This window comes from Pelecanus crispus, chromosome 10, assembly GCF_030463565.1.
Source record: "Pelecanus crispus isolate bPelCri1 chromosome 10, bPelCri1.pri, whole genome shotgun sequence".
Lineage (NCBI taxonomy): Eukaryota > Metazoa > Chordata > Aves > Pelecaniformes > Pelecanidae > Pelecanus > Pelecanus crispus.
Window position 1 is genome coordinate 29,179,927 of NC_134652.1, and position 71,765 is coordinate 29,251,691.

At 40.4% G+C, this 71,765-nt stretch overlaps 2 protein-coding genes across 4 annotated transcripts in view; one reads left to right on the forward strand and one right to left on the reverse strand.

Annotated features, from left to right (window-relative positions):
• CSGALNACT2 (chondroitin sulfate N-acetylgalactosaminyltransferase 2) overlaps positions 1-6,854 on the forward strand; it is a 17,311-nt gene extending 10,457 nt beyond the window's left edge. The window contains exons 4-7 of one of the 2 annotated variants that reach the window (XM_009491528.2): positions 929-1,107; positions 2,719-2,813; positions 4,284-4,365; positions 5,499-6,854. In XM_009491528.2, the coding sequence (XP_009489803.1) occupies positions 929-1,107; positions 2,719-2,813; positions 4,284-4,365; positions 5,499-5,791 (649 nt within the window). In that variant the 3' untranslated portion in view covers positions 5,792-6,854. Of the gene's footprint in view, positions 1-928; positions 1,108-2,718; positions 2,814-4,283; positions 4,366-5,498 lie in introns of those variants that run through there. The other variant, XM_075717549.1, reaches the window with a different exon arrangement.
• A 14,560-nt stretch (positions 6,855-21,414) lies between these two features.
• Positions 21,415-44,975, reverse strand: RASGEF1A (RasGEF domain family member 1A). Of its 2 annotated transcripts, none has more exons than XM_009491526.2 (12): positions 44,796-44,975; positions 38,146-38,274; positions 31,948-32,085; positions 28,291-28,512; positions 27,924-27,998; positions 27,597-27,689; positions 25,753-25,855; positions 25,350-25,429; positions 24,506-24,697; positions 22,832-22,955; positions 22,508-22,580; positions 21,415-21,452 (listed from the first exon to the last, which is right to left on the reverse strand). In XM_009491526.2, the coding sequence occupies exons 1-12, from the start codon at positions 44,967-44,969 to the stop codon at positions 21,428-21,430; spliced, it is 1,428 nt and encodes a 475-aa protein (XP_009489801.2). In that variant the 5' UTR covers positions 44,970-44,975; the 3' UTR covers positions 21,415-21,427. The 2 variants fall into 2 exon arrangements, with proteins under 2 accessions (XP_009489801.2, XP_009489802.1); XM_009491527.2 differs by having other exon boundaries at positions 31,948-32,079; positions 44,796-44,972.
• Between the last annotated feature and the right edge of the window lie 26,790 nt (positions 44,976-71,765).

Below are 71,765 nucleotides of genomic sequence, written 5' to 3' on the forward strand. Positions count from 1 at the left end.
CTATTGTGTTGCTGGCTTAAAACGTGATGGCGAGTTGACCTGGCGTGCACAGACATCTTTTGGAAGGGAGGAGCGCTTCTGCCTTCCTCCCACAGAGCCTCCCTGGCATCTAGCTTGCCGAGCACTGGCTGCCTGTTTCTGAGGCCTCTCTGCTGCCTGCTGTGCTCCCTGTGAGACGTCCTCTTCTTCTCACAGCACTGAGTCAGATTCACAATTGCGAACTCACTGGCATTTGTCTGGTTCTTTATCTTAGTGGTGCTGCTGTTGAGTATCTTCACTCTGTTCTTTGCAAGCATTGGCCTCTGAAGTGTCTCTGAAGCAGACACTTAACTTTGCTTGAAGATATTCCCCATGTGTATTTCCGATATCCCTCTGCTGCTCCTTCCCTTTTCTGCGACAAGTAGAGGAATGTGTGCTACTGGTATGAAATAGTGAGGAGAAGCAAACTGACTGGGTATGGTGGCATCGCCAGACAGATGGCCTTTGGCCTCATGACTTTGGTGGTGCCAGGACTCTGGCTTTCCATTTGCCCTCCTCTCTGACGTAGGGAAGACAGAGATATTGCTCTGTTAGTCAGGACATCTTAGTCTGGGGGGACAAATTTTAGGTGGCATTGTAACTTCAGAGAACACTTCAATTCACATCAGTTGCCAAAAGACCTTTTAAATCTGTCTGAATGATTAAATGCAAAATGAAGTTATGAAGACTGAGGTCCATCTTTTTACAATGTCTAAACTCTGACACTTAAAATAGACAACTAAGTGGAACAGGTCTTTTTTTTCTCATCCTGATGATATAACTTTTTTTAAAAAAAATCTGGAATGAAATTACTGTAAAATGCTGAAAAAGTATAAATGGCCCCTTCCACCCACCCCTCCCCCACCACCCCCCCGGATTTAATTTTGGTTTTGCTCTGTTTTTCTTCTAGAGAAACTAACTTCCACAATTACACACTCGTCTCTCTGAATGAGGAATTTAACCGAGGCCGGGGACTTGACATGGGTGCCAGAGCCTGGGAAAAGGGCGAGGTCCTGATGTTCTTCTGTGATGTTGATGTTTATTTCACAGCCGAGTTCCTCAACAGTTGTCGCTTAAATGCTGAGCCTGGTATGTTCCTTTACAGTTGCTGTAACCAAGTCTTGTCGTCTTGTTTGGCTTAAACTGGCCTGTGTTGAGCATATAGAAAACTAACTTGAATGGTGGAACTTATCCAATACCATGCACCTAGGAAAATTAAAAAGCACAAAAGACAATAGTATTTAGACTGAGAAATAACTTTTGCCTTAGTGTGGCTTGTTTTACAAACACGTTGTCTCTCTTGTACAATAAGTACAGTTTTCACATTTTCTTAAGATTTGGCTGTCTAAAAGAAAGCTGGACAGTTTAATAGCTTTAACAATTAGACTGCATGTAACATTCTATAACAAAACTCAATGCAGCACTTCCAGTGGAAGATGATTTTTGTTATGCTGAAATCTCTAACAAGTTTGGTTTATTTCTTCTCACACTTTTATGGCCAAGACACATCACGTACAAATGGTTTTCAGTAGAGCTACACAATGTGCTCCTTACGGAGACTGAGCTAATGTTCCACACTTACATCCCAAGCTCTGGAATTTTCTGACCATTTTTCTCAAGTTTGTATGACGCTTGCTTGTTCTACAAGCTTCTGCCAAGAAGGATAAAGGTTTCTTGAGTTAACAAGCATGCTAGTTAAGACCTTCTCCTGTAAAACATTTGGTTGGTTGGGGTTTTTTTAATGCTTACGCTTATTCCAGATTTGTTGCAGCCAGAAACCATTTTCTCCAAATGTCAATTTGGAATGAATAGATACTTTTCCTTTACATAATAAACAGGCAAGAAAGTCTGCTATAAGCCAGATATTTGGATTCTATTTCTTGCTTTTTCTTTGATTTCTGTTTCTTTGCACTTCATGAAACGAGTTGTATAAATAATTGGAAAAACTTTGGAGAGGAGCGTCTTGTGAGCTTTCACAAGGAAGGGAGTTTGAGAGAGTGCTTGACAGTTCATACTGACAGTTTGTCGCCTTTGCTTCAAGTGAGACTGAAAATGCTTCTCACACGTTCAGAGCTCATGCTCAAATCAGGGTCCTGAGTATTCTCGTGGGCTGTCACCGATACCTTTGCACCACTGGTAATGCCAGAGATCCCTGAAAAATATTTATCTGGCTTCTGTAATAGGCGTAATAGGCATAGAACTGGTGTCACAGCATAATCAGAATACTCATGATGCTTAATGCCCTTGCAGGACATCCTGGATGTACACGCTTTTAAATGCCCATGGGAAGAGGCACGCTCATAAAACTCAAGCTATGCAAGGTGTTACTTGGACTCCGTTATTTTTTAGCTTTACTGCATACCATTATGGCAGGGATTTTTCACTGGCATGTAATGTGATATTGTGAGAGATATATATAAACAAAGTATTTTATATGTATAACTATATTTGAGTGTATACCTACAGAGTATATATAAATATGTGTGCATAGATTTTTTTTTTTTTAAAATCCTGTGAGCTCTGTCTCACTAGATGTTGTGGGCTACCTAAATGGGAAATCCTAGCAGTTAGATGTTGTATTTATTTGTTTTCACTAGATGGCTAATAGCTAGTATTTCACATAAAGAGAATACTTCTAATTTCCTATTGGCCTTCAGAAAGGATGCCCACAGTGAGTAACAATTACCTTTTGACTTCCAGGGAAAAAGGTTTTTTATCCTGTGGTATTCAGCCTTTATAATCCTGCTATTGTCTATGCCAACCAAGATGTACCACCCCCTGTGGAGCAACAATTGGTAAGCAGTGTGACTTATTCTGGATAGAGTTAGTTGTGCTTTGTATTAAAAGAAAATTAAGTGTAACTTAGTAGTCTGTTTGGGATATCTTATGACCTTTGGCAGTGCGTATGTAAACACTTTTCTCCATTATGGGCAAAGCACTTGGAAGAAAAGCTTATCAAACAGTACAAAACTTGTTCTTAGAGAAACTTGGAGTTTTACCTAGATTTAAAAAAAAAAAAAAAAAAAGTGCTATTAATCAAATGAAGTTGGTACTTCTCACCTGTTGCTTAATTCTTGCTTGGAGAGCCACTGTTTTAGGAGGATAGTGGCATAACATGGCAGCAACTTTTGTCTTATGTTCCAGCAAACAAAGAAGTTGTGAAAGGAAAAAAAAACTATGAACGGTGCTCAATAAGCTTCCCTCAGTATTGACTGTCTTTGCTAACTACCAAATGGTAGTTGCAGGAAGTGTGCCATGTAACTCGAGGTGGGCTAAGATGTTCAGTCACTTGCTGCTTTGGTGCTGTGGACAGCTGTACTCTGCAGATTATTTCTTTACCTTTGCCATCCAACATCTGCCAGAACCATGGGCTGTTATACTGCTAATTTCATCTTGCTTTTGGAATGAGAAACACTGCTTCTAGGGAGGCTTGTAGTCAAAATAATAAACAAACCCCACAAACATTGAAGAGAATAGGTTTAAGGATGATCTGGGGCTCAGCAGAAAGAAGTACATACTGTATTTCTGGGTCTTTGTTGCCTGAAGATGGAATGGCCATGGTCAATGTCCAGCCTGACTCTCTTTCAAGAGACTGTATAAATGAAATTGCGTTTTGCAGCTGGGACTTCTGAGGTAGACCGGTTTGGAGGAGAGAAAGGAGAGTGCAACACAGCCTTACTAAAAGAAAAGAAAAACATAGTAACCCTTACCCCTTACGTTGTTTGCAAGGATCCTACTGAAAGGAGGAGGGAAGCTTTTGCATATGGCCTCAGGTAGTCACAGCTGAGAGAGTGAGCTCCTGCCTGACAACTCTGCTGTTTACTTTTTTGAATCCAACAACTTTATGGTTGCTGACCTCAATCACAAAACTTACTTTTCTTGTCATATCAGAACAAGAAGAGACCAATGTGGCCTTAGAAACCAGGTAGGAATTGCAGTATCGGGAACAGGTGATTTGGCAATAGACTACCAAAAATTTACTGCTTGGTCTGAGCAGATACATAGAAATTAGAGGAGGTGTGGCAGAAAGGTAAATGTGGAAACTGCAATGCGAGTACATATTTGGAATCAGATGGCAAAGGGTGAAGTGAACAGTAGGTAATTAGGAAGCCCACATCTGTGCATGACACAGAAATACTAGAAGTGTTATATGCTATATCCTGCACTGAGAAAATGATTGGAAGAGCTTAGCTTTCTACAAAACCAAGTGCAATGTACCTCCTTTGTATTTTGTGTTTCAAAATGATATTGTTTTAAAATTGCAGGTACACAAGAAGGATTCTGGCTTCTGGCGGGATTTTGGCTTTGGGATGACTTGTCAATATCGGACAGACTTTCTGACTGTTGGTAAGGTGAAAACTGTAAAAAAAAAAAAAGTGTCTAAAAATTGATTCTCTGTTCTTACCTGACAATAGGAAAGTAATGCATTTATTTCTTTTATTATTTTCCCAAGCCCAGCAGTCAGACTTGCTTGACCAGTTTGACCAACGAGATAAATTAGTTTTTCTAGATTTTGATGTCCCATCTGATGAGTGTTTTTTAAAAGTCAAAGTGTTTTTAGTAACAACATTTCACTCTAGAACGTTGAAAACTCTTTTTCTTTTGTACTTTGTGACTGTCTGAAGCAAATTAATCAAGCTTAAGAAACACGTCCCTCAAGTAAACCACTAACATAGACAAGAATCATTCAAATGCTTTTAAATAACCTGGAGTAGTTGAATATAGTTGTCCGAGGCTTTAGCAATACGCTTGGGCACCCCCTTGTGGCATGCTGTTAAAACTGAGAACAGCTTGGGGCACTTGAATTTGGAAGACTGTCTTGCAGATAGTCTGCCAGAAGGTGCAATGATATAACCCCGTGTGCTGTATAATGGCTTGAATGCAGGCTGATCTCTAATAGCAGTCATATTGCCACGTGTACGGTATATGCTAAATGAAGACTTCATATTTCTAGAGTTTTGAAATTGTGCGTGAGTCTGGGTCGATTTTTTGCTAAGGTCCTGAAAAGGCAAGAGAACTTAAAATGCTGGAACAGCTTAATCCAGCTTTTTGAGTTGTGACCTGTGGAGTAATTGCTGGCATTTTTAGAGAGGGCTTTTCATATGGTGCATGACTGCCTCATTTTCCAGCTGCTAAAATCCATTATGATTGCTAAAAATAACCCAAAAGCATAGCCAGTGAGGTTTGCCTACAGTTTTCTGCAGCTGTCACATGGGATGTCATGCATAATGTGATTTGGAGACACTGTTCTAAGAGACTTTCTGAAGCCAGCAGTGCATGATGTGTGTCCTGGGCAGTTTCCACCACAAAGGATGTGGTATGCTTGAAGCTCCTCTCCCTCAATTTGGCATGCTTTGGCATGGAGAACTTAATTAAAGTCATACCAGATTTTGTAATATATTAGACAAGGAGTGTTGCTCTTTTTGCCTTACATCTAGCCTGTGTGCCAAAATTAACATTTTCTGATATTGTTTTTATAGGGGGTTTTGACTTGGAAGTGAAAGGCTGGGGTGGTGAGGATGTTCACCTGTACAGAAAGTACTTGCACGGTGACCTTATTGTGATCAGGACACCGGTCCCTGGTCTGTTTCACCTCTGGCATGAGAAACATTGTGCAGACGAACTCACTCCAGAGCAGTATCGCATGTGTATCCAGTCCAAAGCCATGAACGAGGCCTCTCACTCGCACCTTGGGATGCTGGTCTTCAGGGAGGAGATCGAGACTCACCTCCGCAAACAAGCTTACAGGACTAACAGTGAAGCAGTGGGTTAAATGTCACCCCCATGACATTTGATGACTTCAAATTCACAATGAACCAGCATCATTTTACAGCCTTAATTCAGCTTAAAAATGCAGTGCCTCTCTTTTTCAGTGAAGAAGAGTTTAGGGGGGTTTTGGTTCTTGTATTTGTTTTCCAAGTAATTCTTTGACTGATACGCTATTACCTATCTTACAAGTTCAAGCACCTCAAATAAATTGGAAAGTGTACGTAGTTCAAGGAAAGTGTCTTCAGTATTGATTGGAAAAATCAGTGGAATGTACAACTCAATGCTTTTCCACATGGTACATTCCAATTCTTATATTTGCATTACCTTAAGAATTGAATTAAGTAATCTTTTGTGTTGTCTCGAGTATTTTCAGTCTGTATGGCTCACTGCACTGTGACTTTAGAAGGATACTATGCTTACGCTCCATTGTAGAAACAAGAGAAAGGTGTGGAAAAAGAATCTTGCCATGAAAGGTATACGGGACGCGCTGACTGGTATGCCAGCTGCTCAGGTTGCTGGATTCACAGCAAGGGCTTGGTGCCGCATTTGCTGTATGAACAGACATTCACATGGTTGAGTGTAGAGTAATTCATGTGAAAGAGGGGGAAATGAAAATCTTTAAGTGGAATTTTGGAGCATATAATGTAATTTCACACTGCAAAAGAGACACCACCTTTTTATCTCGGTGATGGACCAGACCAGTTGGGAACTTTCCAGTTGGGTGTTCCCGGGTCTGGTCTTTTCCCACAGTAGACACCACATCACAGAATCCCCTCTATAAACTGAGCTATGCTCTTAAGCATGTTTAAGACTTTTGGCCCCACTCCTTCTTATTCAAAGGCCCCCTGCCTGTACATCTTGTCCTTTAAGTTGAGAAACCATCTTTTCATTGCCATATAAATTCGTTAGAGGCCCATTTGCTGTTATGCCAATACTATCTTTTTGCTTTCTTTTTCTCTTTCTGGAATTTTCCTTACATGTTGTCAGAAGGCAGTCATATACTCTTAGCTGTTTCACTGACTGAAAAAGCAAGTGCTATTACAGTCTGTCTTCATATGATGTTCTCCATTCCACTGATTATCCTAGTAGCCTTATTCTTCACTTTTTCAGTTTGAGGGGGTTTTACGGTTTTGGGGTTTTTTTCCTCTGGTGTGTTTTTTTATTTTGGTTTTTTTTGAGCATGCATAAGCAGAATTATGCTGTGGTCTCATTAGTGCCTTGTACAATGGCACTACTACTTCCCTACTTCCCTTTTGGGTATTTTGGGATGTATAAACAGTTTAAATGCAGGCAAGTCATTTTTCTTCATGTGGTCTTATATGCTACCGTATGGCATGCCTCATTTTTAATACATTTGTTTATAGAGTGAATGCTGAGAACGCTAATTCAGTGGTTAAACCATTTGAATGGTCTCTGCTGAATTTAGTTGAAAACCCTTCTCAAACCAGGTAATTAAGATCTGTTTATTAATTCAGTTTGCTTCAAGAATTCTGAAGGCAATTTAAGATTTAAACGGTTGATTTCTGAATAGCGGATATGCTGTGCAAATAGTTCTGGGCACTGATCCTTTTTATATGTACATAAAATTTGCCTTTATGTAACTTATTGTGGAAAACAGTGTACTGTATTGTACTTAGAGTGAAGAGAGTGCATTGCAAGACTACTTGCAATTGATATCCTCAATATAATAAATGGAATTTCTGCATTTTAGAAGTTGCTTTAAGCTGTTTCTTGAAATAAGTTTTTACACTAATATTTTACAAGGCAGATGATGTGCCAGATTCAAGTAGTAGTATTTGCAGCGAGAAGTTCAACCAGCTCATTTTTGCATCTCAAGTGAGTATCTACCCAGACTAGATACAAACGTGCAGAGTTAGTTCCCCAGACAACTTAAACTTATACCAGATGTTATCTTAGAATCATAGAATCGTTTAGGTGGGAAAAGGCCTTTAGGATCATCAAGTCCAACCGTTAACCTAGCACTGCCAAGTCCACCACTAAATCATGTCCCAGAGCACCACATCTACATGTCTTTTAAATACCTTCAGGGCAGCCTGTTCCAATGCTTGGCAGCCCTTTTGGTGAAGAAATTTTTCCTAGTATCCAATCTAAACCTCCCCTGGTGCAACTTGAGGTTGTTTCCTCTTGTCCTATCTCCCTTGTTACTTGGGAGGAGGGACCAACACCCACCTCACTACAGCCTCCTTTCAGGTAGTTGTAGAGAGCGATAAGGTCTCCCCTCAGCCTCCTCTTCTCCAGGCTAAACAACCCCAGTTCCCTCAGCCACTCCTCAGAACACTTGTGCTCCACACCCTTCACCAGCTTCCTTGCCCTTCTCTGCACACTCCAGCACCTCAATGTCTTTCTTGTAGTTAGGGGCCCAAAACCGAACACAGTATTCAAGGTGCAGCCTCACCAGTGCTCAGTACAGGAGGACGATCACTTCCCTGCTCCTGCTGGCCACACTATTCCTGATACAAGCCAGGGTGCTGTTGGCTGCCTTGGCCACACTGCTGGCTCACTGCTGGCTGTTGACCAGCACCCCCAGGTCCTTTTCTGCTGGGCATCTTTCCAGCCACTCTTCCCCAAGCCTGTAGCGTTGCATGGGGTTGTTGTGACCCAAGTGCAGGACCCAGCACTTGGCCTTGTTGAGTTTTATCTTACTTTAAGATATCTTGGTGGTTCCCAATAAAAATGATAAGGTACCAGTGAGGAAAAGATTAAATACATAGGTATGATGATTTGGAGTAATGATATAAGTGGGACCTTTTACTGAGACTGCAGCCCTTAAAACTTCAGCTGCTGTTGCTGTCCTGACTCTGCTGCACAAGAAAAAGCATCAAAAATGCCTCTCTCTGACACCACCACTGCTTGGCATGCACTGGAATGGGTACTGAGGTAGTGCAGAGGTGTTAAGCATTGCTGCAGCTCAGCTTTTCATCACTCAACCACTACTTCAGAAGGATCCGTTTGTCCTAGTTTCCACGTTTTTGAAACACAGCAGACTGCTGATGCCAATAGCCAGATCTCTTACCATCTGCTACTTTCCACTGGGTGGTTGTGCCTATCAGCGATGGAGAGGAAGGAGAACAGCATCAACTGTGCACCGCATCTGTGTGATCACAGTCTATGGTGTAGATGCTTGAAAGCAGTCAGGAGGAACCACTTCTGAAAACGTTTTTTCCATTCATCTCCCAAAACAGGGAAGTGAATGGATTGGAGTTAAAAGGAAGTCAGAAGTAGTTAATGGCAGGGTTGGGTATTGATACAAGTAGTCCAAATGACTGATTATTTGAGGACTCCTGAAATTCTGGGGGCCTTTGCAGGCCTGGTCTTTCTCTTGTCTTGGTTCAGCTCCCTGCAATAACTGCCTGCGTGAGAATGTGTTGCTACGGCGCGTGTCAGGTTGGCAGCTCATTAAGAGCATAGGCAACTATGACCCATTGTGTTCACGCTATGTTACAAAAGCCAGAGATCCTGGTATGGGCTGCTATGTTAAGTCACTGCAAGGTACTTGCAGTCCAATGGTAGTAACAAAAAAAAAAAAAAGAACAAGTTTAAGCACGAAATCTCCTTGGATGCATTCTGCTGCTGCATGGTACTGGATTTGGTACGCACGCCTCACCGTGTGCATCTGCAGGGAAGATGATTTTATTGCTAACAATCAAGCTGTAGAACATTTACAGCAGGAAAGTACTTGGATCTAATAGTGCTTTACAAGTTGAGGGGTAGCTTATTAGCAACTTTGACATCGGAAATTAAATCAATTACTTAAATTAAAAGCTGTTATGATTTAAAATTTACACTTCCAGGGAATCATTACTAATCATGTGCAGTTCATGTTCCCTAATGACTTATCATTTTACCTACTCGTTTGTCTCTAAATTATTATTTAAATTAGATTAAAAATGATAAATAACGACCTTAACTTTACAGGTTTTAATTAAACCTTGAAACAGTTTTTGTTTTTAAATTACCATTCTCAAGTATTTTAACTTTTGCTCTTGGGCTAGGCTACAGGCCTTGCCTATTTAGTTAAACAAAGATACCTAGAATTCTTACTTTAGGTAATGATTGTCCCTCAATTAATAGGTTTTTTTTTCAAAATAAGATGCAATGCTTTCCTGTAAGCAAGGCCCTCAGTGCTAAGTTAACTGATGACTACTACATGGATGGATGATTTTGTCTATTTTAACAGGGATTCTCCAGAAGAGGACAGGATCCTTTACATATCCCTACTAATCCCAAAGTAGAGAAAAGGTTGAGACCTATGAATTGCAGAGAGGATGATTCTGTTTGGTGTATTGCTCCAAAAGTTACATCTCCAGAATACATCATAAGATCACCACATGGCAGCTGCTTTCCTGGGCCTGTTCTGCTGCTTTTCATCATTCTTTGTATGAGAGTTTTTCTGGCAAAACGTCCTCTGGAAGTGCTTCACTTTTTCTCGCTTTTCCACCATAGTCTCGGGGAAAGGCATGGGTAGAGCCCATTTCAGGATGCCAGTTTTGCAGTTGTTGTCAGTTACTGCTGCATTATCCCAAGTTAACTGAGCAAATGTCTTCTCTTTTATGTGGCTGTGGATGGTGGTGACACCTTAATTACACTTCTGAGCAATTAACACAAAGCTAAGTCACTGCCTAGCATTGGTCAGAAAAATGGATGATTCTGGAGAGCAGTTTGTTCTTCCCAAGTCCTTAGCATACCTAAAAGAAATTACACGTGCTGTATAAATATATTATATACTGAGAACTTGTATGGCTCTTTTCATCACCTCTTTAAATCTCACATTGTGTTGCCCTGGTGTCTTCCTTCACCAGGCGTCTTGTATTATGCTTCGTCTATCTCTGTGTGCTACCTTCCTCATTAACCCAGTCTATCTTTTCTTCGATGTGACTCCTCTCTTCTTTCTTCCAGCTCTGTGCCTTAAAGCCTTCAGCCTTTTCTAAGCTCCAGTCCTGGCTCTTTGGCGACGCAGGCGCCATTGGGGGTCCCAGCTGACCGAGCTGCGGTGGGGGTGAGCGGTGATGCCTGGCAAGGCAAAGCCCAGCAGCCGGACCCTGCGAGCAGGACGGGAGCTGCCAGGCGGTGCAGGAACTGCTCTCTGCCATCTACCAGCTCTGAGAACTGGCTTTAAACCACAAAGGACTCTGTTTATGAACTCTGTACTACGGATTAGGCTTTTTTCTTATATCTGTATGTGTCACAACGTTTCGTGCTGAAATACAGTAAACTGTTACGGCAACATGAAGTTCATGGCAAAGAGCAGTAATTTAAGACCATTACCCATACCCAGTGTTTGATTGCACACCGTTGCTTCTGCTCTGTAATGAAACTAGAAGAGAAACAGTAGGCTATGCCTTTATAATAAAGAGCATTTACAAGTGTTTTCAGTTACCTGCATGTATTGAACTTATGACTGTATTTTGGCATAGCCACGCTGCGATACGAGCACATGTGCTTGTATACAGCTGTGTAGCTCTTTTCCTGTTACTGCTGCGTGCTGTAATACAAGGTAGGTTTGCTCCTTCCCAGTACAATGTGTAACTCTTTCTTGAAGGTGTTTCTTAACCTCATCCAAGAAAGGGAGGAAATTAGTCATGTTTCAAATATGAAAATCTCTCGCTTGAATAATAAGTTCTATTCTGCGTGTTGCTTTAGGCATAAATCTGGCTAAATGGCTGGAAAATGTTAGCTAAGCGTCTAGTCTCAAGCTTGTAACTGCCAGCGGGGGACTGCAGAGATAACCTTACCGTGCGATCTGCAGCCGTGTGCTGCACCTCGGGCTGCAGCCCGTGCCACGAGCGCAGCTGCCGGGTCGGACGGTGGGAACGGGGTGGCTGAAGCCCGCAGAGTCGGCGTCGCTGGCGTCCCTGCTGGAGAGAAGCTCCCGGCAGCCAGCGCCTGCCATAGGAGCTGCCGGCTGCCCGGCCTTCTCCTCGGGAGCCTGGGTCTGGGCTTGCTGTCTTTTTTAGCACCAAACATGGAATTGAGTTAATTGAGGGAGAAGTTAAGCCCCAGGGGCGTCTCCGTCCACAGAACAAGTTCAGTAACTTAATTATTAATGTTTCAGTGTTGATACTGAGTTCACATTATTGCTGGTCACCTCTGGCCTGAGCCAGTGCAAATGCAAAACCCATCAGCTCGGCGGGCCGAGGCCTTTCGGTTGGAGCCACAGGCAATTTCTGGAGAAAGGAGGAACAGCAAGGTTTTGAGTGGTGCGCTTGGGTCGTCGTCAGTTGTCGCAGCTCCGACCTGCGTGGCTCCAGGGTGTCAGAAAAGGGTGTTTGCCGTGCACAGACCATGGCTGGCTCAGCGGAGGAGACCTGCTTTTGGCTTTCCCAAGGCGTGCTCTGCCTGCAGAGGGAGAATAAACCCCACGCTGTTCGGCCTGGGCTGCCCGCCGCTGGGGCATTGCAAAGATAAATGAAAATATTATGCTTTGGAGTCAGAATCAACTGTCTGCCCACAGTCGGCGCTCAGGTTACGTGGCCATGGCCTTGTGTTTTGACAGATGCTGTTTTATGTAACGCACTGTTTCCCTTTTTTAAGCTGTGGTCCAAGTGTAAAAAGCCAGCTGTGTTTTCCTGGAGGAGTTGCTGCATTTTGGTGTTAGAGTAGTAAATATAGTAACATTTGTTGAAATAGGAACATGCTCCGCTGAATTGAGAAGTAATTTTTCTTTTTTTAGCTGTTGTATGTTATCCGCATTAATTGTAACCTTTTCCAAGGAACTTGCAAACTGTGGAGGGAAGGGGAGGTGTTCTTGATTAAGGGAAGCGAAAATGAGAGTAGCTCAGGGTATGCTTTTATGGTAGACCCTTTACAGGAAAGAATTCAGGTTGTGCTTTTGAATTTGGAAACTTGAATTTCTTTGAAAATATGCCATTCAATGGGTCTAGTAGATACGGGTTTGGAGAATCAGATAATACAGGTGAAGAAGTGGGAAAAGTACAGGGAAATACTTAGTTCTGGGTCCTCTGCATCCAGAAGAAAATACTTAGTGGCTTGCTTTTTTAATTTCATAAAAGCCCATGACCCTTTGGACTTTGAGATACGCATAACCTATGAAACTCAAAACTTCTTTGTAAACTGTATTTAAGACTGGAGAATTGCATAAGGAGGCGGGGAGAAGGGGTGGGTAAGCCCCACCTAGTTGTATCTGGATGCAGATACATATTTAAATTGCAGGTTTTGGTGCACGCCAGAATATAAACTTTAGAATAAAATTAAACAGCTTTTTGCTTCGTCAGATTAGTGAATGAAAGGAAAAGAACTTCAAATAGCCTTTAAAATGATGGATCAGCATAAATGTAGTAACTCGTTGACTACGGCATCGGTATAATGATAAAAGCTTTCGGTGCAGCCAAGGTGGGTTTAGCTTTTGTTTGCCTGAGGTGCCTTTGCTCTGTGTGTGACCCCCGACTACATCTTAAAGAGATTAGTCATTCAGATTTTACGCAGCTGTGAAGTAAGACAAGGAACATCGAGATACGGCTAAAATTAAGCAGTGTTTGATTCCTGCCCCCACGATGCCCATCTCCTCCTCGTCAGGCCTGACTGCGTGCAAACTAAAGGACTCCGCCTCTTTTGTCACTGAAAAAGCTTTGCATCAAAGGAGACTAGGATAAAATGCTGCTTTTAACATTTCTGTGGTTGCACTGGCTCTGCAAACCTGTGCTTTTATTGGTATAGTATCAATTTGTCTTAACGCATCAGAGCGAGAAGGGCATTTGGGCCGTGTGGCTGCTGCAGCCTGCAGGGCAGCTATGCGGGACACACCTGGGAGCGGGCTGGTGCAAGCACCCTCCTGCAAACAAAATTCCCCTCTGCTGGCTGACTTTCCAGGATCCAGCCTTCCAGCTGTTTTAAATTTTAGCATCGTGATTGCCTTCAGCCTCTTGTGAATTTGTGTCAGCTGGGAGATCGGCCTCACACCTACTTCAGGAAGGTGCAGAGCAGTGCTCCCCCGTAATGGCGGGCGATGCCAGAAGAGAGCTCTTTGGGCCTCACCCTGGCCCTGCCGTGAGGGGCTGCCTTTGCCACAGCTCCCGCACGTGCAGTAATGACGGCGGCTGTGTGCTTAATTAGGGCCTTGTGGAATAATGGGCTCCTCTCATGTGGTACCTGAAGCTGGCAGAAGAAGGTTCTTCTGCTTCTTTCCCAAGCAATGCGGTCTCTCTCCCGGGTTACAGTAAGGTAAAAGTCTCGTTGATTCTTCTGGTGTATGCTACTCTGAGATTGCACTGAAAAGGGAACGGCTTCCATCTTTTTAACAGGAGACCTTGTGCGCCTCTGCAGAGGGTATGTTGTGCTGGGTTTGAAGAATAGGTGGTGCAGCTGGGTTCTGTATTGCAGCACCATGTGGCAAAAGCACTCCTGAACCGAAGGTAGAATGTTAAATGAATCCCTTATACATTTAAGTCTAAATGTTTGTGTCAGGCTGTGTTAAAATGCAGCCCTGTTTTGGTTAGCTTAGTCCTCTTGTGGGAAAGTGAATGAGTCCCTCTAGACTTGAAGTAATACGCCTAGATAGGAGTCTGTGGTGATTTAACTGGTTTATTTGAATTGCTGTAAGTTTGTATGTAGCGCGGTGGGTTTTCCGAAAGGAGTGGTTTTAACTCCAGCGCTTTTAAGGTTGCTTTGTAGCTATAGGACTCGTATGTCTCACGTGACTTGGGTCTCTTGACCCACGTCCTCTAAGCTCTCACGCCAACTGCTGTAAAACCCCTTCGCTGATGCAAGTTCACTTAGTTAAAGGATTTATCGTATTCTTCCATCGGTGGAATGCTTTGCAGTCTGTACCTGAACTGCATGTAAAAGAGGATGTTAACCCATTCCCGCCATTTGCAATGCAGGTGATTTACCAAATTCTCTTCAAGATGATCCTTGTGTGTTTATAATTGTGGTGGTGTCTAATTCTGAAAATTCCAGCCACGATTTTTTTTTTTTTTTTTTTTTTTTTTTGCAATTGCTTTGGCATTTGCGTGTCTGTGGGGGGCGCACATGCTCTTCTCTAGGACCTACCTGTTCTCAGCCTTCTGCTCAAAATGCCCTTTAAAAAGAAAAAAGAAATCTCTGGAGTAAAATAAAATTGAATGTAGAGGCTATAAAACAACCTTCATGGATCGGGTGTATAACCTGGCTGGCTCCTGCTGAAGGCAGTGGCAGCAGAGTCACGGTTGTGAAACAGCCGTGGAGTTTCTCCGGCGAGAAGCAGGGGTGCACGTCCTGCGCAGTGGTGGGGAGCCAGGAGCAAGCGGGCGCAGTGGTGGGGAGCCAGGAGCAAGCGGGCGCAGTGGTGGGGAGCCAGGAGCAAGCGGGCGCAGTGGTGGGGAGCCAGGAGCAAGCGGGCGCAGTGGTGGGGAGCCAGGAGCAAGCGGGCGCAGTGGTGGGGAGCCAGGAGCAAGCGGGCGCAGTGGTGCCTTGGGCCCCAGGACAGCCTGAGCCCTTGCAAGTATTTCCTCCAGCCTTATGCAAGCTTAAGTGGCTTCTCTCCGACTCCGTTACAAGCCATGGGGAAAACTATCATATTAAAGGGGTAGTTTGAAGAAAAAAGAAAAAGCTTTGAGGCTGCTTGGTGCTGAGGTACGCTCTGGAGAGGAGCTTGGCGGCAGATCAACGCTCAGGCTACTCCCAGCACGCGAGCTGCACGCTTTCCTGGGCCGTGCAGTTATGGGGGAGCAGCTGGGACGGTGATCTGGCCTGCAAATGCAGTCCATGTGGAGTAGTTGGTGTTGTTTTTTGTTGGTTTGTTTGTTTTTGGGTTTTTTTTTTTTTTTTGCGTGTGTGCTTGCTTTCAATATCTTGTCAAAGTGACCTTTTGTCTGCTAGGTTCTTGTGAAATTCTTCTTGGGATACTTGGATACTGTGAAATTTATGAGAAGTAAGGTGAGATAAGAGGTGTATAGGAAAAAACTGGGTTTCCTTAGACTTGTGGATTTACTCATTACTTCTTGGATTTTATGTTTTTGAAGCATTTTAGGAGTGATTTTTTTTTTTTCCAATTTGGGACACGTACTTCAGCACTGAGCTGTAACGTTCACAGATGCTAATAGTTCGATGTTTCATTAAATTCTGCTAGTGCCGTAAGTGTTACAGACTTTAATCAAATCCATCAGTTACAGCTGTGCTTGCTGAGTCCCCCAGTGCTCTGTTGCTGTAATTGATGATGTTGCATTTCTCTATTTTAATAGATATTTGGGGAGGTGGAGTGTTGTTAGTATTATCTTCTTTGAATTGAGTGTAAACAACTGGATGTTGTTTAAATACTTAAAAAGAAACTTTCAATGTCTACACTGATGGGTAGCAAGATTCTTTGAATTTAACACACCTGGGAATTGGAAGAGGCCTTAGTGTGCTCACATGACAGCGATTAAAAAGATGTTAAGTACTTTTATGTCTGTGTAATGAGATTCTGTTGAATCTCATTGGACTTCTGCCTCCAAACATAATTATGTTAATTTTAAGATTAAGATCTTAATCTGAAGAAGCTAGATAAGATTAGATATATTGGAAGCAAATTTCCACTGAATTTAAAATTTTTCTTTCCTGACCCAGATGAGGCAGGGATGTTTGAATCTGGTGCTTTGGCTTGTGTTTGCTTTCAGCTTGCTTTCAACCCTGTAAAATGGTCTCCACACTTTACGTCAGGGTGGGGTTGTTAACAGGAAACCCTGGGGTCTGGTTTTTTTGTTTGTGTGTGTTTGTGGGTTTTTTTTCTGTGTGTGGTTTTTTTTTTTTTTATTTTGTCTTCTGGTAGGTGCTACTAATAGTTTCAAGTAACTGTATACTGGTTTTGCCAAACACTGTTTCTTATGGAACTTCTTATATAGAAGTGCTTTTTATTATTATTACTTATTAGAAGCCTAGGCATTCTTACCACCATAAGGTATGCATGCTAGTAGGTCAGAAACAGTATATTTATTGGCTTGGTGTTTTTAAGTTAATGTTGCATTTCGTGGTGGTTTGAATTTTTTCCTCGTTGCATCTCTTCAGGAGAGCGCAGAATATCTATCTGAGACTGCATCAGCACTCCCTGCGTTACATAGAACTTCATTGCTTTTTAATATTTCATTATGAAAATAAACTAATATCCCAAAGTTATTTTGCAGCAATTAATTGCATCCATTTTTCTGTGCAAAAGTTGAATGTGGTGTCAAGAAAACACAAAAATACTGATGTTAGAAATTGCTTACAACGTTAGAAATACTAGAAAGATTTATATTCTTTAGTGTTAGTAACAGTGTTACAGCAATGATTACACTTTAGATTGTACATCCAAGTTACTGCAGAAATACACCCCCAAATGTTGTTTCCCTCTCTTCCAAAGTCCAAGGCCTGCCTTGGGGAGCAGTGGAGGAAGGCAAGCCTCTGCAGTGTCAGGGAACCTATATTGGAGGCCCGTAGAGATGTGCCAAAACCTCACAGCGTACCCAGTTGTCTCTGCCTTTCCAGGAACAAGCACGGAAGGAAGAATTTGAAAGCAACTATTGCTAATACTTGCGTGCTCACTAGTCAGGAAACTTCCTCGATGGCATGCAGTAAGGGTTGAGGATAAAGTCTTTCTGCAATTTGATTTTTTTTTTTTTCAAGCTTTTTTTTTAAGTATCTCACTGTCCACACAGCGCTATTTAATGGCTGCAGAGAACTGTAAGACAAAACTGTGCTTCCATACACTGTTTACAGGCTTTTCAGGTTAGTTGGTAAGCTGGGGTTGCCCTGATAAAATTATATACGTAGCAGACTGAAGAGGGAAGATCTGTCTGTGTGTCCTCAGAGGAATTACTGATTTCCCTCCAAAAGATGTACTAGTGTCAGTGACTAGTCAGCTGAATTTTGCTGCATGAGTTATTTGCTAAAAGCAAGCTGTTTCTTGGGAACTATTAACTTGATAAATCAAGTTGCTGCTAATGTAACTAAAGATATCTTACTGGCATTATGTTACTGCTTGTCATACTGCGTCGTACTCTAATGGCAGTAAAGTGCCTGGAAGGCAATTTTATTGTTTACTCTTATGCCTGTGCAAATAGCTAATTTATCCTAATGACTGGATGGGACATAATTGGGAGTGAGTTTTCAAGGATGTAATATGCATATTAATTATGAGTGTGAACTGGCCATCAAGAAGACTCTTGTCTCCTTTATCCTCTTAATGCTGGTAAACATCATTATCTTTTCTAATGAGCCATGATGACTGAAAGTAGTACTGTTCTACTCTGGGAGTGTGTTGTAGATGTCTGGTTACCAAAACGAATTCCCCAGAGAGTTTTCTACAGGTTAAAAGTGCTTATGGGACCTCCAGAGCTCCTGCACGTGCAAGGTCTAACATTTTTTTTTAAGGCTTATATCCTTGGGAAAGGAGGTAGCTTGGGTAGCACTGGGGCAGTGTGCTAGGAAAGCTGGATTCTCCTCACAGCTCTGTGCTTGTCTAGTCCCTGTGTGACCTTGGAGAAGGGGCTTTGCTTCTCTAAAGTGGGGCGTGAAAAAGGATGCCGGCTGCAACCGAAGGTCCTGGAGTGTTGAAATATCAACAGAATCTTGCTACAGGAAACTCTGCCGTGTGCTGCAGCCAGCAAAGGTTTCTGTGCTTTCCTGTTAAAAGGATAAATACGTGGGAGGAAAAAACCAAAATTCAACTCTTAGGACACACAAAATGTTTTTACACAGTGGAACTGTTAATCACTTTCATTGAGAGAATGAAAATATTCTGTAGCAGAGACACTGTATCAAATCCATAAAATACTATTATAGAGAGCACATCCGAAGTGGCAGCATCTTGTTGGCTTAGTGTTGCTCTTGCCTTTGTTGGAAGATATGTAAATATTTCATAATATATAAGTCAGAACTTAAATTTAAGTAACCAGTTGATTCATTGCAACTATATTGCCTTCCACAGTTGGTTCACGTCGTTCAGCCACTGGTTTGTGGCTTGATCAGTTTGCAAGTGAAAAGTAACCACGGAAAAAGTTAAGCCTGGTTGAAGCAAGTTTTTTTTATTAATGCAAGCACATCCAGTCAAACACAGAATATCCTGCTTTATGGTACAGCTTTATATTTAGCATTTCAGCTCAGAATAGCAAAACATGGTATTTAAGGAATGTATCAAACTGAGGGAGGAAAAATAAAAAGGAACCAATGTGGATACTGCATTGATTTCAAGTATATACTAGGACTGATTGACCAGTGAAGTGCACATTCATGTGAAAGCTTTTTTATACATTTACAGAAAGTGTTCTAAAATTGCATTTCAAATATATATTTTTTCTTAAATTTTAAGCATCCCTTTTAAATTTCAATTACATAAACAAAGCTGATATACAATCCCTCTTATAGTGTCTGACAATGTTACTAGCTAGAACATCTCTGAAAGTGCAAAACACTGTAATAATACAGTATAAATATTCTTACTCTAGTCCAGGGCTGAAGGTCAGTACTTCAGCCACAGGAAAAATAGCAGCAGATCATAAGAATTATCCCTTTCCCTTTTCTGGGCTGTTCTTGTTAATGGTATTCTACTTCTTCCTTCTTTGTGGCATAACTTGCTTTTGTTTCTCTCTGTCAATGCTACGGGAATAGCAAAATGTTGATTTATCTCCCTTCCTTACCCCAACTTCCTTTTCTAGTTTTAAGTATTTGTCAAGGGGGGCATGGAAGAGGGAGAGGGAAGGCTCTTTAATTTTTCCACGCACTACAGGGCCAATACAGCAAATAATTTCTATGTGATTGCAGATGCTACATGAAACAGTGGCACTGCTCTTGGTTGTAGGCACTCAGCAAGAAGAGTCTACTGGACTGGGAGAAACCAGACTGTTCGTTCAGCAAGTCTTGCCCCTTCTTCAACAGAAGGCAGAATAAGATAAAACCCATCTACTTAGAGTTGATAATTTTTGAAGAAGCTTGTGCAGAGGTTCTCTGTGAGGGAGGCTACAACCGCTGTGAACTCTGGAGGGCCTTGTTTAAAAAAAAAAACACAAAAAAACCCCCAAACCAAACCCACCTTTAAAAATCTAATTGTCGGGCTCAAGTCATTATCTTTACAAATACCCAGCCCTCAAGCCTTAAGAGAACAATTACTGGAAAGAACAGTAGATAGTCATGGGTGATAATTTGTTCATTGAACAAAATAGTTTGTAATCTGAGCCTATTTTTTTTCTTTCTTAATTCAGAGATCAGGTGAGAAAGTAAATCCTGAACTGTATATTTTTTCCTGGAAATGAATACCTTGAATCTTAACATAACATAAGCTCCTCCGGTGCTCATTTGGATAGCCATATTAGGTGTAAACTCAAAAGGAGAAATTAGAAATGGTAAGCATCAGTGGATTTACAGATCGCCTCTAATTTTGGTACTGACCTATGTTCAAAGGTTTGACCAATTTCTTATGGTGTTTTCCCTTAAATTTCAACAGGTTGTGGCCCAGACAGTTAATCATGGCTTGCAAATACTGAAAAAGCTTATATCATAAGTTGGTCTTTGCTTTAATTGTCTGTAAGTCCAGGCTAACATTTTTGAAGGAAACAAGGGAATTAAATGCCCAGTTCAGCGGTGTGAACTCTTCTTAAGCTTCTTGGGAAATTTTAGCCTTAACTTCAAATTGGACATCTGAGTTTACTTCCCTCTCCCTAGCTCACATATGATTTTTATTTTCCAAAAACTGTTTTCAGAAAAACCATACTGAGCCTGTTTTGCAGAGATAATCTAGGTTAGACATCATTCTCTTAAAGAAAACAAAAAAAAACCCCTGGATTTTTAAAAAGGAAAACTCAATCTATTCTGACAGCCAGAATTTAAAGGATAGTTCCCCAAAATATTAAAACTTAGACATGTGTGCATCTTCACACATGCACGCACACATACTCACACACAAACACACATCCCCCAACAGTTACCCCATCTTATCTCTTTAAATCATGTAACAAAAATATGTTTGCTGCACCATCAATGTTACAGGCAGGTATACTCTACTTCATGTGCCATATTCTCCATTTTATTTAAAAAGTACATTGTAGCTGGTTTCGAGACATCCATATTTTTATTTTCTTCACTTCCAGTCCAGCGTAATAGAAGGTACACTAAACGATATCAGTACCTTGTAAGGCACTATTTACTGATGTAGGAGAGGAACACACTTACTGCAGATGTCTAAGGCCTTGACTCTACAAACGCTTACTAATGCATGTGAATGGTATCGCTGATTTGAAGGAGACCCGTCACTTCAAAGCTAGAAAGACATGTTGAGTGTTCTGTAGGATGCGGGTCCAATGGAGTATTTAACCTGAACGCTGCCTTTAGTTGGGATGTGTGTTTTAATTTTTATTTATTTTGGTGGAAGTAATAAAAAATAAAAGTTTGGATGCTGATAGAATAAGATCTCCCCAGGGATACCATCTCCCATGATACATTTCATCTCTGAGAACAGGGCCCTGCCCTTATATTTAAAATAAAACCCCAAAACCCTTCACTTAAGTGCCTTAAGTTGACATGTGAAATATTTACCACATTTTATTTCATAAAAGTTACTGTATATACAAAAGAGACCTCAGCCAGTGAGGTCTTTCTTAGCTCAGTCCAAGTCTTTCAGGTTGTAAAAACACGTTCATTCGATGTGCTTCAAAACTGCAGATCAGACCCAAAAATCTCAGGCTCTATTAAGCAGAGTTGTCCTAGAAGAAGAAGTAATAAAAACCAAAATTTTCTTCTCTATCATGGCAAAAAAGTTTTACAGTTTTGGTAAAGGTTGGCAATACATCTATCTTGCATTGTTAGCTGGAAGCCTTTCTTCAAGGGATAGATTTTCAGCTGCTATAAACTGGAATACATCTATGAATTCCAATAAAGATGGCGATGTTAAATTAAATGAAAATTTAACCTTTGTAACATTGCTTGAGGCCCTTAAGATGCGCTCAGGCAAATAACATATGTTTCTCCATCATCCTAAACTATTGCTTGCTGAACAGCATCAGATTTAATGCAAGGTACATTGCGTGGGTGTCATAAGTGAAAAGCTTATGAGGATTTCCAAAGAAACGCTGGGCAACAGTGTGTCATCTAGGACAATACAGTGACAATTTGGCTCAACTGCAGCTCGGGACATGTAGACTTCTTCATTCATTCTTTATCTGGTACAGATATGTCAAATCTAAATGTTTAATATGATTTACAAAGATCTAAATCTGTCGTTCTGCCTTGGCCTCAGTATTAGAAGAAATCTCACCTAAATTAACTGATCTCATCGTGTACATGGAAGAGGTGCTTCCCCCCTCAGAGGGAGGAGGCATCATTGAGACTTTCTCACTTAAGAGTAGGCCGAAAATTAGAGTATTCGTATGAAATTTCACACTTTTATAAGATTTGTAAGCGAGTAGGTATGATAAATGACAGCACCTTCCTAGTATCCTTATATATTTATTCTCCTGAGAAAAGCATGTCTGAAAACTGCTACAAATGTAAATTCTTTCACTGTATTTGATAGCCTAAATGAAGCATACTCTCCTTCATAGTCCCAGCAGTGGTCTTGCAGCCTGAACTGATCTGGCTGGAAAAGCTATATCAAAATCAAAGCCCTATTGAATTTTTTCAATTTGAATTTTGAAGAAAAAATAATTATGTTTGGGCCAAAATCATCTTAAGCTGGCTATGCAAACAGGAGGGAGGAAGCTGATGGTCACATGCCTGTGTATGTCTGCAAAAAGACTCATGTTCTGAGGAAGCTTCATACCTGAGTGTTTTCCAGCTGTCTTTTTCCATGTGGTTTTCTGGACCTTCACTTTCAAAGGATGCAATGAACAGAGCTAGTAAATAAAAGAACAACAATCAAATACATGGATTCTTTAACTGAAAAAAAAAAATTTAGAAGTTACAATATAGCAGGTTTAACTTAGCAGACTTCATAATGAAGTTTACTCTCATCAGAAGCTGATATGGAAGAGATAATACATACTTAGGAAACATTTTTTTGCATGTTGATTTTTTTCATCTGCATATTCTGTCTGTATTTCAACAAGTAGGAAGACTCGCTATAACAGTCAATAAAGGATTTTACCTTCTTCACTATAAATGGGTGCTGTGAGTAGATAGCTCTGGATCTTCTTGTCTTTTTCAAAAGGGCACTCAACCTGCTTCCATGTCAGGAAATCATGAATCTGTCTTGAAATTTCCCAGAATTTCTACATGAGGTAATTAAAAGAATATTATTAAAATTATATTTGTTTTCTTTCAAATATTAGTTCTTTTGTTTCAATTTCAGGGCCTTGTCTTTTTCTTACTCATGCTTCTTCTCTTATTATCCCTTACTCGGTGTTCTTCCTTGTTATCCTTGCTGCTTACTGTTCCCTTCATCTCTCCCTCTTGCTCCTAGTTCCTCATCTGCTGTTAGCCTCTCAAGTTTGGAATAGGGTATCCCTGCTAACCCCCTGGTCTTTTGCATTCAATTCTTTTCATCGTCAGCCTTTTCTTCAAACATAATAAAGTGCTATTGGCCTGTTTTCTGTGTCTTATCTCTAAATTAGCCTGCAAGTGGAACTGGTCAGTAAATGGTTTTTATTTCTTTTTTACATTTTCAACCTTCAGCTTAAATGAAATGTGACATATCTGGTTTTTCATAAACTACTTTCTAAATTTAAGAAATAATCAAAATAACATATCGAAACTATAGATATCCTTTCCTTCCTAGGATTTTAAGAAATGCATAATTACTTAGGGTTTGTCTTATATATTCTGTGTGCCTCCCTCCCCCTACCCAGCCTTAATAATGGCAAAAAACTTCAAAAGTACTTCTGACAGGCTGTAGGCTTTTAGACATGTGTGTTAGCCAGGGAGAGAGAATCCAGAACCTGTAGAAACTCCTATGAAAACCTGCTAAATACCACTTGCTGGTTTTGTGTGTAGCACTTATAGCTACTAACCTGATATGGTTAAATCGGCTAATGGTGATAATTTAGGGTGAAGGTACCTATTACAATTTGATCAGATACGACAGCTTGCTGCCACAGGAAAGCTTACCTTCCATTCTTTACTGCCTTCCACTTCCCTCAGTCCCTTTTGAATATAAAGCAGTTGCAGGGCAGAGGAGCGGCAAATTTTTGTCTGCTATCATATGTGGTACGCTAAAATTCTTACGCTTCTTGATTTCAAGTTCTTTCCTTTATTTTAAATGTTGTACGAGTACAACATTCCTTGAAGACATTTCCCTTTCTGATTAGCTAACATTAGACTATTTCAGTATTACTCAAGTAATTTTTAATGCTGGGGGTTTGGTTTCTGAAAGTCTTATTTTCTTCTCGATCTTTTCATGAGTCAGTTTTGGTAACAAATTACTGTTATTCCAATCAGTTCTGCTTTATGTGAATTTTATGTTTTGCAATGCATCTGTCCTGTTTCATGTAAAACTAACAAAAAAATAATCTCTATTTCAGTACATTTTAAAACTAATCTTTTAACTGAAGGCAATCAGATTCCAGCAGTTTTATGGATTCTTTTATATATATGCAGTTGTGGATCTGCTGGATATGTAACGTAAACACGGCAACTGCAAGCGCTAACTTTCACAGAAACTTGGTGAAATCATTTCCCCTAGATAATGATATTGCTTTATGTCTAGATCACAGCAATGCTGAAGGAATTTGTAATATAATAAGCCAGAAGTTCAAAACTAGCAAATGTTTGTAACGTACAATGTTTAACTAGCATTACAGTTTCTATAATAGCAAAGTCCTACCTTGAAGTTTATCTGTCCATTGGGCAAGCGGTTCGTATGTATTTTGTGCAGAAAGTAGATATCTTTAATAAACAGGTTGAAAACTGGGATGACTATTTTCTCCCGATTGCTGTTGGCAGTCTGAGAACGCTGTGCTGCTCCTTGCAGGGCTGTGCGGTAATTACAAAAGTTGCTGGATGGATCCATGTGATGCTGTTTTTATGAGGGGAAAAAGGCAGTCAAGTAATACATGTTTCGTAAATATAAAAAGCTTTGATCTAACCATCAGAGAGTTAATTCTTTCTGAATTCATTGGGCCCCTTTTTAAACTTTCCAGATAGAGTACCTTATACTGATCAGGTCTGGATTCAGGTTTTTCTCATCTCTATCTTGTTTGAAAGGAGGTTTCTGTACTGGCTTTACATCTATGCTTTGCTCCAATGGTTAATGGAAGATTGAAATGAAATGATAAATGACTGCTGGAAAAGACCAAAATTCTAACTTGCTGTCACATATCTTTCTGATGACATTTTCAATTAAGTTTTGTTCTCATTCAGGTCTCCGCTAGATGGAGTACTCTAATTAGTTTTAAGGGTAGCAAAATGGCATTCACTTGAGTGAAAACTACCTTGGATATTAAATTGGAAAAAAATATGCTAGGAAGAAATACCTAAAGAAAACTTGCATCCACTTTTCTTTGCAGGCAAGTAGGGAGTTTGAAATTCAGGAAATGCTCTCCCTAATGTTTATATGCTGGTGACCACTGACCGAAGTACCTCTGTGATCTGACTTCGTTTCATCCAAACCCCTGCTGTGGAATTACTATTCGGTGGATTTCTATATAAAGTCTAAGCTTTATACATACCTCTAAAACATCAAATTTGGCTGTTTTGACCTTGGACCAAGTTTTCTTTAGCCGTGCCACAGGACTCAAGTTCATGCCAGCTGAATGGAGACAGAAGAAACAAAGAAACAACTAAGTTGAAAAAAATATAGGGCTAACATAACTCTGTGTTTATCTAGCAGCACCACAGATTTTGTAAGGCAGTTCAGCTTGACAAACAAAAGTTGTCACTCATGCACTGACGCTCATGCACCCACACGTTAATCTGTCACTGGTACAACTTTTTGTCTATATAATATTTGCCTGCCCCTCTCAAAGTGTGCGTGCAGATGTGGTCAGCCAATTTAGGGCAAGCATGAGCATAGTCTTGCCTGTCAGGCTGTAAAATGGAGTGCCTTTTGTCTTCTGTGTTAAGGATACTCACAGATAATAGCCATCATTGAGTTGAAGTTTCCAATATTGAAGCATTCTCTTGCCACATCAATGAAAAATTCCACCATTCTTGTACGCTGCTTTTTCTTTACAACCTGGAAAAAAAAAAAAATCTGTTACAAGGGAAGGGATGGTCTGAATTTTGGATGAGATGTTCAAAGGCATTGTAACAGGTTGACTGAATAGACATTTCAAGACTTTATCCAGCTAAATCTTATGATGATATAGGCCTGAGGGTATTTTGTTAAGATTAATTTTTAATAAAAAAGCAGAAGTATTTGGGACCACTACCAATTACTTGTCTAGTTGTGGGGGAGTGTAAATTTTTGGTTATACATAAAGTTCAATGTCTTGTATAAACAAGCCGGACACTTTCAGCAATTTCCTGTACTGGAAAATGGAGATAATACAAAGCTGCTATCAGAAAGAACATATGCAAAAAATTTAAGCCTCTGAAGGGAGGGGAGGGGGAAGCAGTGAACGGACTTAAGAGACCGGGGCATGTAACCTGAATGTGAGAGAGAGAGAACAATTGCTATGTCCTGATTTTCTCATTTTACTGTGCATAGTCTTAAATGACCTCTTCGGAGCAGGTAGTGATGATGATCAAATATATAAATTCCCACTTACGTAAACAGGCAAAAGATCTAGCAAGTGATGCTGAACATCTGCTTTGCAGGTTCTTTTATAAACGGCAAAGCAAAATTAATATATAGCACTGTCTCCAAACTTTGTTTCCAAAAGCCATCAATCTTTCTTGCTTTTTTTTTTAAGCTAGTATTATTGCCTAGAATTACATTAATTCATCAAAATCTTTCCCATATTTAGATCTACAAGTTCAGTCTGGCTTATACAAAAATGGCTCCTGAGTGGTGACTACAGACTACTTTACCAGGGAATTCCCTTTCTCTTTTTAAAAAAAAACCCTCTTACCTGAATACTTCAGTTTCTGTGTCATATCAAAAGAAAATAGTTCAGTAGTCAATGGCTTGGCTTAGCCCTTGGTATGGTAAAACCTTTTGTTTGGTTTACTAAATGTATTAGCCATACCAGCCAGCTCTGGAAGATGTCTTGGTGTGTTTTTGTAACAAGTAAATAAGAAATCTTAAAAAATTAGGATCAATATATCAGACTTCACAAAATTGCAGTAGGCATCTGAATTTCCACAGAAAGCTACTCACCAAGCATGAATAGAAAGAAAATTTTCCATTTGCTAGAATTGGTGCATATTAATAGGAATCTAATAAGACAGAGAAGACACATGCTAAAAAAAAAAAAAAGAGGAAAAAAAGGCGGGGGGGTCTGGGGCAGTATACTTCCTATTTCTTTGCTTATTATATGATAGAAGTTCCTTTAACCTCTAACAAGCTTGTTCTCCCTCTTTTTTTAATCTCTCCAGTAGTCCACTTTCTTTCCAGACTTCTGAAGAAAGTTTGTTCCTGATTTTTCTACCACAAAAATGAATATATGACAGTGCTAATGATATCTAAATGCAGTGGAAGAGCAGGTGTTTATCGGTAAATATGCGTTTAAAGATTAGTATCTTTGAAAATTTCTGGATGTATTTAAAAAAACCAAAAAATCCAAAAGAGCTCCTAACTCAAACTCCACACAAGTTCCATTTCACAGCATGACTAATGCTACTATGGAAGCTACACAAAACTAGAGAATATATGCAAAGCCCAACATAGCCATGAACTCTTAATCATATAAGCATGCAAATAATTTAATGCTCGAGTAATGCCATTATCTTTAATTACACTGCTAATGTTTAAATCTCTATTAGACCACTGCCTGCCCAGGATCAATTTGCTATCTTTTTCTACAAATACCTACCCGACAAATCTCTGTAGCCACCAGCATGCTGAGACAATTGAACCAATTGTCATAGGCCTCCAAATTATAGGTTTTGGTCACATCGCCTCGGCACTGTAAGAGAACAGGCCACATGTTAATCTTACCGTGTACCATGATAAAGTCAACACGCCAAAGGATAAACTTCCTTTTCATGTCTTGATAAAACCTTGTTGGATATTTTTTAAGGTATGAGCTTAAAGAAGGTTAGAAAATTCAGACTTTCTTGCACACGCTATTCTGAAATCATGGAGGTTCTTTAGCCTGGTTATTCTTTGTTTCTTTTTCCCTCTGTACCCCATCTTGTACCTTGTGATTATCCAGGGAGTCCATGTGGCTGACAATCTGCATCAGATCCTCCGGGTAAATGTTGCTCACCCTTTCCTATGTTTGGAGAGATGAGAGATTGTCACTGTACAGACAAACAGGGAGTTCAGCGAAAAATGCATCAATAAAGCTGAGGATAGGAGAACATTTTTGTAACTTTCATCTTCCTTCGGTGCAGATGTTTGAGGTGTTTCTATCAGTGTACCTAACTGGTCTTGTTCATTACTTGGTATTTTTTTGATTAAAACATTGGAGGCTTTCAGTGAAGCCATAGAAAAACTCGTATTGATGAGTATATTAATATTTAGTAAGTGGAAAACGAAATAATTCACACAAATTAGTGTCTCACCAGTTCGATATAGGTCAGCTGCTGTGCCAAGATCAGAGGGTCACAGCACACACTCAGGATGTCCTTTTGGGTTGACTGTGGCTTGGTTTTGAGGATGGTGCCTTTGTCAGTAACAGGTTGCCGGAATTTCTCTCTGATTTCCTGGTACTGGCTCCGAGCGGAGAGTGCCATCAGGAGATTCTGTGTCATCTGGCTAATGATCTTTTTCACTGTCCCATTTTCCTAAGCAAAAGCAGAAACAATGACTGCTAAAAAGCTTCAGCTCTTGCAGACACAGATTGCCAAAGAATTTCTGACTGGGAAAAATAAATGCCTGTTACCATTTTCTTACATCTTATCTGAGCTGATCATCCTGTGACAAGTGAACTTGCACTAACTGCCCACACAACTTCATAATGACATTGTTATGACTGCTGGCTGTCCCAACTCTGTTTCACTTGCTTAGCTGGTCTGCTCCTTGCGGCAGTTTTTGGCTAGTACCCCATTTCAAAGGTGTCAGGGTAAACAGCTTAACAGTGGGTACAGTGAAAGGTGGCCAAGTTGCTTGCACAAGGCTTCTTGGATCCTCTGTGTACCAAGTGCCAAAAAGCTCTTTCTCATTCTGATTGGACCCACTGATGATCAAGTCTATCTAGCCCAGACAGAATCCAGGGAATTCACATTATGTCCAGGAACACACCCCTCAAATACCTTGGCTTGGTTTTGAACAACTACAGCATCCAGAGACTTAGGTAAGAGCACAATATACAGCATGTTCTTGGACAGCTAAAATGCCTTTCTGTTCATCAGGTGCAGGCTTTAAACATAGGATCTATAGGGATACATACTGGTAAAGCCACAGAAATATAATCCATCCACTCAGTGTTTTGACAACTAAGGGGAGCTGAATTCTTTCTGCCATTGATTGTTTGTGTCCTATAGACATTTCTTTGAGGTCAACCCTGAAGAGCTAACTTGATCACTTCCCTACTCCTCTGTCCCTCCTGTTACTGCTTTAAATGACCTAGGTTCTCCAATCCTGTTCTTCCTGCTGCTGGAAAAACTAATTCTACCAAAGACAGTCCTTCTCCTCTTTCCTACACAGTTATTCTCTTGTTTTCATGCAAATTATTTCTCTTGAAGTTAGCCACAAGGTTAACCATTAGTTTACAACCTGCTGTGTTGGTTTCTGCCAGTCAACTGGATGCACTAGAAAGAACTGCAATGAATCTGTGATTGTTCAAAGAAGCCACTAATGTGCAGTGATGACTGAAATTATGTAGCAGATGTGAGAGACGATGACTACCAAATACTTGTATATTGCATGCTATAATTAAGCAATAATAGTGTCAGAATGTTGCTTTACAAGGCAATAATCTGACTCCCAAGTGAAATCAAATGAAAAGCTGAAGGCAGTGTAGCTCATCTTGATGAGGCAACTGGATTACCGCTGAACAGCAGCTGGCTGGAGCCATTTTGGATGTGGTGCTACAAGTGTTCAGAAATGCCAAGGGAGCACGGCGGGGGGGGACTAAAATAAAGTGCTAATTCTGCTCTCTGGTATGCTGAACTCTCTATTGGAAATCACTTGACTTCAGCTGCTATGCCCGACTTACCCATGTGTCTGGGAGGAGGCAGACTTTCTAGATATGGATCATAGAGAATCAAGCTTGAAGGCAGGCGAGAGTATCACAGATATTATGTGAAAGTGAACAAAGAAACTGCAGTGACATGAAAAACTATGGCTTACTTAAGCTATTGTGAATTTATTAGCATCTTAATACTTAAGACAAATGCGCTTAGAGATTTAGCAGTTTCCTTTCATTACTAGTCTTACTGTAAATTTTCTTACAACTTTGGAAGTCAGTGAGTGTACAATAATTTGTCCTTGTTTGAGTTCAAACAAGACATTTGCACTTCATTTGGGGCACAACCCTGGCTGTAGCTATAGCTGTTTGGTATGCTGTCTGATATCACTAAGACACTCACATGACCACTTTGTGCGAGTTCTCAGTTTACTTTCTAGCCTATGTATGGAGAATAGTGTCCTAATGGGATTTGGAAGAGCTTTAAAATACAAAATAAAACCTCAAACCATTACCATAATCCCTTGCTGAAGCACAGTATCGGTAATTTCTTGCAGTAACAAATATTGAGAGCTAGAGCTGCTGTGTCAAATTGTTTCCTAGGGGTCAGATGTGGCATAGCTCTTCACTTGATCAAACCTGACTTGTAGCCTTGTTAAGGGGATACATACAGTGATGCTGTAATTAATGGATGTCATCAGATGCCTCAGACACCAGAGCACTGAGCCACCCCATGAAGACATGTTTTTCTCAAATGACAATTTATTCATACATAACAGAGTGGGAGGGAAGGGAAAGAGAAAGAAAGGCCACAACTTCTTTCTAGTTCAAACAGGCAAATTAAATACTAAGATACAAAAGCTAAATAAAATGTCTGCCAAGTCCCCTTTTACAGTAGCATCTCTGCCAACATACACCTCTTCACCCTTGTCTACAAAGGGAATAGAAGGTATATTATAGTCCTATTTCCTTTTCCCCTCCTACTAAGGCACTGACATTTTCATAGTAGCATCCAGGTAAACAGCTTTGCTGATGCAACAAAGCTGACATACTTCCTTTTGACAACTTGGTAAACGCCTAATGGTATTGTGTCCTATCACTGATTCATGCAGTGCTGTCAAACCTGTTGTTCTTCATTTTCTCTCTACTTCAATCCACAAATAGACATAATACAACTGTCTTCCCATTTCCTGCTAATTGTTCTCAAAAACATCTTGAAGTTGTGGGTTTAAAAACAAGGAGAAGCTTCTACTTCTATATAAGTAAGCCTTCGCATTCATACAAACACTTTACAATTCATTTCTTTGCAGTTCTTGATTATATCCTTCCCTCTGTCTATTGGTAGTTACAGTGACTTTCTCAATGAGAAAGTGTTGGGGGGGGGGGAAGGGGGGAAACCCCAACAAAAAATGAAACGGAAAAACAACAGCCCTTGTTTTATTTGAATTTGCTTTATCTGTTTCCCTTAGAAAAGTCTTTTGTGAGGCCTAGTTTTCTTCACAGGCTAGAAACTCAGAGCTGTTAAGGCTGGTGATTGACTAGCTAGCAGAGCTCAAATATAACTTCCTTAGTGGAAATACTGTGCATGTCACTTGAAACATAGCAACAAAACAGTTGCTGAGTATTGCTAGGAGCTAGGAATGAACTATTCAATAATAAGCATCTTCACCTTGAGCAAGAGTACATTTTATACAACTAGTTGATATGTCTTGTAAGACTTGTACTTTGTTACTACTCTACATGTCTAAAGGATGGTGCATAGTTCATTACTAAAGTTAACTATATTGTGCCATTATAGTCACTGCTCTTTTCTTTCTCCCTCTGGACATCCATTTTTCATATCGTTATGACTATTTTGTCTCTTCCTCTCACACTTGGTGATTATACATAGACAGTTTCTGCTAATGGACCATTAAGTTCATCGTTCAGCCCATGTCCTGCAGTTACACTGCAGCTTAGCAACTGCTGCTGTAGTCCATTTAAAAAATACTGCATGCAGGAGCAGCGGTTTATATATAATATGATAAACTACATATAAAGGTTGACAAATATTGCTTTCCCACTTAACGGTTTTTCTCCCCCCGACCCCTACCTCATCACATTGTGTGATCCTGTGAGCAATCTCCTTCAACTCTTTCATGGATTTTTCATCTTGGAAATCATAGGGGAAAGTTTCAGTCCATTCCTTCAGGAGCTGAATGATTTTGGCAGTGAAGGATTTTAGCTTTGCCTAGAAAGAAACAACGAATTGATTACTGACCATAGATCTTTCTGACTGCAAAGTAAATTAGCTGATGAAGGCTCACGTAAAATGAGAGACATCCTTGAAAATGCTTTGCATTTGTAGTAGGTGAAGGGGATAAAAAAAGAACATATTTAACTGTGAGCCAGATTCCTAAATAGTATGATTTAGCCTCCTTTCATGATAGCTTGGTAATGTCTTTCACCAAACACTTTGAAGACATTTTCAAGTTTAGTTGTATAAAGGCAGGAAGATGACAGAATAGTTTAAGTGACTTATTTGATTGAAGTCAGTGGGACTTAAGCTGATTTATGCCATCTGAGGCAGCAGTACCTTAGTGTTTGAATTCAAATGCATACAAACTGCAGCACTCTACCAAGCATCTTTCATGAGAAACGTTCTCAAAGACATTTTTGTTCTATAGAATTTATCAGACCCTCCAGATTGAGCTGTATATTAAAATAAATGAATGACAGGAAAAATGTGTGTTCTCTCCATGACATCTAAATCAAAATGGACTTTGAAATAAAAAGTATTGGCTCTTACTCAAAAAGCTATCAACCACAGAAAGGGGAGGAAGAGTTATTTTCCAGGTTCTTCTGTTAACCGTGAATCTTCTAAGGCTTTTCATCAGTTAGACCTGAACTGGATGCCAATTACTCCACTATGATAGCAATAGAGAGCAGCATCAGTAAATCCAAGAGAGTGCTCTGTAAAACTGGGAGTGTGAGTGCTAAGAACACTTTTAACGAACAAGAAGAATCAAAGCTTAATTCAGGTTATATTTATCCTCCCACTCAACTTGTGATGCACTGAGGAAAAAGAGGAAGTTTTCATTTGTGTTTACCTCCCCACTTGTGTAAGCTACAGAAGTCCCACTACACAGCAGTTCCTTTTCCCCACGCACAGTGTGCTTTCCTCCTTGCACTCCCCGTCAGCCTCTTAGGGGTTACAGAAGGTGACTTAGCATGTGAGTGTTGCTACAGGAAATGGGTGTATTTTCTTTTAAGACAAATAGAGAATGTATTCCAAGAATTGGTAGGAACTCCTGTTAAAACATCATCTGATCGTAGTATGTCCCAGTTTATTTAATCAAAACCAAAAGTCAACCAAACTAAGCTATTTTTTTTTCTTTTTTTTCATCTTGCTGGTATACAGTCAGTGGGAATATTAATGATGATTAATAAGAACTTTAAAGTTAAACCATGCACCTCAATCTGAAAATGTGCCAGTGCTCCTTGTAAGTCTGAATTTTCTTGCCTTTTTTTTTTTCTCAGAGCTGCAAATCATGCTCTGCTGGTATGCTTTTCCTAGCTGTTTTTTTATTGATAGCATTTAATTAGTCCTGCTAGTAAGAGAAGCACAGAATATTTGGATACTGAGGGCAAAAAGAAAACATCACCGTTCTCTTTGCCAGCAGCAGGCATTCCCGCAAAGCAATCTTTGCCAGTGCTACTCCTGTGGAGTCCAGCTTCAAGGTATTTCTAAATAGTGTGGGACAGAGTTCCACATGATAGTTGTCTGTCCTTCAAACTCCCATTGTTGTCTGCCTTGGGGAAAAGACAATTTATACTTCTTTGCTAAGAAATGCATGGAGCCTGACATTATTAAAAGAATAATCTATAGGTGGTGATAGAGAATTAATTAGCCAGCCAGTGTGCTTCCATTCAATTAAAGTTAACAGGTATGTGCCTACTCTACTTTTGTTTACCAAAACCTGCTACAGAACGGGGTTTTTGGTAATAATTATCCTGACTATCCTTTCTTTTTACCTTTTGAAACTGAAAAAGGAGGGATGGGGGCAGGAAGGTTCTGGGGGTGTTGGTTGACAGCTGGCTGAACATGAGCCAGCAGTGTGCCCAGGTGGCCAAGAGGGCCAACAGCATCCTGGCTTGTATCAGGAATAGTGTGGCCAGCAGGAGCAGGGAGGTGATTGTCCCCCTGTACTCGGCACTGGTGAGGCTGCACCTCGAATACTGTGTTCGGTTTTGGGCCCCTAACTACAAGAAAGACATTGAGGTGCTGGAGTGTGCAGAGAAGGGCAAGGAAGCTGGTGAAGGGTGTGGAGCCACAAGTGTTACGAGGAGTGGCTGGGGGAACTGGGGTTGTTTAGCCTGGAGAAGAGGAGGCTGAGGGGAGACCTTATTGCTCTCTACAGCTACCTGACAGGAGGGTGTAGCGAGGTGGGTGTTGGTCTCTTCTCCCAAGTAACTAGCAATAGGACAAGAGGAAATGGCCTCAAGCTGTGCCAGGGGAGGCTTAGATTGGATATTAGGAAAAATTTCTTCACAGAACTAGGGGTCAAGCATTGGAACAGGCTGCCCAGAGAGGTGGTGGAGTCACCATCCCTGGAGGCATTCAAAAAACAGGTAGACGTGGCACTTTTGGACATGGTTTAGCAGGCATGGTGGTGTTGGCTTGATGGTTGGACTGATGATCTTAGAGGTCCTTTCCAACCTTAATGATTTCTACTTTTACTTTCATTAAAAAATAATCCAGTCACCAAGCCATGAGACACAAAATTAATTATTACTCTACCCTTAATTGGTTTAATGGTTGACTTGGTAGTGTTAGGTTAATGGTTGGACTTGATGATCTTAAAGGTCTTTTCCAACCTAACTGATTCTATGATAAAATCTTTCCTTAGGCCACGGCAAGCATCTCCATATGAACACTGACTTCCCATCTCGTGTATCTACTCATGAGTTGCTAGGGTTTGCTTCCTTCATGACGGAAAGCTAGGCACCTGTTGCAAGACAAACTGCAAACTGTATTACTCTTCATGTAATTACTCTTCAGGCGTAAAAAAGCTTAATGTTTTATCAGATATTTTTAATGCTTGTGAAATAAGGTATGCTTTCTGAGAGCAACGCTAAAATAAACCATCAGTATAGCAAAACATGAGATTCCTGTTTCATGTGCACTCTGATGAAATGCAAAGCAGCGTGACAGACTTGATGCACGTAATTTGTGATAACCTAGATAAAAATCACACAGATATGTGGGTAGCAGCATGCATTTTCCTTTTTGTCATGGCTGCAATAAACCTCCCAACCTACTTTTTCTGTAGTTCTACTCCAGATGCGAGCCTCCCCTTGTGAGGCATGACGCAGAGTTCTCTGGAGTCTATGGGAATACTCCATAAATATTTCTTTGAGAAGAAAAATATTTCTATTAAGTACTGTGGATCAGCCCTGTTCTGCATGAGACAAGACAGACAGTACTACAAAACAACTACCAATTAGAAAGGAGGGCAATAGCAGTACTGTGCTTGTAGGAAAAGGGAGGTTTAATGACAACGACCCAGTTATGAGTATTGTCTTGATTTTTGGTTTTACAAAGAACTTACTGGTGACAAAACCCGAGGGAAATCATGATTTTTTTTTTTTTGAAGGGACATACGTATTCCAAGACAGGCAAGGCAAGCATAATGGAAACTGACTTCTACTTTCTCCTTTTATTTCTTTCTTTAACTTTTTATTTAAAAAACACCCTCAACCTGCAGAAATAATGCACCAGTTTTAACAACACGTTTTTCCACTGAATAATACTATAGAAGTGCTTTTTTCTGTGACAACCTTGTTTGCGTCTTTCCAATCTCTAATATGCTTATGGAGAATTAATTTTTATCCTTTATGGTCAAGCTTAACTACTAACTTATATATTATAATTGAAGTCTTAAACTGTGAAACCCCTCCTTTTTATGAGTGGCCAAAAGGACTCCAAGCGTGCTCCAAGACACCCCGAAATGTTTTTCTTTTTAATCCACTTTTCTCTGGGTTGTTTTCTCTCCGGCTAGCCAGTGATGTCAAAAACAAAGGAATGATCAGTATTGTGGTGCATAACCTCAAAACGTGGTGCCTTGCCACTTTTTCAGCTCACACACTATCTAGGCAACAAGTCGGCCAGCTTCTCCTTTGCTTATGTAAATCTCTTACCAGAAATGATCAGAGCTGCTTTAACTACTTCTGCCAGCTATTTCCTGCTATGGAGCCACTTAATTAGAAGGTGCTGGTAGCTGATGATACATTAATGGGTTATGACTGCAAACAGGTAGAGGGCCCTCAGTCCAGAATTTCTACGCTGCAGATGAAACGAGCTTTTGTTTGTTGCCAGATAGAAAAGCAAATGTTTGCAAATGCTAGTAGCCAAATTATATCTGTAAAACATACAGGTGCTTGCATTAGAGGACAGTAAAGTGGTCATTTGAGAGACATGTCAGAAGTTTATGTAGTGTTTTCCAAGAATTTTGTTTAGTGGGCAGGAAAAAATGACAGTTTATATTAAGGGGGTAGGAAGGGATCAAGGGCATAGCAGGAAAAGCAATGAGCAAAGCATGTAAATTAAAGCAGACTCCCAAACACTCATGTTTTATTGTCACACTGCTGTTTGTTGGTTTTCCTGTAGGCCCGTTTCCAAATTGTTAGCAGAAGGTGTAAGAGTGTGGGTGTTTGGGATATGAGCTGCTCTATTTTACATCCTGTTGTTAAGATGTAATGCTATTTCATTTCAATGTGGAAGCCATGATTTTTTTAACACATCTGCTGAAAAGCCAGAATAATACTACTTTACAACTAGTATCTTTAAAACAGCCATGTGATTTAGTCCCCAAATACTGTTTTCATTTTAAAATCTCCTAAGTGTATTGTTGTTCACAAAATTTTCATCTTGTATCCCATTATTTTTAAATCCAAGTATTTCATATGTATTTTGATGCTACGTACTGACAGCAGTCTTCCTCTTCATGTGTCTATAGATAAGCTCTACTCATTTCATGTTTCAGATGGTCCTAGCATCTCTTAAAAGTTCCCACCTCTGTTGTTTAGTTACATGTTGCTGAGGAACAACTACAATTTACAGAGCACCAGTTTGAGGTTGCTCATTTGTGAACTAGTTTGGCAGTAGCAATGGGAATGGTTATCACCTCTGTGTACAAAGCTGGATGCAGTGGTTCTTGCACCTTCTTTCCCCAACCCCTCGAATTCCCCAGCACCTACGTGATGAGTTACATAGCTATTTGGCGAGTAGATCAGGGGACTGACCTGGATGAAAGTCATTTTGCATGAAGTGGTTAGTTTTTCCTGTGGAGTAATTTTTTGACATAATATGAGACCGCACCCAGGAATAGTAAGGGAGAAAGAAGCCCTTAGGTCAGTACTGCTGTCAAAAACTCTGTATTGCCAAACCACGAAGTTTCCTTTTGTGCTCCACACTGAGTCCCGATACGACAAGAAGAAAACAAAATGGGACTATCAACATGCTGAAGATTAGGAATGTGAGCATGTAATTTCTTACCATAGAAGAATGGATCCAAAACATGCCCAGGATTTGAACAATTTTGGTTTTTAAATACTTGCTGATTTCATCCTTGTTTCTGTTGCTCTTATTTGCATCCTTGCTTGGACAGTTCTGGTACTTCAATTTCAGTCAAAAGCCCTTCAATACCCACTTTCCATAATGGTGAGACTTAGATGGATTTAAGTGCATGTCATAAACTGACCCAGTTTGGTTTAATCGGTTGTAGTAAAACTGCATAGTCACATGGGTCAGCACAGGCTACCATTTTAAGTAGTGCATCCCTGAATTTTCCTGAGAGGTAACTTTCTGATTTACTGTTACACCAACTTAAAGCACCCGGCCAATAACCTACAGCAGAGCACTCAACTCTGACAGGATGGTGAGGGTGACTGGAGAAAGGGGAATCAGATTCCTAACCTGGTGAAAACCCAAAAGTGCAAAGCAACTTGCTGGGCAGGTTTCATGGCAGATACATGTTATTCCAGCGCACAGACCGTAGCTCATGAGCAAAGTTATATTTCCAGCCACTGTATCTGATTTGTAAGGTAGTACATAACCTATGTTTGTGGCTAGCAAAGAAGCAACAGTGCTTCAAGGAAAAAAGACCCAAATGAAAGTGCATCCAGTAACACACAGCAATTACAATTTCAATTTAGTCTTTAGCAATTTAATTAGCTTTACAATGAGAAGGAGAGAGTGGGAAATAAAGACAGTAGCACAGCTAACTGAAGGACATAATGATTCATTTACCTTTTCTGCCTCAGTCCCCGTTTCTAGCTGCTGCTTCTGTTTAATGCAGATCTGTCCCACTTTAGCCAGGAGCTCGTGTGGGTGAATGAAGACTCGTGAGCTCAATAGGAAAGTGAAGATATAAGTCCTCTGTGGAAGCAGAGAGGAAAAAAAAAAAGAAAAACAAGTTGAATAACTTTAGCAAAAAGAATCTGTCTTCCTTGGAAAAACTATTCTATAAACCACAAATGTAACTTTCTTTCATTTAAACTTTTTATAATTTTTCCTTTCTCCAGAGACATGGTGGTCTTTTCTAGCTCTGTTAAAAGGAAATGCTGTAGGCTTCAAGGCTGTTAACTGTGGTGTTTTCAGATTCCTGAATTATTTCTCTTTAAAATGCCAAACTTAATATGCCTAACTAGTCATCGCTCACCAAAAAGACAAATGAAATATGTCCAACGTAGGGTGTTATGCCTCTTGAACACCACTATTTCTGCTGCTTTGTTTCTTTAAAAGTGATTGTTCTTCACTGAGCTGCAGAAAACTGCTTCATGTGTATTCCAAACCACAGCTGTAATTTCTTCATGTATGGGTTTTTTTCATTCTTTTTTTCCCCACAATCACTGACAGAAGCTTTAACTTAGATTGTGGCCGTATGACAATAATTTAGTTTTAAGCTTGACTTCACTTATTTGGGGCCTGTTTCAGAGTCTTTTGAGTATGAACACTGCTAATAAATGCCAACAATTATTATTTCTCATTAGAAATAGCCCCCTCATTTGTATTTTAAAAGCTGCAATGCATTCTATTCTGAATCATACTCTGGACAGTTCAGTTGAAGTGAGAATGCCTTCATGCCTAGTCTTGCTTCAGTGTTTGAAACTTGGCTTCTGTATTTGAATGTAATTGCCTCAGTAATGACAGTAGCATCTCATAAGCACTTCTGTTTTTCCTTTAGGCTTTTTGACGAAATTTGGAGTTAGGAAATTGTAGAGGATCTCCTTGACAATGGATTTCAATTAAACTTTGTTTTCAGTGTGTACTGTTACTTTGGGCCGTGTTTTTAGAAGTGCGATTTGGCAGGCCACAGCCAGGTGTGCATATAAATAGTGTGTGCACATACCACCTTGGACTGGGCAAGTAAATTCAGACATCTAAAAATTTAAGACCAGTTGTCTAAAATATGGCATCTCTACTATTAGCTACCAAATTCTGCTGCTTGCAATCTCTAAAACACATTTGTAGTTAAATAATAATGGTATCTTTAAGGCTCCAAAAAGGTTATGGGGTTTATATCTCTACTCACAATAAAATGTGCTATTAATGAAAAACGTTACCACTTCTTTAGTACTCAGTGTGCCCTATAATACAAATTTAGCACTAAAAACCTCCAAATATCAGAAGGGGGAAAAGGAACTTCTTTTTTTTACAAAATAAATAAAATGAACTAAAAGCAACAGTGTTCTGGGAATGAGTGAACAGTATAACAGATTAAGCACATATCTATTAAACATTGTGGAGGAAGCTAATGAAAGAACAGAGTGGAATGTGATACAGCAGAGGGATTTAAAATGCTCATTCTGATTTGAAGACCTTATGAGCACTGGGGTTCATGTATTAAATTAGGAATAGCATTAATTCTGTACAATCAAAACTGGAATTAATCCACAGTCTTTGCCTTGTTTGTTGCTCATGGATAGAGGAAGAGAGGAGAACGGTTAACTGGATGGACAGCTTGGGTCAGATGCTTGATTAGTGCTTCCACTGATGCCTACAGAAGATGGACAGCTGGGGCCACCTAACAATTGGGCTCTCAGTGACTTCAACCACGTGGCCAGGGCGGGGACAGGATGCTAACAGCATGGCCTCCCTTCTTGATGGCATGGTTGCAAACATCCCACACAAGCGTACACTGGGAAAATTTAAGAAATTGGGTTTCTGTTTGGTATTTTGTTTATGTCTCTCTCCAGAATTTCAGAATTTTTTTTTTACATTTACAATGACAAAAAGATTGAAGTTCTTTAATTTGTAAAAGAAATTCAATGTAGCTCTTACACCTGCATCTGGAAACAGTTGATGACATTGTGTCAGCTTTGGAGAAGCTTTATAAAAATCTATAGTAGTGTATGTGGTGTGTTATGGGCACTAAAATTAGACTGAAGAGCTAACCTGATTCACAAAAGGGGACTTGGTTGTGTTATGGGACAAAGTATCAGATCTTTTATTCTTATGTATGTGAGAAAGATACCTGAACTGATACACTCCCCATTCAGAATGAAAGCATGAGAAGAATAGTGTTGGGTTGGGAGATTTTTTTTGGGGGGGAGGGGGGAGGGGAGGAATTGAGGGGGGGGGGGGGGTTGTGTTTTAAACTATGCCTGGTTATCCTCTGTTATTTTTTGTAGCCAACTTCTGTGTTCATTTCTATCAGTGTTGTCCCTGAATGTAAAACTGAGTCTGGACTATCTGGGAAAGGAATTTAGCTGTTGGGTGTGTCAGCTGTCACTGGGTTGTGTGAAAATTTTTGTTCTGGAAACATGAAGCAGCCCTCACTTTTACCCTATTTTGCATTTGAGAGAGATGGGGAATAAAAAAAAATTATGGACTCTGCTACTTTCATCCCTTCCCCACATTCTTGTTTTGGAGGTTTAGAAGCCTGTCTGAAAAGATGCCTGTATGTGTAAGTAGTGGGGAACCACAACTTAAGCCACGCTGCCCTGCCAGTGACCTTCGCTCTGATAAGCTGGAACACATTCTTTTAAGGAAAGATATAATTTTGCTTCTCATACTAATTCTAGTGTTGGTCTCCTTAGTGGAAGTTTGTGTGATGTGGGACAGTGTTTATCCAGAGTGACTCTGAGAAAGGCCCACTCAGAGTATCATTTCCTTATTGTTATACTGCAAGAAAAGTGTGACCCAGATGACCTGTGCTTTCATTTGGTCTCTTTGATAATGGCTTTATATGATGTTCAAAAAAAGTGCCAAACTGGCAAGAGGCAGGAAGATACATGGCCATAAAATAGTGTACTTTCCAGTTTGGGCTTGCTGATGTCTCTCTGTAATCAGTAATATCTGCACTGGACCCATGTAATGCTTTTCCAGACAGCACTGGACTACTAGGTTTTAGAAACAAATTATTACTACTTCTGGAACCCATCTGCTGTATTTTTATTCCATTTTTAAAGTCACTTAACTGGAACTAGGTTCAGTACTTTGGAAAACAAAATTGTTCCATTATGGTCAATCAAGATATGCTGGTTTACAATATATTGGTATCTAATGGGGGGGGGGGGGGGGGGGAGGTTGATACTTTCATTGCTTATGCTGGCATAGACAAGGAGTAACTGCAATTAAGAACCACATTAAAAATGATAGGTTTGACAGCAGTATTGACTCCCATCTCCTTGCCTCTCTGCTGATAGCCACTCCCTATGCCATAAAGAAAACTTCAGGCTGAGCTAAGCCATACATTTCAGCTTAGTGGTAGGTTTCAGGGGTTAGGAACACAGTTGTTTTGGATAGGAAGTATTTCATACTAATGTCATATGCCTTAGTTAGATCAAGGATTTCTGTGATTTGTTGCACCTGTACTACTATACATATATAGGCTAAATGTTATAACAGTGTAAAAACCTACACCCTCTCATAGGCAATCCCCTAACCATGAAGATGGTTTGGAGAAGGAAATTTAGCTATGATACTAGCTGGTTTGACAACAAATGATTAAAAAATGCTTCCATAAGCTATGAGATTGAAAGTTAAGCTCCATGTATCCTACAAAAGTGACAGGTATTTGGGAGGAGAGGGGGGAAAAAAAAAAAAAAATCCTTTCTGCGCTTGGAACAACGTAAGCTGACACAAAAGGGGCTTGTGCTTTACAAGAGAATAAGAAGCCAGATTCCTTTAGTGCCTAAAGTTGTTGCTAAGAGATGAGCTGAATTATATTTAAGAAAAAAAAAAAAGAAAAGAGCGCAAGCGCACAAGACTAAAGAAGGAATTGTTACTCCCTGACCAAAGAATGCACTGATGTCTTCCTGAGGAGGGGGGGCTGGGGGGAGAAATACTTTCTTTCTGCACTCACTGCTCATTCTAGAACTTCTTGTTTGTGAAATATTTTCTTGAAACATTTTCTTGCTTGGGCACAAGGGTTACAAACTGGTACATTCCATTCCTAACCTCCCGAACTCCTCCATCTCATGAGCATACATTTTTTTCTATGTGCCGAACAAGTCCCTGTACACAAACAGGCCTCAAAAGAGCAGTACACAAATGTAGGCCCTTATCTTTCCTGTCCTCCCTTGCCTGTCTCATGTTCTGCCGACATGGCAGATACATTTTTGTTTTGCCTCTGTAACCAGCACAGAAAGATACTCTGTGTTTGCTTTCTCCCCCACCTGCTTTTTTTTCCTGTCTGGAAGGTTAGTGTGATCTTTAGCTTAATGTCCACACAGGCAGGAGTGGCTTCTAAGCATTGTGCTCAGATGTACTAATCCAAAAATTTGGATGAGTACTGCAACTTAAAGCTATGTCACTCTGAAACTAAGGTAATCTCTGCTAACGTTACCCATAGCTTCTCTTGGTGCAAATTAATTGGTGATTCCTTGCTGCCTTTCTTAGCTTGTGTAGCCAGAGATGTGAGACTGAGAGGTGTTTATACCTTTCTCTTGACCATACAGTATTGGCTACTCTTCTGGCAGGTTACCCGTGTAAACAGCTATCACTCTAACCCTCTGTGGCGACTTCCCTAAAAATAGACATGAGCATGAAATTAAGTATAAACATGCAACTGAACTGAAATAGAAAACTTTTATTTGAAGATGACTCGGATACAGCTCCTTCTTTATGTTGTTCAAGGCTTATTTATCTACTCATTTTATAATTAATCCTTTCAGTTAAATTGGGTGATCTGATTTAACTGAAAGAATGTGTCCTGCTGTAGAGGAGATGAATTTGGTTTAATGCTGGTTTTCATCTCTCTCTCCCTAGAGCTCCCTTGATTGCTTCTGTTGTATCTCTCAGCTGTCAGCTTGCTGTCTATTTAAACTGCAGCCTCCCAGGGTGGGGTCCATGACTGCTTGGTTCGCAGTGCTCCCTTGCACAGGGTATGGGATAGCACCATGGAAACTAGCAGCATTCCAAAATAAGCTGTAGACCCCTTCAGTAATGCTCACTTTATGGAACCATTTTCAGAGCAGCTGTGTTATAAGTAGATCCTATGTTATGAGTTACAATAAGGGATGTGCATTAGCAGCTACTTAAAAAACTTAGCTATATTCCAGAAATCCAAGCAGCAAGTAACTATATTCTAGTATTACACAAAAGACAAGGAACCGACTTCTTGGAAGGCTTAACTACAGCAGCCTAACGCTATTCCACTGGTGTATACCATACCAGCTCTACCGGCTGCTTTCTTCTGCATCTGTTCTACAGTATGTGTTTGGGGGCAGGGAGCAGAAATTTAATGTCTAACAATGGTTGTCCCTCTGTATTTATAAAGGACTCGATACTAAGTCAGCATCTGTCAAAGGTAGTGCAACGGTACATTAGCCATATTTAGCAAGGTGTAGGATTACTTTTGAACTGGAATATTAAAACGTCTTGGTTTTGCTTTTTTTAAATCTACTAGTGATTGCTGGCAATTCTGCTGCTTATACCTACTGAACTCTCATATGGGGAGTCCCTTTTTTTGCACGTGGCAATTGTGAAGATGAGCGGTGTATACGCAGGAGCTTGAAGAAACTGTATCGTGACTGATGTGAAACCATGGTAAGAAGTTCTACACAGATTAGGCTGAGAAACAAACAAGAAGATACAGCACGGCCCACTACCACAAACTTTACGTTCAACATACAAGTTAATAGTAATTGCAATTTCCCACACCCTTGCTAGTCTTTACGAAGAGCTGGGATGCTTCTGCCATAGCTGCCCCTTTTTCAGAGCTCAAATGGAATATATGCTATATAGCCTCTCTGATCTTTGGCAATGTGTTTAAATAACATCTTTCATTAATGGGTACAAGGGGTTGTCATTTTAAGTGATAAAGTGATCTCCTAATATCCTAGGTTCAGAATTTTATTGCATGCCCTGGAGTTATAAGTAGTATTTATTTTGGGGGACTGCACTGAGGATGTTTAATCAGTTGCAAAATCATTTTCAGGCTCAGGAACATACATTATTACAGTGCTGGCCCATTAAAACCTCTTGAGAAAGAGAACATTTTAATCAAAATCTATTTTTGTTTTTTTGATGACCTAACTAGGAGATGCATTGAAAATTAAGCGGGGGGAAAAAAAAATACTAGAGCTGATTTCAGGCCTGCTTCCCTAGGTAGGAGCTGGTTAGTAGTTAATCTTGGCTGTATTAGAGCTAAAGTAGCTTAGGAGGATTGAAAATTCTGTGGCTAATGCTGCTTTTAATTGGTTCTTAAGGCACCCATTTGGGTTCAACAGGGCTTTATCTTTCTAACAAGTGTTCTCATTTAAAAACAGAAAAGAGAGTATGCCCATTGAGCAGCACTTTTAGTGAATGAATATTGCAAGTAAAATAAATGCTTCTTAGTCTACATCTTAATCTTGAATCAGATAGAGGTAGAATTTCTTCAGGAAGCACCAATCCAGATACTAATGCAGGGAAACCATGGGTAGAAAAAAAACCCTTCCGTGTCTACTTACATCTGGATAATAGTCCATGGTGGGCACCAGGCGCTCTATCAAGGCCTCCAGTGATCCAGAAACAAGGTTCCCATCCTGATAAACAGGGTCCACACACCTCTCTCCCATATCTGGCTGCACCTGTCCGCTACAACTGGAACCAAGCATGCTGGAAAATATTGGCGTCTGGGGCATAGTTTCCTGCAGAAGCGGGGGGGGGGGAGGGGAAAAAAAAAAAAAGAGAGGGTTAAGCTTTCTTTCAGGATGCTTATGTGTGGGTTTTATAGAGGCATACATTAAACACAATTACATATTTGACTGAACACAGCCTGGGCATTAGCACTAAGTTCTGAATCCAAGCAGTCATACATCTGTAAGCTGGCTTTGGGGTTTGAAATGCACTTTAAACTATGTCACTACGGCTATAGATGCAGAAGCTGTAAGAATTTTCTTCACTTTACTTGATTTCCCCTTTCTCCCCAGTTTTCCCCTGGCTCTTTATGAATAAATCTATACAGGGATGAAAATGCAAAACGTTTTCTGAATTTCAAAGATACTGAAGCAGTGCCTTACTGAACAAACAAAAAATACTGTGCCTGAATGTCCCTCTTTTTATTCTTTTTTTAAAGTCAGATGTTTGGCCAAAGTACTTGAATTGTGATGATAAATCCTTCACCACTTCTGTAGCTAGCTGTAATCCAGGTCTCGACAGAAGTGCATCTTCTCCTGCACATAGGTATCACTGGAAGCAGTGGGGGACATACCGTCTGAACAAAATTGCCTTTCTTTTTTTCTTTGGGTACATGAAACCATGAACTGAGTGGAACTGTCGTATACTGTAATATACAACTCTAATAACAGTCTCTTTGGAGATTTTTGCTTAGGAAACAAACCTGCTGTCGCAACACAAAAACCACACGAAGGTTTGGGGTTTCCACCTCCCTCCCCTTGGCCACAAGCTGTATCAGTGTACCCTGGTTACCAACTGTGAGTAAACTGTGGGGGTTTTGTGTTTGTTTTAAGCTGGCTACAGCTTAAATATATACAGAAGGCTAAACAAAACATCCTGCTATGGTATGTAAAGGTTGAAAATACTATTGAGCATCAGTATCAAAACAGTTCCCCCTGGCTGCTGAAATAGTTAAGACTGTTTAGAAGGTAAAGTGAAAAGAAGGCAGCGTTAACTCTTTAGCTGCTGTCTCGCCCTCTGTGAAACAAACATGATAATGTCATGCTCTGAAAAGCACTTATGTAGATAGAAGGGATTAGGCCATTACCAGTATCTTTTAAACTGACAGCTGTTTCTAACTGTACTGGTGTCTTAGACGTAAGTCCTCTCTTTCTCTTCAGCAATTTTTCAAAAACTAGTTTAAGAACTGAAAACCTTAAATGCTGTAAGTATTTTTTTTTTTTTTCCTTAGGTAGTACTTGAAACAGTAGCAGAGCAAAACTGTACTTTATATTCTTTTAATGCAAGGCACATTCTTCCTCTCACACTCTCCAAAGTGATCATTCATGTTTACAACCTGGAATACAAAACACTTTTCTGTTTTTAAGTTGAGATGAATGCTAGCTGTGTTGGTATGGAAAAAATACCAGTATTAATGATACTTGTTCATCAAGGTGACAGATTTACTTATATATCAGGCTGGTAAGTAGGACTGTTTTGTGGCTTTAACCAGAAGACCATTAGGTATTCATAAATGATACAGATATAAGGCAAGTGTAATTCCCTGTAAGTTAAAAATACAGCAGCTGTTTAATAGCAACTAGGGAGACTACTCTGAGGAGGGAAGTTCAGTTTCAGAAGTTCAGGACATAGGCAAATAAAATGGAAAACGCAGGCTCTAATGGCATATCAGAAGAAATGAAAAGTGATGATTCTGCACATACAGACATTCAGGTTACTCGGTATTTTGCAGATTTATCTGTTAGGCCTAAGCTCTGCAGTACACAACAATCTGACAAATCACTGGAGCATATGATGAAACCAGCTTTGCTATGCATACTATGCAACCCGCCAGTAATTTGGGTTTTTTTTCCCTTTTAAGGTCCATAGTAATAGAGCTACTTCTCGGGGCAGGGGGACGGACGGGGGACACACAGGCTGTGATGGGCACTTCTGGCTAATAATAAAAAAGTTGCAGAGGGTTTCAAGGGCAGTTAACCACCAGCTAAGCACCCGCTGAAAAGACGCTGTAGGAGGAAACGTATCCCGGTTTTGCCATCAAGTGTTTTAAACTCCTGTAAGCCGTTCGCTGTTGCGTCGGTTTTGTTTGTAAAGCCCCTTTTCGGGAGCGGCCGGTAGCGATCGCTGCCGGATGGCGAAGGCCGGGGGCCGAGCCCTGGCTCTCCCGGCGGGGCTGGCTGCGGCCCCCAGCCCCCGCTCGCTGCGGTGCCAGCTCCCGCCTCCCCGGAATGGCCGGGGCAGGGGCCCGCCGGGAGGGCCGCTAGCACCTCCGTGACAGCCGCAGCGCCCCCGGCCCCCCTCACCCACGCGTTTCTTTGAAACTCGCAGGAGCCGCCGGCTCCGCGGGGGCGGGCAGCGCTGCGGCGGCCGCAGCCGGGGCCCCCGGGCGGCACCTGCCGCTGCCGGCGGCGGGCGGGCAGCCCCGGGGCCGCGGGCAGGCACCGCCGCGGCGGGACGGGCTCCGGCCGCTGGCTCCGCCGCAGCGGGGGAAGCTGCGAGGCAAACCCGCCCCCCGTGACCGCGGTGGGGCTTTCCCCCCGCCTCGGCACCACCGAGCCGCCACCCGGGGACTCTGCCCCCGCCGCGCCCCGTCCCCCCCGCCCCGGCGTCCGCACACGGCGGGCGGGGGTCACGACCGGCAGCGACCCACCCGAGGCGCTTACCCTCATCTTCCTGGGCGCCCTGTACATACGCGTGGGCAGGGGCGGCAGCGCCGGCGGCCCCGCGCCTGACAGCTCTGCCCGCCCGCCGCCGCCGCCGGCCCGGCCCCGCTCCCGCCGCCCGTGACGTCAGGGCCCAGCGCGGCGCGCCGTTGGCTGAGCGCGAGCGTGGCCGGTTCAAACGGAGCCGAGCCAACGGCGCGGGGGGCGCGTGTGGGGAGGGGGCGCGCGCCGCCAGGGGCCCTCGCCGCGTCCCCTCGCAGGGGCTGGGCCCGCGCTGGTGTTTGTCTCAAAGGTACTTGGTTTTTTGGTGATTTTTTTTCTTTTTTTTTGGGAAACATTTGATCTTCCTGTCGATTTCTTCGGTTGGTTTGGTTTGAGTTGGTTTTTTTTTTTTTTTCCCCCAGAAAAACGTTCTTAAGCGACCAGGCCACTCGTTTTGGTTTTTTTTGTGTTTTGTTTTTTTTTTTTTTTTTTACACCCCAAGCACTGCGTGGATTTCCGAAAGCTCCTCGCCTGCCTCCCCACCTTGAGTGGGGAGCCCTCCCCAGGCAGCGAGGGCGCCGCCGGCGCGTGGCGAAGGCCGCCGGCGCGTGGCGAAGCAGGCGTCGGGCGAGGCACGCGCCTCACGCGGCGCGGGCAGGTGCGAGGCGGCGTGGGTGACGTGGCCCCGGAGTCTCGGGGCGCCGCTCTCCCTGTCAAGCTGTTTACGCCGGCACGCACGGTGGCACCCGCCGTAATTAGCGTGGCGCTGAGGGATGCCGCCCAACCCTCCATGCTAATAATTGTTTTTATTCTTCTTTCTGCTGGAGCTGTTTCCATTTTTGAATTGCCTGAGCTAGTCATCTGACAGCTCTGGGCCGGTCACAGGCCGCAGGGCTGGCGCGGGACCAGCCCCTGTTGTTTCGCGCGCAGGCTTGGGTGCGTATCTAGAATCTGATCTCCCGTGGAAACCCTCGGTGGGTACGTCCATCAGCCCCGCAAACTCCCTCACCTGCACCCGGGAGCAACGGAGGGTTGCCATCTTTGCAGCCTTCCCCCACATAAACATGTTTTTCCTACCTTGTTTCTCATTGTGCTTGGATAGGGATGTTTCAGTATTTGTCCCGTTGCCTCTAGGCATTCGTTAATTTTATTTTTATTATTAAACTTATTTATTTAATGGTTCTGAATATGTAGTAGAAGGCTTCACTGGTTTCCATGGTGATTAATGTGGGAAAAGCCTTTTTGGAAGTAAGCGTGCCAGTCTAGGTAGGTGGGCAGGGCAAATCAATTTGGGAACATGCACATACTCAAGAGTATAAGCAATATATTCACGCTTGCTCATCCTTTGAGGACAAGCACTGTCATCCATCCTAAACATGCAGTAATTTTAAAAAGATTTGTAGCTACTCATCATCTTTACTGCTTGCCTGCTAAATTCCTTCTTGGTTTCCAAATCTTAACTGATCTGCTATAGAGTTTCTTTTCCTTATGTAAAATGAGCTTTTTCGCTCAAATGACGGCTTGAAAAGTCAGGCCTCTCCCTCCCTGCTAAGTCTGCTCCGCTCTTAGTCTCGCTCCCTTACCTTAGCTGTACTCCACAACCTCCAGAGCGTGCAGGTGTTGTAGCAGGACTGGTACCTGTTTACTCTGAGGCTTTCCTGGGTCACAGCACGCTGCCTGCCTCCGACACCAAGGAAGCCCCAGGCGGGATGAGCTTTGAATCCAGTGGGCCGACCTGCTCCAGTACCACATTAGGATGTTAGCATGTAACGCTAGAGGAGGGTGATGGACAAGTTTTGTCAAGTCTTATTCAAACATCTTTAAGATCTTTACAAAAGCTTATCAAAAGCAGGAGGTAGGAATTCGTCGGCTAACACTGTATAAGTATGATCCTGTTTCTTTCAGAAGGCTATGAACAGCTTTTAATAACTCATCTAATATTTACAGCTAAAAACAACACCAGCAAGCCTGCAAATAAGTACACATGAAAAACAAGTATCAGATCTTGTTCTGTTTCTGAGCTAGTCTGTTTTCCCACCTTACTCAAACATTTGCTGAGACTTGTAGATGTATACGTCCATTAATCTTAGCAAAACATACATAGTTAATTGAGCTCTAATCACAGATTCCATCTGTTGTAAAAACAATCCCTGATCTTTTTGCTTGTTTGCATTTTGGGTTTTTTTTGACATCAGAAATTAGATCTATCCTGTCCTTGGAACTAAGAAGTGTGGGAATTTAGAAACGTTCTAATAGAATTAGGGAAAACTATACTAGCGAGGCATGCTCTCTCTTCCCTGAGAGTCACGTATCTGTACTCTGGTCTATAGGCAGAGGCCTGTTACACCTCCGCACAATAAGCACCATGCAGAGCACCTAGGGTTTCTACCAAGGTCTGGAATAGCTGACGGATCGTACTTTTTCCCCAGAGTACAGATTGCATAGGAGCTGATTCTTGCCATAGTTGGATAAAATCCAAAGTAATATATGTAGAGATAAATGGCCGAGACGTATCCTCTTCTTTACAGTTCCTTATGTTGTGCTTATTGGCACCATATCAAAGTGTTTTTCCATACTCGTCCATCCTGCAGTCTAGCAGATTCTGTTTAGATTTTTTTTTTGTATGTATACGTAAAGGGGTGTGTGTATATTTCGTGTTTATATACATACTTTTGTGTGCGTATATAAACGTTGGGGTGTGTGTTAGAGAATGCAAGTTCAGGGAAACGTTTTTCCTTTTCTAGCATACGTGATAGTTTTGGGGGATGCTGTATTGTGTAGTCTTGCAATGTTGTTGGAAAGGTAGTTTTTATAAATCAGAGAAGCTGAAGACCTAAATTCAGCTCATATAGCATGTAACAGATGAATCATGTTATCCTTTTGTTTCTATTTATCTTTCTGTAAAGCGTGGATGATGACCTTTAGCTGTCTATATTCTGAATGTTGAAATCTGTCAATACAGAAACTCTCAGAGGTCTAATTGTTTCTGTAGTTATGTAAGTTCTGTTCCTCAACAAATTGCTTGCATTTTGAAGATGTTTTCATTAGGCATTGCCTCATGTTGCTGGTGGGTGGACCCTAAAGCAAGTTTAATCAGCAGAGCCTGTACTTGTTCTGTAGCTTGCTTTTGAGACAACACTGCTGTGGTTCAATCCAGCTGGTCAGAGGAGTATCTTGCTGCAGAGTGAGTCAGCAGCAGTCACACCATGCCTGTCTCAACCTTGAAGGTTGCTTCAGCCTCTCTTACGCTGGCCAACATCAGTATAACATGTTCTATTATCTTATGATTAATGAACTGGATTGGCGTTTGCAGTACTTGGGTTCTATTCCTGCTTGTGCTACAGACTTGCTGGACAAATTGATTAATCCTGCTGTGCCTCAGTATTTGTCTGTGAGGTGTTGATAAGGATGTTTTCATAGTGCTGTGCTTAATTTGTAAGTTTTTATATTTGGACAGTGGTTTTGCTTTTACTTTACAATTTCCTGGTACAGTTACATTTCATCTTAAATAGAAAGTTGCTGGTCAATAGCTAGGTAAAATTAAGGACTATTAGCAAAGAAAAATGGGTGAAAGTGAAGGAGAAATCAGTTTGGGAGTGAAGATTATAAAGTTAGATGTGCGAGTCAGGGAAGAAGGAACTTGATGTTTTTCCACTGGTCTTAGAAAACAGCATTTTGGAAACAACTTACTCAGGTGTGCCTGTGTGTATATTTAAAACATAACTGTACTTAAGAAAAGCAAGTAATTACAAATGTCATTAATGCTCATCTGAGGCTATAACCTCAAGTAGAAAGGGACTGTCCTAGAAATGCTGTCTTTGGAGCTTTCATTGTTGAGCTACTCGAGTCATTTTTTGGTCACCTTCCACACAGATCTGGTTAGTATTAACAATTGGTTTCATTTAACTGAGTATGTCAACGTGATTTAAAGCCCCAGCATCTGCAGCAAAGGAAGGAAAGAGGGAGAAAAACAGAGGAGTCGGCATGGAAAATGGACTTAATTGTGTATGGCATTCTTCATAGTGTTGATTAAATAACAAAATGCGATCAAGTCTTCATCTGTCTATTCCCACCCTTTTATGTACATAGTAGGAGGAACATAGCACATCACTCTGGTCTTTGAAGCACAACTGGGCTTAGCACATAGCCTTCTTTCTCAATCTCAGGCTGAGTCTGAACTGTTACCCAGAGATCTACAGGCCTTGAAAGTGGCCAGGGTATAGAGGGTCGCTGTATTTGCGTGTTATATTCTGTTCCAGCAGTACGTTACACCCACAGAGCAGTATGATTCCAGAAACCGTTTTGTATGTCCATCGCCTTTACAAGTATAGTTATAGCAGTATATTCTGGTTCTTGCATTTTGGAAGGCTGTAAGGCATATAGCCTAATATTGTCATTTGGAACATGAAAAAGAATGGTGGATTAAAAACACACATTATATTCATGTGTTTTATTGATTGATGGCCTTGGCTATAGACAGAACCATTTTATCTGGACCTGAAATAAGGAATTTGTCCAGGAAATGCCGTTAAACTCCACAAGCAGTAACAACAGTGGTCTCAGGGCTTTTGCATGGACACAAGCTAGTGTAGACCATTTGTAAGAATTTATAATTTAAGAAGTAGAACGTAGCTAGAGCTTCAAAGCCTCAAGCGAATGTCTTTAGGGAACGTTAGGTTTTTGGTCTTATTTGTAGGGCTGCACAGATATTCAAGATTTCCTTGCTGCATACAAATTTTAAGATTTGAAACCTGTTCTCAAACCACTTTTAGATTAACTTGAAGATTTCTAAATTTCAGAGATTCATGCTGCAGAATAACTTGATGGCACATTAATAACTTGGCAGCAGATGGGAGTGGGAGAAGAGAGTTCCAAATCATGGTTCTGAACTGAGCAAAGTTTTTTAAGCTTGAGACTGAAGTGAGGTAGAAAGCTCTAAACATCAGTCTGTGGTTATTATTGACTGTGCCTTTGTCTCTCTCTCTAACCTGGGACATGATTAATCTTTCTATGTAATAGTTTTGTCAGAGCCCATAAATGTTGTAGTTTGAAAATGGCATTTTCCATTTTTAAAATGTTTTGCTGAAGAGGTCTTGACCAGCTCTACCCCTGAGATATCCATCAATTTCCAGAGCAAACCAAGCTGAAAATATAAGAACAATTTAAGATGTGGTTCATCGCTATGTCTGTTTTCAGTTCTACCTGAAAAGGAAAACTAGTCGTGAAAATTCAGTTACACATCTGTGGAGCAAACTATGTTTTTACTGGCATGAGGTCAGCCCTCTGACACCATTGAGAATAACTGCTGAGTGGTGTGAAACTGATTTTTCACTGATGCTCAGTACTGTAGCTCCCCCTTGGATTGAAAGGAAAGCTCTTCCCCAGGATTTAGAGATGACATGGTGCTAATCCCTGGTTTTTTGTGCCTCTGCCAAAATAGGAGATTTAACATAATCTGACACAAGTTGCCTATGATACTGGTGTGTGGCTGTTAATTAGTGACTGAGATTTTAATGGTTATTTTGGCACAGCTGTCTGAAGAAGTTCACTAGCAGTCAGTTTGGTGCCTGATTTTTGTAGATGCTCCAGTGATAGAATTCTGTAGTTTTTAGGAATTAGCATGCCTGCTGATTGAGATTTAACATACATCCAGTTACAAAACAACACTGTAATGTGTCATGGATGTCCTTAGTATATCCTTGATTGGTGTGGTTGAATCAGCTTTGGTTAAAAAAAAAAAAAAAGCGAGGGGGGGCAAATAAAAAGGGGTGATGCTTCTCCTTTGAATTAATGATGTAGCAAAGGAAACATCTTACAGGGACTTCAGGTCATTTAAATGCATAGGAGAGCTAGTCAGAGAGTGAATGAAAGGAAAAAAATCTCGGGAAAAGATACTTGGCTTAGCCTGCTCTGCTTAAAGGAGCTGCTACAACTTGTCATGCATAAATGACAATTTAGGCAATCAGGGTGTAGTTGAACAGCTGCTTCTGCTATAGTTGTAGATTTGTTCCATTCTTATTCATGTTATATGTTTTCTGGAGACGATCGAGTCTGCTCACTGTCTTTTTTTCCCAAGAAAGGGCAGAAAAAGCATAAAAAAGCTGGTTTTAACCTTTGTGATTCAGTCTGATTTTGACTATAATGTGGAAGAACAGAGCTATGTTAATGTAATATGCACTCTTTTTATTAATTTTATTTAGGGTCTTTTTAAGCTGAATATTTAAAAGCAACTGATATTCTATTTTAAATTGGGTTCAAGCCTGGGTTCAAGATGAAGGAGTTCTGGTCTTATCCTAGCTAGTGTGTCCTTCACTTGCATATTCATGCTTGCTGCGACACCAGCTATTCCAAGAATGTGCCACCGTGTAGAAAGTGAAAATCAATTATGCCAAGAAGGGAGCATGTACATACATCAGCAATTTGGTGCCCAGGGGGAGAAAAATCTGCATGTCTGCTGATGTCAATCTTCTTGATATGGTATTTTTGTAAATGCACGTGGGTTGCTCTTTCTTTTAACCAACTCAACAAAAAAAGAAGTTTATTTTTAGTGTTATAAGCTTCAGGGCACCACAATTAGCAGATCAAAATTGCCAGTCTGACAATTCAACCTTCTGTTTGCTTTAGCAGAAACTGACAGCAACATTGTTAGCATTCCCACAGGTATTTTGGAAGATTCATTAAGGTCAGTGATGGGATCAATTTCTTTTTTTTTTTTCTCTCCTGTTTTCAGTCTCTTTGGTTTTACAGATTTTGTTTTACAGCTGATGGTGAGAAATGCTGGGCTGATGAGCTCATTTGCAGCTGTGCTACTATATGAACAAATTTCTATTAAACATGTGATGTATCTGTCTTACCTGAATTACTGCAAGTAATTCAGTTCCTGTACGCATCTATTGCTTGAATTCTTTTTGCTGACACAGTCAAAGAAGTTCAGCAGCAATTATTACAGAAGTTTTAGAGTGGGCTAAAATCTACTTAGTTTACAGGGCAGTTAACAGCTGTTGGCTTAATTCTAATGACTTTATTTGGAATAGAATCAAAGTATGATATTCTTAACAATATCTTGAGCAAAAGATATGGAGAAATATTGAGAAAATAAGGTTGAATATGGTTTAATTTTAGCAAGAAGTTGTCACCAAATTAAGTATTCAAAAATTAATTTATTTTTAAGAAAGCATTTTGATGAATAACGAGAGCTAGCAAACAGATGGATGAGCCCCCAGGCCTACTTAGAAATGTGCGTATAGATGAGACTATCGGCTACAGTGTGTTTCAGTATAGTTTGAGCTACTTGGGAAGGACTTGCGCTATCATATCACAAACACAGTGAATAAACAAATGTATATTGAGTTGATGCTGAGTAGTACAGAATATAGGATATTGTCTCATATATATGTGTATTTATCCTATCTTATGTATCCTCGGACACAGCCTCAGACTATCCAAGTATAAACTATTGAACGTGAAACACTAAAACGATGACCCTATATGGTCAGGTTGCACTGGATTAAGCTGAGGACTAATCTGCAGGTGAACAAACCCCCTGCTACATACGCATAAATGTTGAAAGTAAAAAATAAAAAAAACCCAACAAAACCTGTGAGCTACCTGTATGCTAGTGAAATTAACTGAACAATTACTTAATCTTCTGTTTTGCTAAAGCATCTTGACATAAATCAGTCAAAGAATTAAAATGACTGAGGTACTTTGGCCCAGCCCTTTATAACAATATCTGTATAAGGAAATAAATGTAAGTGAACTACAAATAAAAAAGATTTAGTGTTTTCCTGGAGCTTTTATTTTTCCTGTGCTCTGTATTGATCAAGTAACAATTCAAATAACTGATGATGAAAAAACAATGTATGCCTTGAGCCTATTTGGCTTTGCCATTTAGGACTGGCAATCATCTGAAAGCTAGCTATATCATAGGATACCAAGTTTCAGTAATGTCCATTTGAGAATTTTTTTTCGGAACACTTAGTTATTTTGATGTCAGTAGGATAATAATTATTGAATTTGTCACCCCTTTCTCTGCCTTTTTCAAGTTCATTGCACCAATATTAAAGATCATTTAGGGAGACTGTTTTACTATTTTACCTAAATGTTACAATCTATATTCTTCCCTCCCTTCTCACCAGAAGAATCAAACAGTCTAAAACAAATATAGTGAATTCAAGAGCCCTGTATGTTCTGATGTGTCTGGGTTTCAACCTTACTGCTGCTGTTTGCCTCGCTCCGGTGGCATGAAACAGATGTCACGTCAGCTAGCAACTTCAAAGGGGATTCCCGGGCATGAACATGTGGGAAACTTAAAGCTGATATTGTTTCCCCAGGGGAAGCTTGTTCATTCTGGTGCTTGTTTGTGTTCCCCATTAAACTAGGTTCTTGGGTCTGCAAAAGCTGTGTATATGATGGGCAGAGCCTGTTTTAACCTTAGCTTAGGTTTGGAGACTTTTTAAAACTTATTTCTGTTTGCTTTTTTTTTTTTTTTTTTTAAATTATTATTTTCATTTGTGCAGGGATGCCAAAACTCCCTAAAATAAATAGTCATGTTGGTGAAGGATTTTTGGAACTAGAGCTCAGAAGTCTGTAATCTCTGTAGAATTCACACAGTGCTCCAGTGATTGGTGCTATTTTCCCTGTATTTCCTGCTTTCCTAACTACCTTTTTTTTCTCCAGAGCTAGACAAGATACAAAATGGATGCGGGTTGTAGGTATATCTGAGGAGAGAAGCTATAGAGAGGTACAGGCTGGGTTTGTGAAATGGGTAGCCATCTGTAAGAAATGGCTGCAATAAAAATAAATGTAATGAAGAATTATTAAGTGGTGTCCAGAAGAGCAGCCTCCACTTGTTCAGGAAAACAGTCAACTCTGTTATTTAGTTTTCTCTCTGTAAACCTTTGAAACAAACTGGCATCACTATACAGGTGAAATGTAAAATGTTATGTAAATCTCATGCTCATGTATATATGTACACACATATATAATAATTAAAACATGTAACAAAAAAAAAATTCAATTACTTTGGATAGCAAGAGTGAAAGTGATTCCCCCCCCCCCCCGCTTCCCCTGACACACAGTTACATGCTGTCTGAGCGAGATTTGGGCTGGTGGTTTAAAAGTAAAAGCTTTCCATGCCATGGCAGATTTCCTGGGCAGGCTGTTCATAATGTCCTTAACTTTCTTAATTATATGGGAATTTTGATCAGCTAGTACTCTTACATTTCTGTAAGATCTATATGCAGGAGAATAACTTCAAAGTGCCTTGCCTTTAAATGCAGCCATTTAACAGTAACGCCTTAACAGTGTTGCAGTACTGACGGAAAATTTGAGAACTGAAAATCGGATTTTTTTTTTTCTTGTGTAGGAGACTAATTTCTTACAAGCATTTTATAATTTCCTCTTCTCTCATTAGCAGCTCCAACAGAATGTGTGCATGGCAAAGATGAGCTAGAAATCCTAAATTTATAAGACATCCCACTGTGAGTTAGTTGTGCTACAGATTTAACTAGAAGGAAATCGGGTAGCCTAATGCTGAAGTAAAAAATACAGCTTTATTCACATGAAGTGTTGCAAATGCATTAAGTTACTTAAATAACTATCTTTTCAAATTCATTAATGAATTCTAGCCTAATTTTAATAAGCGAGATTTAAAAATGCTTTATTGTGTGTTTTCAACGTGAATGTTTTATAGCCATACATTAATCAGGAGAATTCTCTACCTAACTGGAGATGCTATATTCTATCATTTTATGTTGTTCCAAGAATGATTATGAGTGTAATAGTAAACATTATAGACAAAATTCTCCCATGAGTACATACCAGTCTGCATCACATCACTGAGATAAGTAGGTTGAGGAATTTCTTGTCGTATTCTACTTTGTGCAAGACCAGTCCAGAAAAGGGGAAAAAAAATCACCTTGTTCCTACTTCTGTGTTTATCAGATCTGCTGTTTCACTGGCTTAAAAACAGGGTGATGCAGGAGAAATTTGAGACTATAGAGGCACTCAAGTGTTGGCATCTTAAACGTCTTCGTAAGTTGAGCACAATCCTGCTGTATGCCCTTGGTAGATGAAGTCAAACGCCTACCTCCTCTCACACCTACGTCTGTTGAAGTAAAGAAGGTTTGTCGAAGTGTAAATAATGGTACAGATAACTTCATGAGCAAAATCATCTCTGGCCTGTTGTCAGTTACCCTTGTCAAAGTTGTCAATAACAAGGCGTTGAGCCTAAGTGCCAGCCATTGCCTAACTGGAAAGGTGCACTTCAGATTGCCCACAGTTACAAAGAACTATGAAGATACAAGGTAGATAATGGAAAATAGGTCTCTGATAAGAGTTCAAAAAACAAAATAGCAGCCATATGTATCTTCTCGTTCTTAGAATCTGCACTATGATGATAATCTTCCAAGACCCAATCTTTTTCACAAAATCCATAAAGTAAAGTAGGATTGCAGAAACATAAGGCAACGGTGGAATGCCCACTGGACATCTTTATCTGGAACATAACATAGACATCCCAGCAAGAATAGCTTATTCAACTAAAAGCACCCTGGAAGTTGTTTGTTCCTTAATTAAAATGCTAGATTTTCAGGAAATTGGTAAGCTTTCTGAAATGAATGGAAATAGACTGCTTAGCACCCCTTGAGGATCTGGGCTAGCGTGTTGACCTATGTGTGGGCTAATGAACCTTCCAAGATGTATCTTTTGACCGGGAACCAACTCCTAGGCTACTATGGTAAATGGCAAGGGTTTTGATGTGGTTATTTCTTCTAAAAAGCCTCATGAAGAAGTTAGAGGAAGTTTCATTAAAAAACTCAGCTTCTTATATTATCCTGAAAACATCAGAATTGCATCTGAAAGCAATTTATAATCTGCCACAGAACTCTGTTTTGACATATGTTTCGTTAATTGAACTTCTGAGGACGTGCGATTCCAACGTGTCTGTTTAAGGAAACAGTGTTGCTTACCTGTTTCACATATTCGCAGCTAAGCTAAGCTTTCATCTTCATTCTGCTCAGCATTGCTGTTTCTACTAAAACCTAATACATTATTCATAACTGCTTCTAAATTTGGCCTAACTTTGAACTGGAGATAATTGGAATGTCTCCAATTGTCTTATATGTTCACACATCAAAGAGCATCAAGTCAGCATTGTTCTTGTGGTATGTGTATGTGAGTGTTTTAAAGAGTGAGGAAATACTATTTTGCTGGTGATATTGGGACATTCTCCATTCTTCTTTCAAAAATAAATGATGATAAATTCATAATGATCTTATAGAAGGCGTGCCATAGGTTATCATGTCCAATGCTGCATATCTGGGGCTTGGTACAAAGCTCATTGGAGGCAACTTAACTCATCTAAGTGACTTCAGTCGGTTTTAGATAAAGCCCCAAGTAAAGGTTGATTTTCAGTGTTACTTAATCACTCCTTTCCCTTTGGCGCTGCAAGACTGTCATGCAGAAATTGTCAACACTTCCATGTATCCCAGGTATCCTCTATTTTGCTTTTCTTCTACTCGTACCTGTTTCCTCCTCTTCCCCTCCAAACTCAACCCAATTTCAGGTGAAACTGGTACAGAGTGCAGTGAGAATCAGAAGATGCTTGCTGTTCAAGCAGTGGGATTTGCTGGGTAATTTTACCGAGTACTGCTTGGGAGGAAGCAGTGTGCAAGGTCCAGCTTTGCTGAATTAGCCTTTGGTGCACAGCAAGTTTATGGCTTGAAATGACACCTGTTTCCTAAGAAACTGAGAATGTAGTAAGACGTGTGGGTTGTCCTGCCGGAATAGGAGAATGCTGCGTATCTGAGACTCTGATGAGGATGGTGAGAACAGGGTTTAGATCTGAGCTAAAGTGTGCTGCTTGAACTGCTTTGCATTGCAGCTGGTTTGAATCTGATCACATCAAATGAAGGAAACTAATTTCCTTCAACTACATCATGTGCCTAATTTGTGGGTGAAATTTTGCAAATATCCCATAATAACTACATTTCTTTAAAACTTCATGCAACCTCACAAATGTTACAGCGCCTTTTTCTCCCTGCAAGCTAGACACCATTACAAACAGCGTCTCGCTAGCATACGCTTGTAGACGTTTGCAGTGTATGAAATGATGAAAACTGTTTTTTGAGGATTAACATGTTAAGCACTGAAGTGCTTTACTGTATAATTTACAATAAGCCGTATTGCTTTTTTGTACAATCACAAGTCACTATTTTCATTACTGAGATAAATGGCCTCATCTTTTTTATTACCGTTTTTCCCTATAATCCCTTCCTCTATATTGTGATGACACACTTACATGCAGAATCTGACTTTGAAAGTTATTTTGCGTTTTAAATGCAGATACAAATTGTCTCATTCACGTGCCTAGCAAGAGCAAAAAATTAAAGATTTTGCTAATTTTTTTTAAGTCTGGATATACTATCTATGTCAAAGTGACTATTAATATTCTACACATCTAGGAGCTCTCCTGAATCAAGATCATAGCACTCCAAATGTTACAGCACTGAAGTTACACCCCAAGTCTATGCGCATAGGTAGTACTTAGATTTATCTTGAAGTTGCCCATTCAGTTTCCTGCCAAGATCTCTGCTCAGTTTAGAAGATAACCAAAGTTATTCCAGACTGCAAATGGTTGATTATCCTCCTTGGCAACAGATAAAAACTAGCAAAATACAGTTTGAACTGGATTCAGGCATCCATAGACGCTGGCAAGATTAGTACCTATAACTGAAAATCTAGTTCCTTGTTGTATAAATGATCACAGTTCTTTTCTCCACCTTTCAATTTTTCTTTTCATATTGTTGAATGAATGTTGTTTAAAAATTGAAAAAAAAAAAAAAAATAAATCCCTCCCAAAGAATGATTTATACCATGCCTGTTGGGCAGTCAGGTAGCTTGCTTAAATATTCCTTTTTAGTACTTTGGTTTCATATTTTGACCAAAGTGAGTTCTTTTGCAATTTAATTTTTTAAATAAGGAAGTAGTTAGAAAGAAAAAGGAAATAGGTTTAACAAGTCCATTATGCTCTAATGGTCCCAAGTATAGTTTTGAAGGTGATAGCTCTAATTTTTCTGTGATATTGTTTGTGTTTGTATAAATTAGGTGTCATCTTAGGCTATATCAGACTTTGAATTTTATCAGATTTTTGGCTATATCCTGAACACGCATGCATCTGTGTGGCCAGAGAGCTCCAGTAGTTAATAGTTTGGATTTTATTTGAAAGTCTTGTCTGAGAGGATGCTGTAAGTTAGTGCACTATCATGTGCTAACTGGGGAGCTTACAGGTAAATTCATGCCTGAATTTTTGAATACAAATAAAATTGTACCCTCAGTTGGGTGTGTGAACTCTGGTCTGAGAAGTGGTATGGAATGTCACAGTGGGATAAAATAATCTGGAGTGTGCCTTTGAAGAACAAAATAGCCATTCCCAGAAGTTACAGCTGTGGATTGGTCCAAACACTGAAACAGTGGAAGCATTCTTGCTTCAACAGATTTGGCTACAAGTGAGTAAGTTTAAAGTATTTTCTGTAACTTATGTTGCTTTTGAAAGATTTAAATACTAATTCAACTACTAAAACTATTCTGTCTTTTAAAACCATCAATCAGGTCTTTAAAATTTGATATTTTACAATTCACATTACAAAGGAAGTGCATTTATGCTGCTGCTATAATAATTATAATGATGTTTCACTTTTATTTGAGCTTTTTTTAATGCTTAAATATCTTAAAATTCACTACAGCCACTTAAGCCCAAATTATTTGAACCGGCATTTAGATTCTGTCCCTTTAAAGTACATGTCAAGGCTTAGACACACTGTTGCTGTGTTGCCCTTTACCTACAAGCAAGTACCTATTAGGGGCATTATTTCTTTCAAGTGTATTTTTCGGGGGGTGGGGATTTGGTTTGTTGGGGGGGGGTTGTGGTTTTTTTGGTGGTTTGGGGTTTTTTTTTAATATGAAAAGGTAACCTTTAACAGCAACAGCTAGCTGGCAATACGGTCCTCAAAACTGAGCTAGCTAAGTAATCTGCTCACATTTCTGATCACTTTGAGGAGTGTTCCTGTATAGTTATGGCAAATGTCCCAACATCATCTTTCATATCCTTTTAGTGATAAACTGCATTCAGCTTTCAGCTGCAAAGGACTAAAAGAACATTTTAAGCCCACACAAATTCTGACGAGAGCTCACTGCTGTGTACAATTTAGAACAGCAAGCTGCATGTTCCCTGTTGCAGCAGTGAAGATGGTCAGGATTTTATTTATTTAGTATATTTTAGCATTATTCAACCATTGCTGATATCCAGCAGAAAAAGATTGAAAGTAAGCAGTCTTTTTTAGTTCCATGCTAACAGAATAAATAATTTGGCAAGACTATGAGAAAGTAGGAGAGTAAGGGTGGATTGAAGATGCAGAGAAGTTTTCTTCTTAACATGTTGGTGAACAATAAGGAAAGAAAAATCAACCCAGGAAAGGCATCACTTACCTTGTAAGCTTTTAACCTTTCCCCAAAGGCCTGTCCTGCAAATCTCTTGAAGTCCCATGTTCAGCTCTCAGCATTTTTTGCTACCCATCTTTTCCTTCCCCTCCTCCAGCCATCATCTTCCCCCTTCCCCCAACTTCCTATTAAAAGGAAAACTACCACGCTCGTAAGTAACAGGCTCATGCTTTCAATCAAAGGAGAGAGCTGAATAGCCTTTCACTCGGAGTGAGTTCAGTGGATCTAGAGTCAGGGCCCCTTCATTAATGAGAAAGGAATCTGTTCACCTTCTGAAATATTTCAGCACTCCCTGAAGCTGCCTGAACCACACAACTTACTTTTCTCATAAATTTCCCCTCTGTGGCCAGTTCTGTTTCTCTCTTTCTCTCCTTCATCTCTCAAAAACCAAATATGCAAAGGTAACTTCCCTGCTCTTGCACGAGTAGATCCTGAGGTTCGCTGATCTTTATTTGCTCATTAAGAGATGCCTTTTCAAATTAATTCCCTCTTTTCCCTTGCCCAAACCCTTGGTTTCAGTGAAAAAATTAGTTGAGCTTAGAATTATATGCAAGGAAAACTAACATTTGTGTCAGGCTTGCCAGGCATGTGCGCAGCGCAAGTCCAAACATTGGTTTTGATTCTCAGGCTCAGTGGTTTCCACTCACAGTTTTTCATTCAAACCTCTTGTTTCAGTTCACACCAACTGAGTTTTGTTTTGACTTTATAGGGGTTAGAACGAACCCTGGAAATTCAAATGCAAAGCTCCACTGGAACAGCTGCTGTTCTTTCTTTTGGTCCAAACTACACTACCACCTAAAATGCTAAAATCATCCTTAGCTCCTGAAACTTAGTTCAGATTTGGTGAAAACCTCATTAACCTAGCATGATACCTGCTTGGTTTGGGAGATTGTATTAGCTGATTTTTTTTTTTTTTTGCACTAATTCTGTATCATAAATATTAATATGACCTCAACACCCCACCACATCAGAAACTGTGTATCTTCATTCCACATGTTGTCAGAAATAAAAAGGCATTCTTTGTCATTATTTCAAAAATGAATTTTTTACTGTGTCTGTATCTGTGCTATGTCTATAATGTTAAAGGAATAGTTACTGTCGATGAGAGAAAAAAACAGTGAGGAAAGACATCGTATGTGACTTCGATCAGATGGGTCGCAAGCTTGCACAGAACAAGTATCCAGCTGTTATTCTATGGGTGGTGTTGTATATAATGCTTTGGTCTGGGGACCAATGTTTTGGTAGCACTCTTGCTATGATCACATATGTAAATATAAATGACTTTTCTTGTGACAGGTATGGGGGAAGATGCTTTGTGTGTGGTAATGTGAATTGATAAGGAAGGGGAATTAATAAGAAATGCGTGCTTTGTAGATTCAGTGTAGCAAAGCATTGGTTTAGGTTTTGATAGTGTCTTTGACATGAGGCAGTTTTGGTTCTCATTATAATATGCAAACAGTTATGGTCAAAATTCAGACTGAATTGGCCAAATTCAGACTTGTGTTGGTGTTTAGATCCATTCCACTTCAAGAGTTATCTTTTTATATTAAGCCATAACTGACAGTGAAAAATTTTCTGCTAATTTCCCTGATGGAATCAGGGGGAAAAGTCATAATGCATAAGAAGGAAATCAATTTTTGATTGTTGAGCTCTGTTTGTTATTTTGTGTTGATAGTCCATACACCTCGAGGATATAGTGACTAACTGAAACTGAAAATCTGAGTGAATTCTTGAAGAAAAAAAAAAAGAGAGATAACTTGTCAAATCGAGCCCTGTGCAATAAAGATTTCCATGGGAGAAAAGAACAACCAGAGAATGCACAACTGCATGTGATGTGATGTTAATTGCTGTGGGTGGTGATTGCTTGCTAATTTAAATACATATTGTGAGATCTCAAAACCAGGGTATGAAGTGCTGGCAGTAGCTTTCTCTGCCTGAAAATCATGTAGAAGAATCTTCTGTGACTGGAATTACAGATATAGCTGTAAAATCATAGGCACAGCCAACTATGTTGCCTTCTTCTCCCCTTCCAGTTTTTTGGTTTTCTTTTCTGTTTTTTGTTTTTTTTCCCCCCATGCCTGAAGTAGCTTAATTGAGGATTAAAAATAATTGCATCAGAACATAGGGGTGAAGGTATCCCAAGTGGAGGTCAGTAGTACTGCAGCAGTAAGTTAAGATGCTGGTGTATTGCAAAGCACATAATTGCAGCAAGCGACTGTAAAATCTGCCAAACAGAGTGCCAGTTTGTTGTGACTCAGTCACTGGCGCACAAACAGCCGATGGTTGTTTCTGGTGTCGGTGGTGAATATCCTTAAAGCTACATATTTGTGCTCCTGCCTGTGCCTACTTTTCCAGCTGTTCAGTGGCCATGCCTGCTGGCACGGTCCGTAGCAGCCTACGCAGCAGAGGGGAAGCATTCACTTCTGCTCTCCAGGCTTGTTCTTGTACTAGCAAGCATTTCTCTCATTGCCATCATTTCAAATCAGGGAAGGGAGTCGCTGCTTGCCAGGACTGCGCTCGGGCTGTGACCTCCGACCGCTCCTGTAACCAGGCTCCCGGTGTGGCTGCTGTGCTCCTCTCGCCTGCCTGGGGAGCTCAGCCTCCCACCGAGCCTCGAGCCTCGCGCCCCAGTGCTTCACAGCCAGCTGTGCAGCCTCACAGTCCTACTTGCTATTCTCTGCCCTTTGAAAAACTAAGAAATAAAAGCTTTTAAAGCATAAAACTCCTCCTCTCTTATTGCTTGGTGCTAGCATTGCTTTGAAATGTAGCTAGTATACCCTTGTACTTCAAACAAGCCACTGAAACTCCGGGTTAATTCTCACAACACACCTATCACTGACCCATTTGTGTGTGTGCACGTGTTATGCAGGCATGCCTTGAGGCCCCGCCATGTAGCTGTCCCAAAATCAGGCAGCAAGGAGGCATCCTGGCTGCAGTCCCTGGCCTCTCTGTGTTGCATGTGGGGAAACTGAGGAAGGCAGAAGTGGAAGTAACTGGCCTGGGTCATACACAGGGTGAATCGTGGGGCTAGAAAGAGAGTGCATGTGGCCTGGACCTTTCACCAGTTGCCTCCTCCTTCCCAAGCCCCAGGTGTCATCTGAACATTTGACTTCCATTTTGCAGCCTTGCTTGGCTTCCCACCTCTGGAAGCACAGGGATCATTCAAGCCCCTGTGGTGCAATGACCTGCTGTTTTCAGGGGTTTTCCAGGTAGGCTCACCATGAAGAACAAAACTCCTAGGCATAGCTGAGGCTCCTTGCAGTGATTAAAACTGCACTATGCCCACAGCAAATGGCAGGAGAGCATTTCAAGGACTGCTCGGTTGTGAACTGTTCCCTGCAGCTGTGCCCAGAAGTTTATTTAAAACTTGTGTTCCTATTTCAGTTTTCTGAGAGGAATGTTCAGGCTCTTTTAAATTCTGCCCAATAGAAATGAAATGAAATCTTGCTGTCATTTATCTTCTATATTCTTATTATTTTGGAACCGATTAAAAGCTTGTTTACTGTTAGTGGGCTGCTCTGGATTTTCAGGTAGGCAAAGAATGTGATCCTTTGAATTATTTAAGGTTTGTTGGAACAGTTACCTATTTACTTTTCTATTGCTACCAAATTTCAGAAAAGGCTAAGGAGGTTAGAAAAGGCCTGTGTTTATTCATGCAAATGACTCTGCAAGTCCCACCGTTGCCACACAGGAAGGTCCTTAAACCAATTTAAAATCTGGGGCTGCGAGCCTTTGCCTTCTGTTTTGTTACTGCTGAGGTTAATGAGTCAAGGGTCAGGGCATTAATCAGTGACTATGGTGCAGAAAAGAGTTGCTAAACTTGTGGTGAAATATGAGCTTGCTGTCATGGGAACAGAATGGGAAAGTCGGCCTTCGGGAAGAGCCAGCAGCCTTACCAAGCCACCGGCAAGGGGGAGAGCCTGGTAAGGCCACCTCTGCCTGGAGCACTGGTTTAGTGCTGATTTACATCTGTGTGTGTGTGTGTGTACTCTGCATTTAACTTATTTTTTTATGGATTTTCCTGTATCCTTTAATGTAGCCTGCTAGAGTCTGTTCCCTAAAAATTAAGGTCAGCCCTCAAACACCTGATTATTGTTGCTTGGTCTGAATGGTGAGAAAGTATCAAGTAGTTGGGGTGAACTCCGCAACCTCAAAAGTTTCCAAGATGTTATCTTTCCCCAGCAGTAACTGAAGCTCTAAATCCTTCTTTACTCAGTCCACTGACAAGGTTCCTTTAGCATAAACAAACCCTTTAAGAAAGGAGCTGTTAGCAGTGTGTGCAGCTTTTACAGTGCAGTTCTGACTCGTAATACTGGAAGGTGCTGAGCAAATGTAATGCCCATCAATTTGTTGTTATTAATTACGAGACGACTGCTTCATGCAGATTCTCCCTTTCTTTCATGCACTTAGACAGCCTGACTTCATTTACTTTTTTCTTGTTTAATTTGTGATCAAAATGGGAAGATGCTTCTTTTGTAAAGAGATCTATCTAAATTAAGAGATTATTATTTATTTCTTTAGCGTACACGAATCAAATTTCATGTTCTCGTTCAAAGCAGACTCTTTTCTCCTGGGTATCACCAGTCTACAGCGAAAGCTATTGCACTTTAATATAATTCCTGAACCATTAATCACACTGACTATAGTTTTGCAAGAGGCAAAGCTTTAGTTGCTTACAGTCTATTCTTTAAACTTAAGCTATTTATTTACTGTGCATCCTCACTCCTCCCTTAAGACCTTCAGAAATGAAAAATGTAAGGAGATGCCAGTTCCTTCTCTTTAAGTATGCAGAAACTGTTTGCAGAGCTTTTCTTCTGTGGCAAAAGCAAGGTCAAAAGGTGTGGCGGAAGGTAATATAAAATAATGTGTCAAAACTAGATTCTAGTTATAATTCGGAAGCATTCTGTACTACCATCTGTTTTGTAGTCCTGAAATACACATGGATGCCCCATAGCACAAGTCAGAGCAACCTGGAAATTGCTCTAATTTGTCCATAGTCTCTGCAGCTCCCAGGGACCTGGGCATAATGCAGAGACAACTGGGGTCTGGTTGTACCCCACCTCAGCTTACTGCATTTTGCTGCTGCTGCTTTGCTATCCTAACTTGCCCATCTCCCTTCTCTACAAGTAGTACAGACTTACTCTTCTTATTTTAAATTATTATCAAAGCTAGTGATAGATGTTATTCAGTATTACCTCTGCAGACATCATCAGTATATGAGACAAATAATGCTACCCTCGATGTGTTATGGTTATTCTCATTTATTCTGAAAAATCCAGTTTGGCTAAAATGGTTGCGTGTATTGCTGAGAGACTTACAATACCAGTTCTAGGATTCAGTTACTCTGTGTTGTAAGACAGCCTATTACTTGCATTAAAAAAAAAAAAAAAAAAGCAACGTTAATTTCCGTTATTGTTTGGTGGCAAAAACTGTAATGGGATGCCTGTTGCTGATGATAAACATGTACACTCCCTGAAAGCAAATGGAATTTTGGCCAGACTATTCCTAGCCTGTATTTTCCTAACTTCTTGCCCTTTGGTGGCTAAGTTGTGTTGGTATTGCTTTTTGCAGATTATTTTTATTTCATTTTAAGACTTGTTTCTCATTTTAAAAAAAGAATTAAAACTTATATCAGAAAATCAGACTTATTTTCAATCTGTTATTGTTCACTGTCAGTTTCCTAACCTATTTCCTTCCTTAAGGTACGTAAATATATGAACTTCTAAATACAGAGGTAGGCAGTTTTTCTCCTTCTATTTCTTTTCTTTTTAAGGGATATTTTTTTTTTTTTTTTAAATGCCTGTGAGGCTGGGGCCCTGGAGATTTCAAGCTTCTTTTGTCCTCCAAAACGTCAGCTATTCCAAAGTAGTGGGTTCCTGTACGCTTTTTTTTATATGCTCTACCAGTACTCTTCAAACGTGACTTGCAAGATCTTTCTCTGCAGGTGAGAAGGGAGTGCGGGCAGGGGACATATTTATACCTTTGACTTTCTGGCTGAAACAGTCACCAGGGAGAGGAAAGCACCCTAGCACAAGGAAGCTGTGCGTACTCCAAAAGAATTACATTGCTTTTTGCATCTCCACCCTCTTTTTGTGGCTGCCTCCTGAAGTTTGCAAAGTAGCAGACTCATGCATCTGAGAGCCAGCTTTTAGGATGTCTTAGTTTTCTGTTGTTATCGTGGAAAGGGACATTAGAAACCATCAAACAAAAACAGATGCATCAAGTCCATTTCTGTTGCAGTCTGTGATCTACACACTGCAAGAACTCTCAGCCTTCAGCTAATGTTTCTTCTTTCTGGGTTACAAACTACCAGGCGACAGAGCTGGAGATCTGTAGAGGCTTGTGTGAGCGGGTCTAGTGCATCTCTTCATTTAAACTAGAAGATGATGGGGGGTGAAGGGAAGCAGGGAACGGGAATAATTCCTATTCCTGGTAACTAAACCCAGCAGTAGTAACGAAGAGGCCAGCGATTGGTAGGAGAGGAATGCCATTAAGAATGCTACAAAAGACAGCTGGGCTACTAATGACCAAATTAGTTTGGAAAAGGGAACAAGGCAGAGGGCAGGTATGTGCTGGGGGGAACAGCAGGAGATGCAGATGAGGTGGGAAAGTAGTACGTGTAAGGAGGGAATGCAGAAAAGAGGATGAAGAGGTAGGAATGAAGAATGGGACAAAGCCAAGTATAGTGTGTAATTATCTTTGATCTTAAACTATTAAAGCCATTTAGAACTCGTCAAAAGTTATTTTCTCGATCATGCGTACTGCAAGTTACCTTAAAGGAACGAAAGGTACTTCCCATGTTAATATGAACGAAGAGTTTCAACACAAATGTCCTCTTATATTTGTGTGATCTATTCTGGGCAAAAATAAATGGCTGTGTTTGTTGCACACAGATATTTTTGTTTTAAAAATACCTATTTAATTTTTTTTAATTGTATATTACGATATTAAGGAATGGTCACTTTTTCCTGTCGGTCTGTACTCCGGATTTCCTTATTTTATAATGCATGAGGGGTGCAGCTGTTGTACCACTTTTATTCTAGTGGTATGAGCGAGGGCATAAGTGTAACATAATTAGAGAATATTGTTTGACAAGTCAAGATGACCTGTACCCTTCCAAGGAAAAATCTTCTAATTCTGGCTGAAACACACCACCCCCCTCACCCCCCAAATTTTCAGCCCTTAAGGCATAAAAAAATCAATCCCTGGTTCCCTGGCACTCCTCAGAAGATCGGTTCTGTCATGTTCTCAAGGTGCAAACCACAGTTTTGGATGTAAAAGCCTGTTATTGAATCTTAATTGAAGTTTGCACAGTAATAACCTACAGGCAAGATTCTGCAAAGCATGAAGATACATTGTTTGAGTTTCTTGGAGCTTGGAGTAATCTTTACGGCTATAGATAGATTAATCTCTTTCAATTTAAGTATCCTAGAATGTATTTAAGGCAAGTTTAATTAAACTAAATCCATCATCAGTTATTGTTCTTTCCCTGCTCCCCCTTTATTTTTAAAGTCTTTTTCAATGGAACGTTAATTACTGTGTCAAATCTTTCAGTAATATACAAAAAGTTTCTCTTAAAAAAAAAGCTAGGATTATATTAAGAGAAACTCTACCCCTTTTTCTCTGAGTGAAAAAAAGCATTACTAGTTTAAGAACAAGGTGAAAGAATTTTTGGACTTAATTTTGAAGAAAGTTTAGCAGTTGTGAAAAGGATTAAAGGAGCAACCTGGAATGTGTATTTTCATAGGTACATTTAGGTAATAACACTTTATGTAGAAGAAAATACTGGATTTCCCCCCCTGCCCCGATATGGTTTTCCTACTACCATGGAAATAAAATAAATACAGGATCTAAATGCGATGAATGCTCTGTTATGCTAAACTGAATGAAATACACAATTCTCTTCTGTTTCATGTTGCTTTATCCTTTGAAGCATACAGGAAGCAAATTTGGAAGCTAATGTTTCATGAGAGCTTGTGGTTCCCAGGCTATCATAGTGTGTGTCATCTGTCTCGGGTGGTGTTACTGAGTGTGACAGATGTACTACAATTTCCCTACCACAAATAGGAATGTTTATTTTACTTATAGGATGCTAATTGCTTAGCTGTTGTATTTTGCAAAGCTGTTTGAAGATAAGGAGGAGGAGGGAACACTTGGAAGAAAGGAAAAATCAAACCATAGTTTTGGTGCTGTCAGAGAAGTGGGTGTTATACGTGGGAGGTAAAGGCGTTGGGAAAAGGAGTGACATTTACTGAACTTATTGCTCACGCTCCTTGTAGTTTAGATGTGCCTACTGATGGTATTTGTAGAGTAACCCATGTGCGAAAGAGGAAAAAATGACCTTACACTTAAAAAAGGAGGGAGGGGGAAGGAAATCTTTAGCCCTCATTCTAAGTCAAAAACCATATTTGGCAATTCAGAGTAGTCCTTTGTGCCTTCAGAACGGTCAAATCTGTCACATACAAAAGCTACATCAATGAAGGGCATGTATAGTATTAGAAATGTTTAATACCAATAAGTACAGCCTGTTGAAAACGTAAGAACAGATAGAGGGGTCTTTAACTATTGACTGCTATGACTAGCTGAATGCCATATGGCTCAGTTGCAGTTTTCTGACTTGAAACATTATCAGCTGTCCTACATGAGTGTAATATCTAAAACTAAACATACTGCAGAAGACACTTGGTGTAAGGCTCCACAGAGAGCAAACCTACCTGCTCTTTATTTACACTTTACATTTTTGGTGGGTGAAATGAGCTAGGGCAGCACTTGGACCACGTTGTTATTTGCTCCAGTGAAATAAATAAAAGTATTTGATGTGTTATTTTCATGCTATTAAGCTCCCAAAGGCTAACTGCTGTGAAGAAGATATAATACTTAGACGTCAAGTTTGGGATTAATGGATTAGGATGCATAGTTAGTAAAAATCAGCACTTGTCACATTTATGTGGGGCCCGTGAGCTATAGCCAACTCTATTGTTCCACTTGTTTCAATTTTGTTTCCTACTCTCCAGAATTTCCCAGGAGATGTGATGGGTCAGTAGCAGGCCAAAGAAGGACTTCAGACCTAATCTAATCAATATTGTGACAAACGTAATGAAAGAACCTATGTCACCTTGGAATCCCAGTACATTTTATCAGCTCTGCTCCTAATGGGATGTGACATCGAGGTTGATCTGTGTCTCCTTAGGACAGGAGAGAAGTTGTGCAAGGGCTTGTGCAAGGATGGCTGTGTGACAAAGGGTAATCTAACTCCATGACGATCGCAGCCACAGGTTGAAACTAGAGGTCCTTCCTTACATGTCAAACATCACATAATTATTTTAAGAACCTTCATTTTCAAGTGGACTGTTTATGCATTTATTACATTTTCAGCTCCTCTAACAGGCCATCTATATTAAAAGAGATGGTAACTACTTCTATTTCAGTGGGAAGGTTCTGAAATTGGTTTCACAAATTAGAAAGCAGTAGTCACTGGCTTTATATGTATTCCAAGCAAAGCACTTTCACTTCAGTCCTCTGTAATGGTTTCATATTTTATTTTGAATTGACCCTTTCTGCAATCACACACAACTAGATCACTTACCAGTACATGACATTTCTATGAGAGTAAAGTCAATGACTTTTATTTCTTTTGTCCTCTTAACTTGCTGCCTT

Bases quoted from the DNA above. Each gene is read 5' to 3' on its own strand.
- RASGEF1A (XM_009491526.2), bottom strand. From the start codon at position 44,969: ATGCCCCAGACGCCAATATTTTCCAGCATGCTTGGTTCCAGTTGTAGC. The intron at 28,513-31,947 runs GTAGGGGTCGGG...GCTTTTGCTTAG, and splicing joins GGATCACACAATGTGATGAG to GAAAATGGGACAGTGAAAAA. The intron at 25,430-25,752 runs GTGAGTATCCTT...GTCTCCATTCAG, and splicing joins CTCAATGATGGCTATTATCT to CTGGCATGAACTTGAGTCCT.